This window comes from Triticum urartu, chromosome 4, assembly GCF_003073215.2.
Source record: "Triticum urartu cultivar G1812 chromosome 4, Tu2.1, whole genome shotgun sequence".
NCBI lineage: Eukaryota > Viridiplantae > Streptophyta > Magnoliopsida > Poales > Poaceae > Triticum > Triticum urartu.
In genome coordinates, this window is record NC_053025.1 from 261359040 (window position 1) to 261431128 (window position 72089).

The following is a 72089-nucleotide window of genomic DNA, read 5'->3' on the forward strand; positions in this document are numbered from 1 at the left end:
GCTTATTTGACCACATCATCTTGTATCGAAAGCAAGATTGCTCCCAAGCTTAATAACATACCGGTGGTTCGTGATTTTTGGAATATCTTCTCGGAAGTGTCACCAGGTTGTTCCCTAACTGTTATGTTCAGCTCGTGATCAAGTTCATTTCTTGTAAACCACCCTTTCTCCAAGAATCTGTGTTGGATACCCCTGAGCTAGTTGGTTAAGCTAAATAACAACATGGAGAGTTAGAACATAAAATCTTTCCTAATTTAGTTCATTCCAAAGGGATATCTTTGCATTTGTGTGTGTGTTGAAGTAAGATGCTATCTCCATTGATTGGTGCTCATGATCAATTGTTGGACCTATTATCTTATCCAATCTTTGATTTGACTATGGGCTATTGTCAAATCAAATCAGAAACAACGATGTTCGTAATGTTGTCTTACTCGTGGTTGTTTCCTCGAGCATACATCGTTATATCTTTTGTTCTGACCAATGCTATCACCTTGTTCACATAGTTGTGGAATTCCATTCTCATGGAAATCTTGATGACTTGTTGTTGAGCCCATCAGCAACATTTTATATTCTCCATGATTCATGTTGAACATTAAGCTAGTGTTTGAAACTTTTGAAAGCATTTCTTCATGCTAGCTCATGAAGTATATGTTATGGTGAAAGAAGTGACATCCTCAAATTCATGTGCTTTTGTTACAAGTTGTCGTCGTGGACTCGAGAAAGTTTGTTTTGCTTCTACCAGAATTATCCCAAGTCATTCACATACGTGCGAAGTATACTATGGTTTGGCAGATTTGCAACCTCCATTCCACATGTATTTCCTAGCACCTAAAGCCACAGTTTGATTTGTTCAAGGAAAAGAAGTTCTTAAGTGCTAACACTTAAGGACCCAAAGGTACATGCGCAGGACTTCGCTCTCCGCACTAATGGTTCCCAATCAGAACTCAGTAGTGTTTCGTTGTAAGACAACTATATGGTCATTCTTGTCTTGGACAGCGTGTTCACATGTATGTAGCAGAACCAGCTCATGTTTTGGAGCTTGCTATTGTAGTTCATTTCCCGAGAATCTCACAACATCATCTCATCGGTTTGTGTTGCAAACTTTCTTTTCAAGACATGCCGTCTGAAATATTCTGTTTCTAACCAGATCTGAATCTCAGGCAGATATGATGGTTGGAACATTCCCAACATTTGCATTTTGTCCCCAGCTTGCGCCGCCATTGTGCCAATTTCCCATGGGCTGCCTTTTCAACAGCTGTTGTCCAAGATCATCTTCAAAAGTGGACTTAACATGGGTTCTATCCATCTCCAATGATAAGCAAAAATCACTCATTGCGTTGTCTTCAAGAAGGCAGTCCACATCATCCATTCTAGCTCGATCATGCCATTTCTTCGAACTCCTTCAAGTGATCGATTATGAATTGCCTTAGGCTGGTATAGAGAATTTCAATGATCTAAATATCAAAATTAATTCTTTTTGCCACTTAAGGGAATAACTCTACGAGTCACCTCCTCCAAGGTACCACATCATGGAGTCATGGCAATTGACTCCCGCTACATTGAAACCGTTCACCATCTTACTTAAGTGTGGAATTGTTGCCCACCAACTTAAACCTTCGTCCTCTGTTTCCTCCTTCCCTCTCGATGTGTGTTTCATGTTTCAACTCAAGAGATGATCCAACTTCGCATTCCATGAGTTGATCGTGTATCGCTTGATCTTTGTGAAGATCGAATTCTGTCAAGTTTCCTCTCTTCGATCGTCATAGTCGGATGAAGATCTCGAAAGCAAGGATGTGAAGATCAATATGATGCAATGGATCAACATCTCCGAGAAGGGCAGTTGGATCATGAAGATTATGTTAGCTTTTTGTCCCTTCTGTCTTCTTACCTCATGTCTTGAATCACGGGACGAGATTCTTGTTTAGTGGGGGTGAGTTGTCACAACCCTAGCTTAGTCCTTGCCTGTCTTTGCTTAAGCATTCATGTCATCATGCTTAATCTCAAGAAATTTGAAATGGGGATTGATAAACTCTAGCACAAATGTAACTCAAATAGGTTCAACCTCAAAATATTTTCAATGAACCGAAAATGCCTTTGGAAAAGTTCATCATTTTTGAATTGGTCCAGAACCTCTGCCAAAAATGGTGCACATTTTTATAGGTCAATCTGGATTTTTGAATTAAATCATGTTGTATTTGACTTTGGGCATTTAAATAGTATAAATAATTTTAGTGCTCAAATAATGCTGGAATTATTTGTGGGCGACTGAAATAATCCAGAGAGTGTCCACAAATTATCTCAAGATTTTACAAAATGCTTTAGTATTCATGCTAAAGCCAAAACAGTTGCAGAAAATTAGAAAACTGAAACTAGAATGAAGGAAAGAGAGAGAAAGAGTTTACGTGGGCCTTACCTAGCAGAAGCAGCCCAGCCCACTAGGGGCAACATTGTCTTCTACCCCCTGCCAGTAGGAGCAGCTGTGTGCTCGCACGTGTGCGGCCGAGGAGGCCAGCTCCTCCCTGCCTGCCTGGCTCCTCCTCGACGCGCCCAGACGACGCCACGCGACCCCCAGAGACGTCCAGCTCTCCCTCTCTCTCCCTCGACCGCTCTCCCCTCCTCTACATCCTCCCTCGCATGTGCCCGAGCGCCCCTGTCGCTGCCGCCCGCCAAACACATAGCCACCATCGTCATCTCGCCCGTCCAGAGAGACCAACGGCCCAACCTCCTTGCGCTGGCCATCTCCACCAACGGACCCGAGCCGAGGATCTCAAGGTGACGCCGCGGTCTTCTTCCCCGTCCACGACCGCCTGATTGCCACTGTCGATTTTCCGTCATCCGAGCTTCACCGAGCATGCTGGCCATCCCTACGGCACCGCTATGAGCCCCCGAGCGTTTCCCCCCTCTCACTGCGATCAACCCCTTCCTCCAGCTAGCCTAGCCACCAGAGTCGAGAGCTCCGTGCCATAGGCCTTAGCACCATCATGGTCTGAGCCACCGCAACTCGCATCCAGGCACGTCATGATGCTCAGCAGCTCCCCAGGAGCCAATGTCGCCGCCAGTTGCTTTCCTTGCTCACCACAGCCTCGTGCCCGCTCGAGCCAGTGCCGCCGCCTCCGTCGTCGCTGTCGTCTCTGTAGGCCACCCCGACTCTTGGCGCTTGCCCGAGAAGATGCGCCGCACCTCTAGCTCACCGTAGCCGCAAACCACGCACGAAGCGGTGTTCTGTAGCACCGTCCCGACCAACTCTGGTGAGTCCCCGCCGTTGCTGTGGTCGCCGGCGTCAACTGCTGATGTGGCGCCGGTTTAGTTAGGACTAATGACACCTCTAAACACCCCCAGGGCCACTGCCATGTGGGCCCCCGTGCCTGTTTAGGATAGTTTAATTTCTGTTTAGATTAGTTCATAACCAATGGGACCCACCCGTTAGCATTGACTTTGTTGACGTGGACATTGACCAGGGCCACCTGTCTGTGACCCTAGCCTGCACTGTCACTGGCGTGTGGACCCCACACGTCAGGTTTGACCTAGACCCGCCCTGTTGACTGGCTGACGTTGCAGTGACGCAGTGGTGATGTCATAAATGCTTTTCTGTATTTAAGTAAATCTAGATGATTTATTTATTTCAGAAAATAATCTAAAACTTCAAAAATTCACAGAAATTCAACCATAGCTCAGATTAAAGTAATTAATATATGAAAAATCATCAGAAAAATCCAAAGAATCTGTTTATGGAACTTTCATGCATGTTAGAGCAACTTTTGGCTAATGTTTAGGACAAATCAAATGAATGGCATTTAAATAACCACATGTGGAGTTTGAATTTGAACCTTGGGCTCAAACCAACTACACTTAATTGTGTTGCTAGTTGCATTAGCTCAATCAACATCATATTGCCATGTCACATTCATGAATCACATTGTTGCACTGCATTGATTGTGTTCCCTCTTGTATGCCGGTGTTCGTTCCCTCTCATTGGACGTTGTTCCGATGTTGTGATCATTGACACCGATGAAGAGCTATTACTATCTTCAGAAGTGCTAGGCAAGCAAACCCCATTGAACATTCTGATACAATCCCACTCTCTCACTCCTGCTCTCTTTTACTGCATTAGGACAACAACGATTCAACTGTTACATGCTGCGGTAGTTGAACCCCTTTCCTCTGCATGACCTGTCTTTGCCACAATAAATAGTTGGAACCCACTAGCATGAGTAGGAGTTGTTTGAGCCATGATGTGCCTACTCATTCATTCTTGTTTGTTATGCCTGCTATGCTTATAGTTGTGTCGGGTATGATTCATTGGGGATGGATCGGAATGGAGATGAACATGTCCTATTGTTGAGAGCTAAGTATGTGAACATGATTTGGTAAAGGCAGCGATGAGAGGCCATGTAGGAGTACATGGTGGGTTGTCTCATTGAAACCGTCCTCAGGAACTGAGTTATGTGTTTGTGATCCAAGACAGTTACTACCACCCATTGGAATGCTTAAGTGCCCCTCTCGACTTATTAATCGCCTTGATCTTTGTCCAGGAGTTGCAACTAGTTTCTGGTGTTTGTAGGATATGTGTTGGGGGCCGTGCATAGTGCTGACCCTAGGGGTGGGCTATGATGCAGTAGAGACACGAGGCACAGTGTACAGAGATGCCCGTTTGGTGCCTCAGGAACCCTGCTCTCATCGTTTGAGGCCGTGAGCGAAACCTCGGTCGGATCTCCTTGCAGATGGAACCCGAATAGGCGATAAACCTGGACTAGATACTTGTGTGGTTAGTCAGGTCATGGCCGACACCCTCCCTGCGCTTCCACTTGAAGGTTGTCGAGTACATGTCGTGTAAATGGCGATAACTGGTGGGAGCGTCTGTGAAGAAGTACACCCCTGTAGGTTTAACATGATCTATTCAAATAGCCACGTCCGCGGTAAAGGACTACTAGGTTGCTTTTGCACTTCATAGACAAGTGGAAGTGGATACTCCAAAATGCGCAAGATAAGCGTGAGTGTTATGGATGACCTTCTCGTAGGGAGACTTGAGCAGATCCATAGTGGTGTATTGCTATGGTGAATATGTGGACTCATGTGCGCCACCTCAAAAGAGTTACCAGCAGTCATAGTACAGGATAGCCACTGAGTCAAAGCTGGCTTGCTACAGTTGAACTCCACCACCCCTTTTTTGATACTGATGCATATGTAGCTAGTTCTAATGTAAGTCTTGCTGGGTACATTTGTACTCACATTTGGTTAATTTATGTTTTTGTAGAGAGACTTCAGTCTCACTAGTAGTTCCATGTGGACTTCGACGTTTATCTTGTTACCTCAGCTATGATCTTGTACCCTTGGGAGGGTCTTGTAGATAGTCAGGCTTCTCAGCCTTTTTCATTTGTAGTAGTCTGTACTCAGACATGTTATGCTTCTGTTTCTTGTATGCTCTGTATGTCGGGTCATGTGACCCATGATTGTAATTCTTACTATGTATGACTCTTCGGAGCCTTCTGAATAATTACTTTGAGTCGTAGAGTTTTGTTGTGATGCCATGTTGTATTTGCACATATCGGGCATATTGTGTGTATGATTTGAAATGCTTGGTATGTGTGGGATTCGACAATCTAGTTGTTTATTCTTGGTAGCCTCTCTTATGGGGAAATGGCTCCTAGTGCTTCCACCGAGCCATGGTAACTTGCTACTGCTCCGGAACACTTAGGCTGGCAGGCATGTGTCCTTCTTTGTTCTTGTGTCTGTCCCTTCGGGGAAATGTCACGCGTTGTTCCTTTAAGTCCTTGTAGTTTGCTATGACTTGGGTTCATGCATTGATGACTGACATGTTCGTTGCTGGGTCATGTATGCCTCTCCCTGTCAGTTAGTGCACTACAAAAAAAGACACATCCGTGACATTTTGGGCCGCATGAATTTTTTTCTTGTCATACTTATGACACTTCTATGACAATAATTGTGACAAAACCCGGTATCATCATAGATGTGGTGGGGTCCTACTTTTATGACAAAAAATCATGACAAAAAATGGGCTTTTCATCCTGGGCATGCCGGAGATGCAGCTGCATGACATTCTTTGGGCCGTCCATGCGAGGGCGAGGAAAATATTGAGGAGTTCCCGGTTACGGTGGGTGGTCGGGGGCCGAGCGATGCGCGTTTCTCTCGTACATATGCGCGTGTGTGCGAGGCGTTGCGATCGAACTGAACCCGAGCGAGGCATTGGGCTCTAACTGGACCCGAGCGATTGCACTGCAGGCTACACGTTACTGAACCCGAGCGATCGATCGATCCCTTGCTGTTAACTGAACCCGAGTGATTCCTTCGCTACTTCTGCTAACTGAAGCCGATCGTGCTGCCTCTGGATGAACAGTGAGCGTTGTTGGGGCGGGTGGTTTGGATGAACAGTTCCCAGTGGGGGGTTGGATGAACAGGACCCCGTGGTAGTAGAGGCCGTTGCCACTGGATGAACAGTACCCCGATCGATCGAGCCGATGGATGAACAGGACCCTGTGGAGGGCTGGATGAAAAGGACCCCATGGAGGGCTGGTTGAATAGTAGCCGGTAGAAGGCTAGATGAATAGTAGCCTGTTGAGGGGTGGTTGAACAGGACCCCGTGGAGAGGGCTGGTTGAACAGTAGCCGGTGGAGGAGCGCGTGATGGAGGCTGGATGAACAGGAGCCCGTGGATGAACAGTCGCAAGTGGAGGCTGGAGGAGGTCGCCCGTGGAGGCAGTCGACGGTGGAGATGAGCAGTATCCCGTGGAGTCCAATTTTGTGGTATGCCACACCCCTCCCAATGAACAGGATCCCCGTTTCGACCGTAGCGCTCCAACACAAGTATGTTTCCTCCGTTTTCTGGTACGCCACACCCCTCCAGATCAACAGGACCCCATTTCCACCGTAGGAGGTCTGTTTCCTCCGTTTTGTGGTACGCCAGACCCCTGCCAATGAACAGGATCCTGTTTCGACCGTGGCCAGTCGAACACAAGGCTGTTTCCTGCATTCTGCGGTATGCCAGGCCTCGTTTCCATCGGTTGTTCCGTCCAAGCCGGTCGGCTCCCGATGAACACGACGAAGCATTCCGTTCCGACCAAGCCGGTTGCCTCCCCATGACCACGACGATGGCGCAGCTTCTCTGTTCGGACCCAGCCATGTACATGAGCCCTGGCTGTACGTATGCGCCAGTAGGCATCCGAGACCCCGCCTGTATGTACGTACGTGGCCGTATTTTCTTTCTTGCACCCTGGCCGCGGTACGTACATGTACATGCTATGTGCGCGCCTCTACTACGACACACGTGTGCGCCTCTACTATGACACGTGCCCTTCCTTACACAGCCACGGTTCATTGCTGCAGCCTGCAGATAGACCGATCGTATGTACGTACACGTTCATGACCAGAATGACAATGCTACGTACACTTCGACCAGGTGGGTCCCAACTGTCAGGCACTTCCTTGCGTGCGAAGATTTAGCTGGTGGGTCCCTGCAGTCAGGGGGTGAATCATTTTTTTGCCCGTAATATGGACGCACTTCCTTGCGTGCGAAGATGTAGCTGGTGGGTCCCAACAGTCAGGGGGAGAAAACATTATTTTTTAGGGTAAAAAGGATGCAGTTGCATGCATGCGTCCATGGGCGTGGTGCGTCCCCACTATCAGCCTCTCACGTACAGTCATCTTCTGATGACTCTCGTTTGTTGACCACGTTGACCACACCGTGTCGAGCGCACCAAGGCCGATGGACAACGGCGAGGCCCCAGACTGGAACGACCCGAAGATGGGGATACGCGGCAGTGGAGTCGCAGATGGAGAGGACTGGGAAACTTGATTGGTTCGGGTGTGCGGAAACACTCCTGCCCACGGGAGACAGGAGCAAGAACAGAGGTTGAAGTAGGAGCACGGCTGTTGGATTAACATCCAATAGTCCAGCTGCTAGAATCCTTTGTCGATTAAGTTGACAAAGCCCTGCGTACACGTCCCCTTAGTAGGCCCACAAGTCAGCCACCAAATCTGATGGGTCCCAGCTGTCAACGGGAGGAATAGTTTTTTTTGCATAACAAGGAGGCACTTCCTTCCGTGCGAAGATATAACCGGTGGGTCCCAGCTGTCAGGGGAGGAAACATTTTTTTCCAGCTTAATAAGGAGGAACTTTCCTTGCATGCGACCATGGACCTCGTGGGTCCCAGCCGTCAGGATCTCCACGTACAGTCCTCTTCCAATGACTCTTGTTTGTTGACCACGCCGTGCTGATCCCAGTGAGGCCCCGGACGGGAACGACCCGGATATGGGAAGACACTGCAGTGGAGTTGCAGATTGAGAGGAGTACAAGGGTTATAACTGGTTTTTGTGCGACGTGGGTTGTAGTTGGTGCAGAATAACATGAGGTGTGGAGGGGTGGAGGGATAGCCTGGCCGGCGGTGGGGTAGCTCTTCGCAGCGATGCGTGGTAAGCAGAGCCGCTAGCCGCCGAAGGCTGGACCAGACGGTCCCGACGACACTTGAGGAAAACAAGTTGACCAAGTTGACATAATCATTTGTTGACCATGGCTGCGGATGTCATAATCATTTGTTGACCAAGTTGACAACGCCCTGCGTAGGCTTCGACCTATTGGCCCACATGTCAGCCTACAAAAATGTGGCATATATTTAAACCATGTTTTGTAGAATGTACAGTCCATTTGCTGGGCTGGGTGAACAAATAATTTCGCGTCAATGAGGCCCATTTAATATTTTCTAAGAAATACCAGCCCATTTGCACTTTCTTGAAATACACGAATTAGCTGGGCTCGTTCTATATATAATGTTAGGTTAGAAGGAGCAATTAATTTCAAAAAAAAAATCGTTGCGACACATTTTTTATATATAAAATTAAAAAATTTGCGAGTTATTGCTCAAAATAAAAATGAGCGCGTTATTATTACATTGGTCCTTAAAAGCTTCGCAAGCTTTTGTACGCAATCACCATGATTTTCCTACCTGTGAGTCAAAAACAACCAGGATTTTCCTTGCCAACTTCTGTCAAACATTTACCTTTATAAGTTAATAACACGTCGGATGTTTTTATAATGTATATATAAGTCTCTATAAAATATATGATAATAGTAATAATATAAATATATATAATGTGGTTAGAAGGGAAAACATAAATTGGACACAACATTATTATTCTTATATATAGATAAATAGAACAGAGATCTGCGTTTTATTAAGAAAATACATTGGGCTGCCGATCTTTAAGAAAAAGTAAAACCTACGCTGGGAGGCCCTTAGGCTGGTATGGATCTCAAAAAATAAGTTGAAACCATTGTCTCTGTATGTCGTGGGCTACGCATAAGGCCTAGCTGATACTTGTTCGCTCTCTGGGAAAAAATGATACTCCCTCCTTTCCGGTTTATAGGGCTTATCTCAAAATTTTAGTTTTTCCATTTTATAAGGCTCAATTTGGTTGTTCCCCATCACATGTTCAGATTCCAAGGTGCATTAAATTATTGCATGCAAGTATTAAGAGAAAATTGACCAACGCATGTAATTTATGCGTGCATGCATGGCAATTAATGCATTGGTAAACATACTTTTTTGAGGAAAACAAGAGCATTAATTGGGTGCTTTTGCAAACTACAAAAAGTATTCCACCACTCACCATCTACCTTGGTTGGTGAGATTTTTGAATTGAGCCATATAAACCGGAAAGGAGTATCAGCTAGATCCCCGAGCGAACTGGATTAAAGAGGGGGCCGGCGGCACGACTGAAGAAGCACATCAGACATGATTTTTTGTTTAGTGGATGGCTCTCGATGGTGTTTTTTACTTGCCTCTACACCATACAACTTGTATTTTTAACCTCCCAGTCTGTGGCGGACCAGCAGCCCATTTGCTGGACGGGCCAACCTACAGAAACCAGCACTCAATTTTTCATCAAGCCCCCAAAACAACGCAGTACTATGCTTGTTTTGAGGCCGAAAACATTACGACAGGGGTTGAGCGGGGGAGGGGGAAGGCAGAGCAAAAATATTAAAAAGAGCTGATGCGCTGTTACTACTTTAACAAAGCGGGTGAAATTCTTCTCGGGAAGAAGGTGTGTCGTTGACACCCACACGTCACAATTCCCGCAGTAGACATACTAACAAGTTCACATACAAGTACAACGGAACAGGTAAATATTCGTATCAAACTCAGGTTTGCTGGACACGTTCATATTTATAGCCAACATTCACAATCAACAACTCAAAAGATTCCTATATATACACAAGTTCAGCATGTCTATGCATCCAAATGATTGATAGATCACACGACAATATTCATAGATAATTCACAAAAAGATTCAGATATACACGTGTTCAGTATGTTTATGCAACCAATATCATCCATGGACGAACTTTAATTACCTAGGGTACAGACTGGTAAATGGTGTTCACTCAGAGGTACTTCTTGCTAAAATTAATGCTTGTACGAGTAAACTTTCGAATACATAAGAGGCGGCACAGACAATCTGAACTTTGCTTGTAGGTTTATCCTCGAATACTAGCCTCATGCCGAGGGAGGTTTGAGCAACTTGGCCACTACTTTCATCCAACTAGTTTACCGGCTAATCTTAGTCCTGTAGCTTGCCAAAATTCTACATTGCAGACAAGAAAGGAGGCAGTTGAGAAAATGAACCACCCAAATTTTTTGTGCATTTCAACTGAAATGGAGCATCCCTGGCGTGCAGACTGATTAAGTGCGAGATGAATATACGCATCAACCAACTTGTCTGGAATCTTTAGACTCCATGCCATACGGTTCGGTACCATATGTGTCGATAACCAAACGACACAAGTTGGGACCAAAGACTGGACTGCGTTTTTCTAGGCTATGCGCGAAGCAATATTTTTGGTGTTCACTCTCCTAATACTTGGAGTTTGACAACTGGTTGATGCTGGTTGATACTCGAATGAATATAAGCACTTCTTCTTGTCAACATCGATGCTTGTTTGAGTGAACTTTGGAGTACATAGCAGCAACATAAGTACCTGTCCATCTGATCCTTTTGTGCAGTTCTACTGAAATCACCCAATGTAATGATTTGCCTACGAGTTCAGGCTCCAACTTACTCCTTTATGAAATCAGCAAATAGTAGCACAATACCAAATTACCAATACATATGACAAGCACAATAATCAGGATAAAGACCAGTACCAACCTGTGTGAGGTAGCATATCAATTACTATTTCCTTTAACTGGAAGCCGAGATAAGCCAAGCGACTGATAGCAAAGGAAGGAAGCAAGCCCATATTAGTGACTGAAAAGAAAGGAAGGAAGTTCTCGAGGCAATGAAGCACCCAAAGTTTTTGTGCAGTTCCACCAAAATCGAGCATCGCTGTTGACACATATATTGAGAGAGTGAGATTACTGTAATAGTGGGACTAGTTGATGAAACATACACTAACAAATAGAAGCACCCTCATTATCTTAATGGGTAAAGTTAGAAACATAGTAGTCTTGCTTAAAGAGAGGTATTAGTTTATTTAATTAGTGCCAATTAGCTCAACATTGAAAGCATTGCCATGTATCATAGGTTGCAAAACTTTAACATGCAAAGATAAAGGAGTTTCTCATGACAGTAGCACGATACAAGATGACAACAACCTAATATGGATGAAGGCCTTAGGCCAGTACCAACCTGAGCAAAAAAAGTTTATTCATGTTGTCCCAGAAGAGATGATAAAGCACTCAGTGGAATCACTCAATAGTATATATTTTTGTGCACTTCAAATGTATGGTTGAAATCACTCTTGTTTACCAGTGCTGAGATTATATCGAAAGATTATCAAGAACTTCCAGCAGAGTTAAAGCACTGGCTGGGATACAGTTCATTGTATTGTCTTGTGTAGTTCCACTAAAATGTACGATTGGCACAAGATGATCCCTGTTTTAACAAGTAGGAACAAGGTGAAACCTTCATTAGCTTAGTGAGAAAGGATAGAAAGACATTAGCATATTACTCTAACAGTAGCATCAAATTCATCATGGACAATACACAGAAGTGGAAGGGCTCCCTGGAGGATCGTCTCACATGTAAGGTAGACGTTGCGGAAGCCCTTGAATGGCCTCGAGTGAGGCCTCGACTTCAGCAAGATCACCTTGGCACTGTTTATTCTTCCTCTTCCTCTTCATGCTCTGTTTCTCTTTCTCCTCACTAGTTGGTGAAACCAAGTACATGATTGGCCTTCTATTTCAGAATTGGTTTTGTCAGTGAGGGAGTACAAGTGTACTAGTAAACAATAGCATTATTTTCTCATGGCAGTCACAAAATAGAGATGAACACATGCATTAAATATCATTCTTACCTAATGGAAGGATATGGTGCCAATATGGATGATGAGGATTGGAACACAGATCTCCCTTTGTGCAGTTCCACCGAAATGAACCAACTGTTCCATTCAGACATTCCAGTTAAACAGCACAAAAGTCACTTCTTTTAAGAAGTGTTTTGTGAAGGGCACCAAAAGGTCACAACAGAAACTAGGTGAAATGGATATCCCTGTTTGCACAAATAGCTACAGAGGTAACAGTCAGAGTCTCAAACAATTACAGGCAAAAACATTTGGATAAACTTGTCATGGCTTATAACAGTGGCATGGCTTCATTTTACCAGGGGCATTAGATTAAGAACAACTAAATATTTGGTATAAGGGCATGGGACAGTGGGTGCACCAGCAGTCCAGCACCATGTACCCAAACCGGGGCATAAAGTGGTGATTCAGAGTTTGTTTCCCGGAGAAACAAACATCCAAGAAACATATCCGGGTTGGTCCCATTTTTGTTCACTCTAGCAACCTATTCCTATGTTTTTTTGGAAATGGAGGCATGCCCCCGGCCTCTGCATCATAATGATGCATGCAACCATCTTATGTGTGGATAGCAAATCTAGTCCTGGTCATACCATTGTGTACAACGTTTCCCCTATATTCCCCTTTTCGACCAAGAGACTGGTTAGATGACCAGTCTGTACTACTTTCACCCCCTATCCTTCCTGTTTGTACCAAGTCCGATGTACATACTAAATTCCCCCACCCCACTTTATTTATTGTTTGAACCAAGTACAAGATTTGACTTCATGAAGTAGCTTTACATCTAACAATAGAAGAAGAAAAATATGTGTCATTGGACCATCCGATCGAGAGGGGTGAGAGATAGAAAATGATGCACATGCAGTGACATAGCAAGCTGTGGAAGTAGAGCTAGGGCGGTTTCGAAGGAAGAGATACCTGAAGGTCGTTGGGATGTGGATAGGTGGGCGGCGGGAGGACGGATCCGCCCACACTAGGGCAACGACGAAGGGTTCGGAGGACTTCCCGCGCCGGCGCTCGGCCAGAGATAATGGTGTGGCCGGCAGTGGGTCTCATCCCTCGCTGTCGACGACGGCCTAAATGCTGCCCCTCCTCCCTTCACCCGGTGGAGGGGTATACGTTCGGATCTGTAACCAGAGGTGAGGATAGAAAGACGGTGTTTTTTGAAGGGAGAAAGAAAATGTTACCACCGCTATGTTGTTTAGATCTGGAGAGGATGAGAGTGTGTGAATAGAGTAACCCTAGCAAGCAAGCACGGAGGATCTAGCCTATATATACGTAGTGGAGTAGTTTTCCTTTTTCACTCCATCAAAACAATCGTTTAAAATTGTGTACGTGCCAGGTTGCCGTTTTTTGAGTTGTAGATTGTTTTTTGAGATAGCTACCCGCTTATTCCAAGTGGTGTTACGGTGTGCCAGGTCGCACTTTGTATAGTTCAAGTCTGGTACAAGACCCTCCATTAAATGAACAACCACCCCCTCGTAAAATTTGTGGACAAGCCCACGGCTAAAATTATCTTTTTTTGCGAAAACACGGCTAAAATTATTGGTAATGTGGGCTGCCCCAACATGCATTATTATTTATATTTTCTATGTGGGGTATCCTCAAAACAAAATGTGAGAGTACAATATTTATTGGGCCCCTTTGTAATTGGTGCTAAATTTTGACCAAAGATTTAACTAACAAAATGTTAGTGCATGTTAACAAAAATTATATCATTTGATTCGTATTTGAACATAGTTTTCAATTATGTAGTTTTTTGTGACATGCATGAACATTTGGTTAGTTAAATTTATAGTCAAAATTTGGCAAGGTGCATTAAATCAACACATGCAAGTATCAAAAGGAGAGTCATGACATGGATGCATGTGTTGTAATTAATGCATCGGTAAACGCAAATTATTGAAATATATCGAGTGCAGTGCTTTGATCTGTTGTGTCAACTCGTACAAGACCGAGAAGTTTGATTACAACAATGCCCTCTACCTCGCGCACCTGCCTTTGGCTGCATGACAGGTGGGCCACCCACCTGTTGGGCCCACCTGTCATACATGCAAAGGCAGGAGCAGTAAGTCAATGAACCTGTGCCCCTCCCTCGCCCATGAACATGGTGGCTGGCAGGACTAGTAGGAGAAGCTTTCGTTTGCTACGCGCTCTCCCTCCCGCATGCGGTGGACATGCAACAGTTCAATCGGTGTCAGATGGCCAGAAGCATACTGCAATACTCCTCCACTACAATAGTACTCCATCATTGTTCGACTTCCCGAAGAGGCGAAGAGCCAAGCACAGCCCGGGATGCTCATGTGGCAGTTTCATGTGTAGAGTAGTCTAGGATAGCGTGTACTGTGCATGTAAGCTTAAAATCATTGGGGTCAGCTCCATGCTTTTTTTGATTAAAATAATCTTCTGGCCCTACCTATCATCCTGGTGATTGTAGTTTGCACGCTCATCTAGTCAAGACAGGAATGTATATTTTAATTTGTGGTGGGGTAAATGTTAGAGGTTGCAGCAAATGGAGTATTGTACACTGCGGGTCTTTCAGCCAAGTTTAGAGGCAACCATGTGGGGCCAGTGCTATGATGTGTCACATCAACTCGTACAACAAGGAGAAGCTTGATTTTACTACTACACGCCTTCTCCCTCGCCCATGCGCGCGTTGGCTCATAGACAAGGACATGCTTTTGCTTAGGATGGTCGTAATGGAATACTAGTATTATGCATATGATACTAGTGTATGATACTACACATCCGTAGTGCCTAGTATCATATGTTAGTATCATTGATGACTTCATTTATTAGAATGCATGACACATAGTAGCATAACATTTAATATGATACGGTATCATGATATGATACTCAACCCTCTCTTTCTTCATTTACTTCTATGCCACCTCATCAAATTTGCCTAGTTGGCATGCATGATACTCCCCCCGTTCCTAAATATTTGTCTTTTTAGATATTTCAAATGGACTACCACATACGGATGTATATATACATATTTTAGAGTGTAGATTCACTCATTTTTCTCCCTATGTAGTCACTTGTTGAAATCTCTAGAAAGACAAATATTTAGGAACGGAGGGAGTACTACCTATGATAGTACTCCCATTACAACTAGCCTTATAGAGTACTACAACAAGCAATCCCTCCCGCATGCAGTGGATGGACATGAAGCAGTGGATTTGATACTGTAGAAGTAGTACTAACATCATTGTTCGTCTTCTCGAAGAGGCGAAGAGCCAAGCGCAACCCGAACGTGGCAGTTGCGAACGCTCGCCATAGTGTGTTTGGTTGCATTCTCATCTCAGCATAGTTGTTCCCTCTTCGTGCATGCTCATCCCAGCACCCCTCTTCATGCATGCTCTTCTCATGCATGCTCCTAGTGTATTTGTGTTATGCTAGTGCGGACTCATGCACCCTTCATACACCCTACCAAACACCCAAAAGTGGGTCGAGAAGGGCTTGGAGCACGGATATAGCCAGACTCTTGCATGCGACAAAATTGCTATTTGAGCCCACTATTGTAGTACTACTTGCTAGTATAGCCCTGTAAACCGGAAAGGTGTATTTTCCTTTCTAGAGATTTCAACAAGTGACTAGACTACACCCTAAATGAGTAGTACTAGAGCAAAATGAGTGAATCTACACCGTAAATAAATGCGTAATTCTCTCGTTTTCCTCTCCTCCTTGGTCGTAGTGCACAATATTGAGTACTCCTATATGACTAGCCGCTATATCTACATGCGGGACATCAAAGCATCCGGGCCCGCGTGCCATCCACCAAATCACAACGAGGTGCTATAGTTGAGACTCACCGGTCACCCTGGTGTGGCCGCCATAACTCATCATATCACAAAACCCACACCTTTACCAGAAGTGGTAAAGTGTCCTGGAAGTTGGACTGGACGAAGCAACCATCACTTCACTGGAACGCTTGTTGAAGCCCTTTCTCCCCTTTCTTGAAGAAAACCTTACTCCAGGCTACTCACTTCTACCATTTTTCTTCTATATCGACGAAGGAAAGGTGGGCGAATCACTTATGCTACTATATTTGCATTCCAAGAATCTTATTTTTGCGAAGCACCGACCGATTCTCACAGCCTATTCTTTTCCCGTTTTCATTGCGATTGTGGTCTCCTTTCGATTGCTTTTTGTTTGTCAGTTGCTTGATGGATCCTGGAGCACTAGGCAAAGAGTTGGCGGCGGACAACCCACTAGAGACAGTGCTCTCCAGGAACCAAGCACCGACAAATGAGTTGACCATGTTGGTGGGCCAACCCATGGAGACGAAGAACTCCAAGAAACAAGCACTGGCCAAAGAGTTGACGACGTTTGTGGATGAAATCCTCAAAGAAAGTTGGAAGAACAGCAAGGGCCCCACCGTGCCTACCCAGAAACTCTAATGGCCACCTATGCGAGGCTCAAGGCCGAGTTTGAGGAGATAGTCGCCATTGAGAAGCAGTATTCCCCTAGCAAGGTGATGGCCCCCATCGAGGACGATCAGATGGCCCCCAGAGGGATGGGATCCCCCGGTGAGCTACACAAGGTAGAAATAATGGCTTACCATAGTTGTGGTTTTTAATTATTTGCAATGTGCTTGCTAATATGTTAGGGTTGTGCAGGTGCCGGTGGACGTCCTTGATGATTCCGATGTCGCGGCCCATCCCGTGGACAACGCCCCAGAGATCGTTTTCGATGTCGCAGTCCGTCATATTGACATCGCCCCGGAGATCGATTCTAATGTTGCTGTCCATCCTGTGGACATCGCCCCAGAGATCGATTCCGATGTCACGATGGACATCGCCCGAGAGATCGATTCCCATGCCGTTGTCCATGCTATGTTCATTGCCCGAGAGATCGATGACAAGAAATAGTTGATCGCGCCAATCCTTCAGGGTAGTTTGCATTGTGTTTAATTACCAAAACGATGCGTGTTATCTACCCATCTTAGGGCCAGTGCACTGTCTTGTGTGGGCGGTACTTGCTACTTTTCTTTGATAGTGAGTCATGTGAACCCTGTCTGAGTTGTGGAAACAGATGTATCCTCACCAGCTTTTGATGTAATATATGGCATTCTTAGATGTAAGTTTGAACTATTTATCATATCAGCAGGGCTAGTTTGATGATTCTTGGTGTTAGTAGGCTAGCTACTTTGCGAGCTATAGTACTTGCAAAACACTCACCAAAGAGAAACATTGGGGCTGATGAGCTCGTGGTACGCTTATACTGATCCGTCGTCAATCGGCCAATAGCCCAACCTCCTAAAATTGTAGGCTTAGCGATCGATCAGACAATAGTAGACATGGATACATTCAGGCCTCATTTGGTTCATAGGGTAGGAAAATCATAGCAAAAGTACAGAAACGTACAACACAAAATCATAGTAGTACAGAGACGTACTCCCTCCGTTCCAAAATAGATGACTCAATTTTGTACTACTAACTTTGAAACGGAGGGAGTACAAATCCTAGGCGGGCTAGTTTGGCCTAGTGGGTTTCAGTGATATGATGTGGTACAGTGCCGTCCAGTCTTCGTGTGTGGTAGCAGTACTGCGGGTATAGTAAGTTTTCTTGAAGAAGCGGAATTCAACGAAGTCATGATGGTTCCTTCGTCTGACCAACTTACAGTGGGAAAGGTTGGTTCTACGCTACAAGCGGTGTGGACCAGGATAATTTTGTGCATGGCAGGTGGACCAGGATGGTCGACGTCCCACATGTCGGCGAATGAAAGTATTCTTTCCGGTATAGTGGACGAGCAACGAATATTCATTGTTTATTTTTGATGAAAGCTATTGTCTCCACTGTTACGACGGAGGAGAGTGAAACACGACAGCCCAGTGAACTTGGCATGTGCACCACTCCCTCCTTCCTCATGTAATACTACCATAGTGTTGACTATAAGGTTGGCTATAAGGTTACAACTTTTTCTCACTTTCTCTCTATCTATTTCCTATCAAATGTTTTTGACCTTTCTTTTTTTAGACACAATTGTTTTTATGCCTCTCTTTTTTAGAATTAGTTTTTTATACCTAGGAGCACGTGTAGAGACGGGCTCCAGCAGATCCCACTCCTTGACTTTGTTAATGCCTCTCTCTCCTCCACATAAGCGGGCTTAGGGCATGTACAATGGTTCTATTGTAGGGATGCCACATAGGATAAATGATGAGGTGCAAGAGAGAAATCATAAGAAAAGACAAGAGATGATCTCTTAGCACAATATGTTTCACCATGTTTTTAGGAATAACTAGTTATTGAAGATAAGGCTAAGAGATGATCCTTTGTACACATGTTTTTTTGTCATCTCTAAATTACATGCAAGACTTATGATAAGACTATCTTATCGACCATTGTACATGCCCTTATAGCCTAGAATTTTACTGGTACTACTTGCTATGAATGCGGGCAGCTGGCGTCTGAGGGGGGAGCGCACGCGGGGAGGTGGTGGGGTGTGTGTGTGGGGGGGGGGGGGGGGGGGGGGGGGGGGGGGGGGGGGGGGGGGGGGGGGGGGGGGGGGGGGGGGGGGGGGGGGGGGTTCTAGTGGGCCAGAGCGGTTAGAAGTGGGCTTGGAAGCAGTCTGGACTCCCGCATGGCCCAGCTCACATTAGCACCATATATTTCCTGGAGTCCATGCGCGATGGGCGGGCGATGTCTTCTCCCTCCCCCGTCTCTCTCTTCTCAGCTGACGCCCGCTGAGCGATTAGATTTCAGATATCGACGGTTTATTCAATTGCAGTCCCACATGTCAGTGAAAATGCAAGACAATGCGTGTCCCCTCTGGTGAGCGGCGTGCGAGCCGGACTGTCGGGGTGCGACGCGAATGCAATGCGTACGAGTCGTAAGTGTGCCGCCTTTTCCTTTTGAACTCGCAAAGCGTAAAATTTTTGTGCGATCGATCGATAGAAATCCAGAACAAAATGACGAGGGTGGTGCTTTCCGCGCGTTAGGAGGGCTAGTTCGAGTGATATGATGTGCTACAGTGCCGTCCACTTGCTCCATTTTTATGTAAGAAAGAGTTTATACTCTTACGTGGGAGGAGTGCATAACACGACGGATCTGATTTTGTCGAGGGATAACTGTTCCCTGTGAAATAATGGAGCACTTTTAGCGATTATAGCATGATAGTTAGGGCATCTCCAGCGCTGGCCCTCAAATTTACACCGGCATCTGTCCGAGGACACTGATGGATGCCATCCAATGCTGCTCGCATACCTTTCGACAACTATATGAACTAACCGGACGAAATTCATGCAAACAAAGCAAATTTCAAATTAACCGGATGAAATTCATTACATTTCGAAAACTTTTCCTATAAACTGGATGAAATTCATTATATATTTCACACAAACCATACTAAAACCTACTGTAAACCTAATCTAAACAATCACCGGCGCCCGGCCACCATGTCCGGCCATGATCCCGAGAAGCCGGCCATTGCCTTTGCCTCTTTCTCATCAGCCTCGATGACCTCCTCCTCTGGAGCACAAGGTTCTGAAGATTTCTGCCTCCACGTCGGTGTCAAGCGGCTAATCGACTGCCGATGTTTATCCCACCAAGCTTGTCGTCGATAGAGTGGAGGAGCGGTGGCCTTCCTGGGACCAAAGCGGCGGCGACCTGCCATGTACTACTCTTCCTCACTGCCGGCTGTGCCCGTGCACGCGCACCGGCTTCATGGTCGTGGCAGCGGATGGCGGCCTGGGGGGAGCCGCCGATCTCCTTCATCTGCTCCTATGACAGTACGTCCAAGAGAGCTTTGGAGCGCGCCCGGAGCGGAGCCGCTGATGTCCTTCGTCTGCTCCTGCGACAATACGTCCAAGAGAGCTTTGGAGCGCGCCCGGAGTGGAGCCGCCGATGTCCTTCGTCTGCTCCTGTGACAGTACGTCCAAGAGAGTTTTCGAGCGCCAGGAGGCCATGGTTGGAGTGGTGCCGACAGAAGGAAGGGACCGGAGGAGAATGAGTGTGGGTCTTTGGCTATGGCTGGGAGCTGGGGCTCAAGTAAATATAGCAGGAAAATGGCAATGAGCCGAGGCAGACGGATGGACGGCTGGTGCTGGAGTAGGTTCGTCAGCAGCCGCGTGTCATTAATGTGGGCAGTGGACGGAAGGATGGCCGTGGTGTCGTTAACAAGGAACAGTCGCTTGCACCGGGATGCCGCGCGGGTGGCGCTCTCTCGGCCGTCACGCTGCTGCAATGCCGATGCCAGTGAGAGGTCACGTTGGGCGTGAATACGGACGCTGCTTCAGTGACTTAATCGTAGGTGCGTTAGTTCACTGACATGTGGGCCCAATGGGCATCTGGCCCGCATGTCAGCGACACACCAACCGCACCTGCAGTTAAGTCTTGTGAATGCGGCATTGCCGTTTTGGAGAGACGGTGAAAGTTTCAGGCGGGAAGCGCGCGCTAGCGATGGAAGGGGTTTCGGTAGGCCAGGGCGGTCAGACGCTGGCATGGTGGTAAATTGTGAACTCATGGATGACGAGCCTTTGAAGCGTATGCAGCACGTATTGACAACCAAGCGTCCATGCGACCGCTCTTGTCGCCAGCTAGCCTTCGACGACCACCATTAGACACCACACAACCATGCATAACTTACGAATAATTGATGAATCGATCAGACACACACTCGTGTGTAGTGGCACTATGATCGATTGCTCATGATAGTACATACTCGGTACCATAGTATCCTCTCTAGCTAGGCTGTTTTATAGATTGTCGTTGTGATGGACGATATACATGAGCAAGGCGCCGAGTCACGAGTATGACCGTTGATGTTGAGCCAGGTGAATACATGCTCGGTGTTCGCGGAGGCCTCCAGCAAACGTCTAAACAGTAATGTTAGGCACCGCCAGGGCGCGCAGGTAACGGGCTCGCCGTTTGTGATGTGCCATGAGAAGGACTTTGATTGAGAGGGCAACGTGCATGCATTAGCATGGTTTGACAGCATGAGCATGATTGTCTGGCTGTCTGCATGCGTACATGCTACTTGCCTCTATGGACGGTGTGCGCTAATGTGTGCATGACGTATAATATAAAAAAACCCTTTGTGCATTTAACGCAAAGTATTTCATTTTCATTTGGCTGACGAGTTGCGTTGCAGCGATGAGTCCGTGGTTCGATTCCTCACGCACGCATAATTTTGGTTTTTATTTCTTTCTGCACTGACAAGTAGGCCCGCATAGATAGATAGATAGATAAAGAACACGAGCTGATGAGGAGCATGAAAACTGTTTGACTGGTCAACCAGACAAATACGGAGCTATACGCTAAGCCGGTGACCGTATAATTACCATATCTCATATACAATGATCAAAGTGAGCTATCAAGACAAGTTCGATGACCGCCAATGCATTTTACTCAGTAATAAATGATTAGGATTGAAGGGGAATCCAAATTTCCATCATCTTATGTCCTCGACCTCTTGACAAACCAATGCACTATACGGTTGTCCGGCCACTCCACCCCAGAGCTGTCACCAAGCGTCGTTCATGCCACCGCGCCGCACACTAACCGGTAAGGAAGCGATGGCATCCTGCCGTGCCGAGTTTCTTGCCGCCCACAACCGCACACAGGATGGTTGGGAAGCGATGGCATCCCGCCGTGCCGAGTTCATCGCCACTCGCAACCTCACACCTACGTGGGCGGAATTTGAATTTGCCAAGGCCGAATGGGAGGTAGAGCAAGAGGCAGCCAAATCCGCACAGAGGGAGCGGAAAAGTCAGAAAACACTCAAGAAAAGAGTGGCCCACCGCCGCAAGAAATAAGAGGACGCATGCGCTGCTACGGAGAGGTCGGTGGAGATCCAAGCACGGTGGGGTGTCACTGACAAAGTCGGGAAGGAGAACGACGACGTATGACTAGCATGTGAGAAGTAGTAGTACTAGTAGTTAGTGTTTGTGTCTGTGTCGCCCGTATGTTTGTTTATTAATTACGAGCATGTACCAGTACTAGTTACTACTGTAGTTTTTAGAGCAAATTACCAGTACATTAGCCTAGACTCAATGAAAAAATTCATATCCTATGCATCAAATTGCATCTCGTTCTCTATAGGAATTGAGATGGATGTCATCTCACTTCCTATGATTTCGATATTCCTATAAAATTCCTATCCTATGAACCAAAGGAGGCCTCTGCTGGAGTAACTACTATAGCAAGAAATATCGCTGGTACAATAGTTTTCTTCAAGAAGCGGAATTCAACGAAGTCATGATGATTCCTTCGTCCGAGCAACTTAACAGTGGGAAAGGTTGAGCCTGTGATTTAACCGCTCAGTAGTAATTACTATGGCACGACGACCGGGGTGAGTCTCCCTTAGAGTTCTGTGGGCATGACAAGTGGACCAGGATGGTCGATGTCCCACATGTCGGCGAACGGAAGTATTCTTTCCGATATCGAGGAGCAAGGAAACCGCGTGGTATAGTATCACTGCTGATTTATATTTATTTTTTATTCCTAATGAATGCTGGCGTTCCAACTCTTGCAACGAAGGAGTGCCAAACACGGCACGTGCTGGATGTCCCATACATCAGCGAAAGGAGTGGGACATGAACAGCATGGTAGAGCGTCTCCACTTCTGGGTCGGAGACCGCACTTAGTAGTACTAGTGGTATGAACGATACAAAGTGCAACCCGGAGAGAAAGACACGACAAGTTGGAAGGTCTCGAGGCATACACGTAAACAAATATAAAACCTAATATGTGCCTCCAATTAATATAGTAGTACTCCATAACATCACCGGGGATTGCACATACAACATTTAGTGGTAGTAAGAGACAAATGCATATATACCATGCATGTTGATACTATTTGTGCCTTTCTACTTCACTTACTGCGCTACATTACTCAGGTTCGTACGTCCACTCCTGGGTACATGTCCGTCTCGTAGTTCCAGTCCCACGTGTTCTTCATAGATGGGACGATCCATAACTATGGGCAACAGGAGTCCATATCATCGCAGTTAGTGTGGCTCCCCACGATGGAGACTCATCCAAACTATGGCAGCCTCGACGCGGAGTAGTCGCGTGCACCGGGAAGCGGTGCTCTCTTGGTCGTCGCGCTGCTTCAAAGCCGGTGCCAGTGAGAGGTCGCCTCCGCTCTGGCTGGGCATTAATGCGGCACTCATGTTCTGGGGCGCCGCTGACCGTTTCATGCGGGAAGCCCACGCCGGCAAGGGAGGGGGTTTGGTCGGCCAGGGTGGTTAGACGCGGGCATGGTGGTGGTATTGGTTTTGAACCGTTTCAGGTGTAGCACTGGTAGTTTGCAAAACTACTCAATTATTGCACTCAGTTTCCTAAGAAAATGTGGTAAAAAATTTACTCCACAGCCCGCTTCCCTTCTCCTTCCTCTTCCACCACCCATGCACGTCTGCGGGAAGTGACTGATCAACCCTTATATACGAGTGCTAGCACAAAAAGATGCATGCATGACCACTAAAATTTCCAGATTAAAGCGCCACTCCGTCGGGAGTACGGCGTATGTCGTTACCTTTGGCCGAGCCATGGATAGCTATCGGGCTACGACGACCAGAGAAGAGGCGGCGGGAGGGGAATAAATGCAGCTACTGTTTGGGTTCGGTGCACGGCTTAAATAAATGCGCACCATCACGTGTACCCGCGGGTGCACAACTTGTAACATACGTGTCTGCTTAAGTGGGCATCACGTAACTAGTGTGTGTGTGAGAGATTCTGAGAGACAGTGCGTGTGTGCGACTCTACTCTTCGGACATGTACTCAGCCTTTTGCATCGAGATATAAATATAATGGTATTAGACTTTAGCTAGTGATTTACGTGGCCATGTTAACGTGGTTGTGTAAAAAATGTCACTTCCTGCTCGTGATTTGCATTACATAGTTACTAGCAAGATGCTCGTGCTTTGCACGCATTTTCTTACAAAACACCTGTTGTGGTTGACCCATGCAGGAGTAATCCCATGTGTAAAAACTAATGATATCTCGAGAATTTTATCGGAAAACTGGTATCTCAACAATCTCATCGAAAAAATGAAAGATGAGAGATAAGGTGAGGAGGAGTGGAGCGAGGTGGTGACTGGTGGTCGGACTGGGCGGAGGCATGGGGATGGACAAGGTCGACAGGCGGCAGTGGCCAGCATGCTAGATTGTTCCAGAGACTTCCTTTTTTAATTGCTCAGCAATGAGGCTGTGGGAGATAAGGACGATGAACGAGGAAAGGCCTTGTCTGTAAATGTGGAGAGAGGTGCGGGTATCTTTTGTAAAATTGTCGTAGTTTGCTTTTTATCTGTCAGATATAGATCGAACGGTCTATATTACAAGATGGCAGGCACACCATCATCACCAACTCGTTTTTTTATAAGAGTAAAGATGATAAGTTTGCTAACTACTAAAGTAAAGTGGAATTTGTCCATGTTATACAAGTAAATTAAGGTGATTGCTTATCATACGGGTAAGGTTGGATGAAGGGTGGTAGGAACAAATGCTCCGCCTAGAGCATGTGTGTGTGAGATGGAGTCTTACTATGTGTGTGTGTGGGGGGGTGTGTGTGAGGCGGGGTCCTCGATGGCGGATGTAATTTAAGTGTGCGTGGCTTCATCATAGTGTATGACAGAGGCCACCAACGAGGGGTTGCGAGAGAGAAAAGGCCCATAGAGAGGGAAGAGAAGGCGTGTGAGCGTGAGTGGAGTCGACATCGAGAGAACGTGTTTCTTCGAGTGACACCGAGGAAAACTACTATATATTGATGGTGCATGTAGGCAGGAATTAAACAAAAGGATGGTCTTATTGGTTTCGAGGATATAGGGGAAGAGTGAGAGGGGGGGGTAGCTAGAAGGAGATTGTTAAGTGTGAGTGTGTGTTGTACCCATCCAGGCGGAAGTTATGTGCACACAAGAAGGGAATGATTTGATGTGGCATTAGGGTTGAAGGTAATTAACTATATATGGAGACATAGGAGACCTTGAGCGTGCATGTGTGAGAGGTATACATGTATACATGGGAAGTGTGTGTGTGCGCACGAGCATGATCGAGATAAAAGAAAGAAGACATAAGTCATAAGATCAACGATATGGGAGATATCGGTATGACAATATGCATGCATGTGAGAGTGCGGGGAAGAAGGCTCGATAATTGAGCATGTGTTTTTGTCTTTAAGAGATAGTGGCATGGGCTGGAGCATGCATCTATGGCGAGCAGAGGGAGTGATACACAATGATTGTGCAAAAGAGATCAACCTATAAATGCATGTATGGAGAGACATATATAGTGTGGGTGATAGGAAGTAAGAGTGCGTGCGAGAAAGAAATGTTGACGGAGAAACTACAGATAGATACAGAGATAAAGATGCTAGCTAGAGGGACATTAGCTAGTTTGAGTCTTGGAGATGACCGCCAGGTGGTTCAGAGGGTGAAGTTATGTGTGTGTGAGAGAAAGATAAAAAAGAGGGCACTTGACTGCATGTAGAGAGAAACATATATATTGTGCGTGATAGGAAGCAAGAGTGAGGGCGAGAAAGAAGGTTGATGGAGAAACAGATAAATAGAACGATAAAGACGCTAGCTAGTGTGTGTTAGAAATAGTAGTCGAGTGGATCAAAAGGCTGAGTTATGTGTGTGGGTGTGAGAGAGGTAGAGAGAGTGTGCATGTGTGTCACATACAAACAAATATCAGAGAGAAATGAGATCCCGAGAGATGGAGTTTTGTGTCTGCGAGAGAGAAAGATATTTCACAACGAGAGTGATAGCTAGAGAGACATATGAGGGAACGCAAGATATCTCTAGGGAGAGAGAGTGTGTGTGTGAGCGACATACAAGAGAATGGTGGAGAGATATGAGACCCTGGGAGATAGAGTTTGTGTTTGTGTGTGAGAAAGAGATATTTAAGAGGAAGAGTCATAGCTTCTCATATCTAAGGAGCGACAGACATCTCGGTGTGAGAGGGGGTGTGCAAGTGGCACACAGGGGAATAGTAGAGAGAAATGAGACCCCGGGAGACAAAGTTTGTGTTTGTGTGAGAGAAAGAGATTTCACATGGAGAATCATAGTTAGAGACACATAGCAGGGAGCGAGATATACTTAGAGAGAGATAGAGTGATGAAGGTCGAGGGAGAGAGTACCATCAGTGTGTTGCGAAGATAAAAGATCGTTGTCAACATACAGGGAGCACGAGAGATACCTGAGAGACGATGAACGCATATAGGTCTAGAGAGATACTCCTATATAAGCATGAGTGATAGCTATATGAGACAAATATTTGGTTTAAAGGGGATTCAAATATTTAAACTGGAGATCACGACATCAATAATATCATAACGCAAATTGGTGTATCAAACATGCATATTCATTTGAATTTGGGGACACGTGTAATGTTATATAGTTTATCAATATTAGTGATCCATAGATTCTTTAATTAGAGACAATGCATGATTTATATGCAATTAATGTCTAAAGAGATTACACTATATGTTGCGTGTGTGAAACACATTATACATGTTTGAGAAGTAAAAAAACCCGCATGAAACACACATTAATTGGAGACAGTTAGCGAGGAATGCATACATTGGATTTCAACATAAAGTGGTTTCAAATATTTGGAAATCCAAATTAAGATGGATACAGCCTTATGAATCTAAGATCATGCCATTTGTAAACCATGTTTATGTATAAAGGGTGTTGTGCTTTTGAAAGTATATATGGAAAAATGATGTATATAGAATTTTATACCAATCGCAAATGGATCCTGTCCGAACAAAAATAGAATACAAACTAGATTCGAATTGAGTTAGCACAGTAAACATGCAATCTTGCTCTGCAAAAATAAAGTCACAGTAACCGCCCGAAACCAAAATCTGCGAGATGGAAATTACCGCCTATCCCTGACACGCAAAGCCTATCGGCTCGATTTCTATAGGTTTCGACACGGGTAGGTTTGTACATTCACTCAAACGTGACATAATTGCCTCTCACCTGGATTCATGCACGGTGGGCGCCAAAACACAATGTCTCCTCGGCTGAAATCGACTCCCTCCCCGATTCATACACGGTGGGTGCCAAAAACAAACTCTCGTCGGCAAATATTCGGTGTATGTGAGATTACTGTCCTATCCCCAACTGACTAATATTATTGTGATGTAGGAAATTTTAAATGGGGGCTAAGTTTGTAAATTTCCTAGCATTTGAGACAAGCGCGCCCTGAAGACATGGTCCCCCCATCCTCTCTCCCTCCATTTCCCCATTTGTACTCCGTGGGCACCAAAATACCCTCTCCACCCTAGCCTCCTCCGTCCTCCACCCCATCCACCACTGTCCTCCTCCACCATGCCGGAGCTGATACCCCAATGCCATCGTCCATTACAACAGATCGACCTCTCTCATCCACAGCTTCGGACCGGGATCCTTGCATCCTGTCCTCTCGCTTCATCCCCGCCATCGTCCACCTTGTCGACGCCGCTCCTACGACCATCTCGTCCACCGCACCCTACCACCACCATCTACCCTCCTAGATCTGCTTCCATGCTGCTGACAGCCAACGCTACCGCAACACCATCAAATTCTCAGTAGATGCATACACAGTGTCATACTAGAGGCGGTACTCTTTCGTATCTGCTCAACTTATTTATCGCAACAAGAAAATAGACCACCACAGCTTTACTCTGATTTCTTCTCCATCACTTACTAGCTAGTTGAAAGCAAACATTGGTTGAAATTTGCCTTTGTCCGATTTGCACCTTCAAATCCGCCATGGCACGCTCAACACTATACTCACAATGCTTATGGTTTCCCCTTTTATATTCCACACTAGTTAAATGACAGTAGACTAAATTTCAAAATTGGGTCAGTCGATTTTTCAGAGCTCGCCGGAGTTCGCCGGTGCGAAGGGGTTCAGGTGGGGACGGTGGCTGTGGGGGCAGTGGTGGGGCATCGCCGAATGAAGAAAACTCGACGTGGGTGGGGGGTGGGGGTGGCGGAGGAACACAAGAGATGGGGGCCGGTGGTTCGGCCGTCGGCCCGTGCGGTATTCTATATGGGAAGAATCAGAGACGAGGAAGAAGAAGGGTTAGGAGGCGTAGGATCTTCATCCAACTGCCTAAAATGGTCGACTGACCCAAATGACAAAAGTCACGCGACTTGCAGGCAGACATGCAAAATATGCTTCCTCTTCTGTTCTTTAACATGTTCCTCTTCTGTTCTTCTTTAGTAAGCATAGTATGTTCCTAGTGAGGAAGGGGAGCAGGGACATCTGCAGTCGATACCTCTATTGGGCCGGTTCTGCTAAATGATTTCGCACTTCGAGTTGGTCTGCCATAATACCCCGCAAATGTTGGGAGCGGTGCGGTCTTTGATAGGCTAAACTGATAGTAACAGATATGCACCTTCAGATGAATAGAGCTGGCCTGTAGGTGATCGATAGGCTACATATTAGAAGCGGCAAGGCCCTATGTTTTCCAGCCAGTCCCGCTTTCCCGATTTATTTATGGTGGTTATGGTGTACCCCTATTATCTACACTACGATCTGCCTACTGTCTCCGCGCTCTCGTTATCATGGTTTGGCAATAAACTTTCTATAAGGTATATTATGAACCTATCGTCTGCCAACTATCCTTACATCTGGGGCCCCCAATAGGGAGCTTATTTTTTGTGTAGTTGTGCCAGATTATATTAATCTACTCACCATATTACAGCACACATCGGCTCTCTCATCAGAATCTAGTGATAGCACACAAGGGTTTACAGGGAGCCTCTATTATATTACAATATCCTCTGCATTACAAAGATAATCTCACTACTATTTGTGTTTTCATGCTTTACAGATATTATACGCAATCACAATTAATATAAGAATGCGCACATTAGAAGAATATTGCAGAACAGTTCATTGGGTAAAAAACTGGGCATCAAGGGATTGAGGTCCATTGTGGATGCAATGAAACCCACATGATCCCGACCTATAGATTCGTATTCAGAATATGATGACTATTCTGAGCTCAAGGAGTCAAAGGCAGATGGCCTATCCTGTTCACCCAATAAGGTGCCTGTTCTAATTTGGCAAGGCTATATTGGTTGCACATATCTTCCATAAGGTGTCTTGTATTTCTTTTGCTTCGTTGCACCGCCATCTCCTTAGTTTACTCATGATAATATTTAAGATGCCATGCCCATCCATTATCAACACCTATTCCATTTGTCGTCATACCATGTTTTTCCATTCAAATGATGTTCTTGTGTTTCAGACATCCAAAAGGAAGAGGGTGATTGCAGAACCTGAAGGAGTACAAGCAAAGTCCTTGAAACAGGTGGTGCTACCAGAGAAATCACATAGCACCCGACGTATATTGGTGATAGAACCAACGCCGCAAAACCTAGGATATCGCAACTATGCTGGTCGCTGCTTTGCTCTTGTGAGTACCTATTGTCCTATCGCTGTCCTTACATTCATACCTGGTGGATTATGTGATATTGTTGTGCATTATAGCTTGCTTATCCACTGTTCGCTCCAAATTATCAGATCTATATTAATGCTTCAATTAATGTAGAATAAACCCAATGCCTATGAAGAAATTTAGTTCTGCATTTTTCTTGTAAGTATCTGTTGTCCTTCATCACTGTACTTATATTTGTCAGCTAGTTCTTCATGTACACTTAGCGGCTTATTTTCCCTTGTCCTCCATTTTTCTACACACAGCTCAACATTTACTCTTGCCAAAATATTGAATAAAACCAATGTTACTGACGAATTTTAGCTCCGCATTGCTCTTGTCAGTGCTTTCTACCTGTATGATGTATTTACATTTGTACTCTGCATCTTAAGTTAAATAATCGCCATTTGTTCCGATATTTTCACATCTATATTTACTCTTAACAAAATGTAGAATAAAGGCAATACTCTTGAAGAAGACTGTGCGGTAAATTTCTTGAATTGCCGCCCATCAATATGGACAAGGCCTTTATAGAGTATGTCTTCACTACTAATGTAAGTTTGTCCTCCTTGAGCCTTCACACTATGTTGTTTATATTTGGATAGCTATGAGTGCAAATGCAGTTTATTTTTGTCGTCTGCATCAAATTCCTTGTTCAAAGTTAATAAAGTAGAAGTACATAAACATAAGTTTGTCCTTCTCAATTTTAGTCTTTTGTTGTACAATCTAGTTCCTTATTCGTACCATGTATATTAAAATAAACATAGCAAGTTATCTTCTTTAGCACTATGTGTATGCTTATGGTCTTGATCTATAATCCAGTGGTGTGATGAGACTACCAACAGCAGCACAATGTCATATCCCGCTATGTCTCAACTATGGACAATGCCATATTATATTAATCATGTCTCTTTATTTACCAATCTGAAATGGTATAAATTGACGGTGCACTCACCATTCATGCTTATACGTTGTTTAGAACTACATCTATGCTTGTGTTCTTGATCTGTAATCTAGTGGTCTGGTGAAGCTGGCCGCTCATGCACAATGCCATTTCCTGCCGTCTTAACTATGAACAATGCCTATTATGTTAATGCTATTTTAAACTGTGATTCGGGGCACCCTATGGACATCACCATGTCAAGAGTCCATTTGGCAAGTGACACGTGCCACATCTACTTCATACATACAAAGGTGATTCATCTCCTTTACACGTGTCCACTTGTACCTTTCGAGGATGGTATACTACTTGACCCTCTCTCGTGTGCATACATAGGTGTGAGTGGAGCTACACATTCATAGAGGAGGAGTCCAAGAAGAAGAGAACATCTACACCATCCAAAAGGGAAGCCTGGAAGCGGAGAAGGAAATGCCAAGAAGAAGGCAGCAGCTCCCAGGCGACCCCGTGCGCACGGGCCCCTCCGACCCCGTGCCCACGGGCCTCCCAGGCTGGTGGTCTTGAAGACCCCGTGCCCACGGGCCTCTCGGACCCCGTGCGCACGGGCTCATGCGTCAGGTCTCTGGATACCCAGTGCGCATGGGCTCCACTTACCTCGTGCACACGGGGCCCCCTATGCGTGGTTGTTGGGCTTGACCCTTGTATCCCCATCTCGTCCCTACTTACCCCTTCATCCCTTGGACCTATATATACTCCCCTTCCTCCTCCATTTAGACTTAGCTAAGAATAGATCTAGATATTAGAGCTTAGCTCATGTACCTCCCCTTGTGGGATTCCTCTTGAGAGAGAAGGCTCCATTGGAGTAAAAGACCTCCATTGGAGAAGATCCCTAGTGGATAAAGCCCTCATCTAGGGAAGGATCTATCTAGATCATCAAGCCCTCATCTCCTTCATAGGATTTGGGTTGAACTCTACCATGTATCTTGTTTCCCTTTGATTGTTCATGTACCTTGTGGATCTTGTGTGTTTGTTGGTCTAGTGGATTTTTGATTGGACTTGTTCTTGAGTGTTCCTCTTGTTTTCTCTCTTGTGTTCATCTTGTCCTTGGGGATTCCCCCTCCAATTCGTGAAAGATCCCCACCTAGGGTCCCACCCTACAACATCTTGGTAGCAGAGCCATGGTTTCTCACGAAATTGGAGCCCCCCTTCTTAGTTTTCTAGCCTAATTTTGCTTGTTCTTGCCCAATTTCGAAAATCCCCACAAAAAGAGCCATACCAATTTTTTTTGTGATTTGAAGTTTTTGTGAGTTTTTGTTGATTTTGATCCGTGGATCTGATGTATAGCAAGTAGATCTACCCCCTCTTGCATCCCCATACCCCAATTTTTCTTTCCCCCTTCGAATTTGACAAGAAAATCATGAAATTTCCACCTACCCCGTGCCAACGGGCCCCCGCGTAGTCCCAGGTGACCCCATGCCCTCGGTAAGTGTACCGTGCACACGGGACCCCGTGTCCACGGGCCTTGGACCCTGCGCGCACGGCCCTCCTAGAATCAGCCGCGTCCACTTTACATTTTCGGTCATAACTTCCTCTCCCGAACTCCGATTTGGGTGTTCTTTGGCTCGTTGAAAAGGTAGTGACGTGCCCGAGCTGCTCATCTTTGTTTTACCACGATTTGACTCCTTAAAATTTCCTCCATTTTTGCATCTTTTGCATAAGCCATCCGCCATAACTTCTGCACCATCGCATAAAACTTCCGCAAACTAACCCATTTTGGTTCCCTTGGTATTTGTGGTTAGTTGAGTTGTGATTTGAGTCTCCTAAGGTGTTTCGGCTACTTAGGGATGGTTACATCTTCATCCACCACCGGTGACTTGTATCGGTCCATCGACTACATCCACCATGAGCTTCCACATCGACGACGACCATCCATCCTTTGAGACCATCTTCAACCGAAAGCAAGGCCGGTTACCCCCCCCCCCCCGACTTCGTGAAATGTTAAGGGTGACGAAGGTATCCATTCCGTAATAAACTTTTCCTTCCTTGCCATTACATCTTGATATCCCCACCATCTTTGCGCATACCTTCATACCTATTGAGACTAGCTATCCGAGTATTGCCGGGCTTCGTGAAAACTTGTGCACCATAGTGATACGATATCATATTGTTGCATCATTAGATATATCATATTATGCAATTTCTTGATCCCATGCATATCTTGTGATACCTATCCCATATGTGTGGTTGAGGCTCAACAAGAAAAGTGGAGAGGAAGAGGAAAGTCCAAAAAAAGAGAGAGAAAAAAGAAGCTTTTAAGCAAGAAAAGGATGATCATAAGCTTATAAGCAAAGAGTTGAGCTTGAAAAGAGATACTTGTGCATGAGGATACATGGAATAGGAAACATTTAGCTTGAATACGTATAGGTTGGTGCCATGTGGTGAATCGTGCCCAATTGTGCAATCAAGCTAGCTAGTGCTCTCCTAGTGTTTGTGCAACACGAGCTTAGTCTTCGTTAGGCAATCTTGTATTGCTCATCCCTATAGTTGCACAAGCCCCATTATCCTACCGTGTGTGTTTCTTTATTGCCCACCTCTATATTTGTGATCACTTGCTTTGCATTTTGAGTCCTTTGGATCTATTTCAACATTTACAATATCTTGAACTTCAATTTGGATGAAATTTGTGCCACTTGTCCTAACCAAGCCCCTCGATAAGCTTTACTTTGTAGGTGTGAGTGAACAAGTCCGGTACCAATTCCACTATTCTTTCATTTCACATTGAGTGATATGAGATACATCCTCAACGTTGGGAAAAGGTAGATTGGTATTGTTTATCTCATTTCCTACTCACATTTGCTCGAGTCCTGTGATGGATAGGCAAAGCACATCATCTCCGGTCTACAACCACGACGACAAGTTCGATGCTATGAAGAACTTCATCGACGCCAAGATGGACAAACAAATGGAGGAGCTCAAGGCCCTCATCAAGAACCATAAGCGGTCTTCCTCATATTCGAGAAGACGCTCAAGTGCAAAGACTCCCGAGCTACCATCTCCAGCAAGTACACACAAGCATCGACATCGACATGACCATGAAGAGCGAGCTTCAGGACATGCGTTGGCTGCTCTGCCAACCCGGTGCACACGGGCCTTCGAACCCCGTGCACACGGCCTCCGACAACCTCGTGCGCACGGGCTACACAGAGCTACGACTTCTACCTCAAGACTACGGCTTCTTCAACACCTTTCGCATCTTCGCCAAGTGACTTCAAGGCATCTTCGCCTTCAGACGTATGACATCTTTGCCTACTCCACGAGCTCAAGTACACTACTCCCTCGAGCTACTACGACGTCGACATCACCGAGGAGATTCCATTCTTTGGGACTATTGACCCCAATGAATACCTCAAGTGGGAGTGCAAGATGGACGACTACCTCAAGCTACATCAAGTACCCTTTGACGATCAAGTGAAGTGCGCCACAAGTACCTTCCATGACTATGAATCGACATGGTGGCTTCATAGACCTTCAACAAGCTTCACCATGACGTGGCCCACGATGAATAAAGCAATGAGGTGAGAATTTGTGCCTTCCACCTACACGGAACATCTTCAACGCCAATTGGAGAACACCATACGAGGATCCAAATCCCTCGACGAGTACTTCAAGAACATGAAAGAAGCCTTGCTACGTGCCGGCATGGACGACCCCATTTGGATGAAGTTCTACTTCATGATGGGATTGAACAATGACATCTCCAAGACTATCTTCCTCGAGAACTACAAGTCCCTTGACGACAACTACATTGGTGCTCTCAAGGAGGAGCAAGAACTCATGAAGGCCAACTCTACTCGACCCCGAGATCACTTAGCACCGACCACTCTACAAGACGGCGAGAGTGATGATGTGCCATCTTCGGCCTTCATCCACGATGAGAGTGATGATGTGCCATCTTCGGCCTTCATCCACGGCGACGACTATGAGACGGTTGAGCATGGGACTTTCCCTTCGACCATGGCGACATATGATGACTTGAGTGACTTGTGCCACCATATTGAGAGTGAGAGTGAATTCACCACTAGCCCCATATATGATGAGTTGCCACAACTCCCATGTGACGAGAGCCACAACCCCCACCACTTGAGTGAGATGCGTGACTCCACCATAAGTGAGTTTGAGTGCACCTATTTTGAGGGAGTGAGTGAGGCACCACATAGAGAGAGTGAGGTAGTTGATGAGGCATATGAGGCCATTTTGCTTTCTAACAACTTAACCTCTCCCTCTATTGTGTCTTCTCCTTTGGTGCTAGGTCCCATATATGATGACGCGCCGATTCTCGACGACTCCGTCCTTCCTTTGGACATGACGATGGACATGGTGGACTATGATGCACCCCCACATGGTTCCATCAAGATGAAGATGATGACCACCATTTGGTCTTCGCCACCTCACCTACACCACTTGAGTGGAACGAACAAGGTAACATAAGTGAAGGTGATGCTCTAGTCCCACTAGTGGACTATCATGACATTGATTGCTTGCATGATGTTGATCCCCCTATTGCCATGATTCATGCTAGTATGATTTCCCCATGCGATGATTTACCCATTTATGATGAGTTTGTTGATTGCCATGTGGAGTCTATTAGTTGTGACGCCATGTTGCATAGGATCACTTGTGATAATTCTCTTGGTGACATCATGTTTGCCAATCCACGTGACTTGTCATATGCTATGCATGAGATCAATCATATGTCATATTTCCAATCTCTTCATAGTGACTATGCATATGCTATTAAAATAAACCCAATTTGCACACATGGCATAGATGACAAGCCTATGGTTATTGGCATTTGTTTCTCCTGTGATGATATTGACATGCTTCCTTTGCATCATTTATCTCATATGCCATGCCATAGCCACCTAGCTTGAGATATGCATTGTTTTGGATGTCGTCCATTTTCTCCATATGATGTTTCCAATATTGCTCATGAGGAGACCCCCATAGTTTCCTCATACATTTTAGGAGATTTTGATTCATCCCATTCATTACATGATCCCAATACTTGTGTGCACCATATGCTCCCCATGAATAAAAATGCTATTGATGTGCCATATACTTGTTTGCTCAATTTGTGTCCCCATCGTGTTATACATAACAACTATTCTTTCATGATGAATGACATGTTCATATACCATGCATCCAATTTCTTTGAGCAATGCTTATCTTGTGCTAAATCTCACGTGCACATACACATCATGATGGATGATGTGTACATTTACCACGCACACACTTTGTTCCATTTGTGTCTCTTTTTTTGTAGGTACCCATGAACACTCGTCAACCTCACAATCCCATGAGTTGAGGAAACGAGCTCTAGAGAGCAATGATGACTTGGGATCTCGTGGATTGTCCTTACCACCACTCCCTTCGTGTAAAGACTTCGCGCATCTCTTCTACACGGCCCTCACATGGTTATGGGTTATTTACCACTTCTCACTTTATGCCCATATTGCCATGCTCACTTTGCATGATATGCTCATTCCTATGCCTTTGCCATGCATTTGTTACCCATGCTTTTCATTACACATGGTGATTGATTCTAGTATGTGTATGTGTATTTGCATGCTTGGTGTAGATATCACTTGTTATTACCATGTTTTCTTTGTGCCCCATGCCTATGATGATACTATGATTTTGCTTTGTGTTCGTTCTTGCGATATGTCATGTGCATTGCCTATGCCTATTATTTGCTCACATGACATGATTGCCATGATTTCCTCTAGTGTGTTGCATCTTCGCTCCACTAGTTTGCATGACATGATTGATATGCTTACTTATGTTGCATCACCGATGATTCATACTTGCTCGTTTCTTGCGGTTGATGGCATCCATTTCCATGCTTTGAACATGATTGACTTGATTGCCTCACACATATCAAAAAATTGCTCTTCCCTTTGTGTTGAGTGCCATGATATCTTCACTACACCATATGCACATTATGCTTGGATTGTCTTGCACTCGCCCCATGTGTTTAGACATCTAATTATATTTGGTGTTGTGAATGATTCTTATGCATACCATAGACTATTTGTTGAGTGCTTTATGGATGCTTGCTATGACCTCGAGGTAGATGCTTGTTCACTTGTCACACATATTAGCATCTTCACCTCACATTTGCATGCTTGTTTCCATGATGTCCTTGAGTGTGCTCAGCTTATATGCATAAATGCCATGCCACACTTCTTTGTCAAACCACACGCTATGCTTGATGACAACACTTCTCGGGTGAATCACCTCTTGAATGCTTGGTTTTTCTCTTACGCCAACCACATTTGTTTTTCCAAGTGCTTGTTATCTTTGCTCCTTTTGAAGGAATTACAAGACGGTCCAACATTGGAGGGTGCCCATTTGACACAACAAGATGATGAATGCTTGCTGATCGTCCACTTCTACACGGCAACATCATCTCTTTCCAATGGTGATTTGGATTTTGATCCGAGGTTGGATCTTTCCCAAGGGGGAGGGGATGATGCGGGCATCCTATGGACATCACCATGTCAAGAGTCCATTTGGCAAGTGACACGTGCCACATCTACTTCATACATACAAAGGTGAATCATCTCCTTTACACGTGTCCACTTGTACCTTTCGAGGATGGTATACTACTTGACCCCTCTCTCGTGTGCATATATAGGTGTGAGAGGAGCTACACATTCATCAAGGAGGAGTCCAAGAAGAAGAGAACATCTACACCATCCAAAAGGGAAGCCTGGAAGCAGAGAAGGAAGCGCCAAGAAGAAGGCAGCAGCTCCCAGGCGACCCCATGCGCACGGGCCTCCCAGGCTGGCGGTCATGAATATCTTGTGCGCACGGGCGTGTACCGTGCCCACGGGCCTCCCGGACCCCGTGCGCACATGCTCATGCGTCAGGTCTCTGGATACCCCGTGTGCACGGGCTCCACTTACCCCGTGCACACGGGGCCCCCTATGCGTGGCTGTTGGGCTTGGCCCTTGTATCCCCATCTCGTCCCAACTTACCCCTTCATCCCTTGGACCTATATATTCTCCCCTTCCTCCTCCATTTAGACTTAGCTAAGAATAGATCTAGATATTAGAGCTTAGCTCATGTACCTCCCCTTGTGGGATTCCTCTTGAGAGAGAAGACACCATTGGAGTACAAGACCTCCATTGGAGAAGATCCCTAGTGGATAAAGCCCCCATCTAGGGAAGGATCTATCTAGATCATCAAGCCCTCATCTCCTTCATAGGATTTGGGATGAACTCTACCATGTATATTGTTTCCCTTTGATTGTTCATGTACCTTGTGGATCTTGTGTGTTTGTTGGTCTAGTGGATGTGTGATTGGACTTGTTCTTGAGTGTTCCTCTTGTTTTCTCTCTTGTGTTCATCTTGTTCTTGGGGATTCCCCCTCCACTTCGTGAAAGATCCCCTCTTAGGGTCCCACCCTACAACAAACTGTGTCTCTTTATTTCTGAGAAAGAAATGAGATGAATTGATAGTGCTGATGCTTATACGTGCAAAACCAGTTTCTACCTACTTGCTTCTCTTTCAGGGTGACAACACTGCTGCTAGGAAGAACTGCCACAATGATAGTGAGACAAACCCATTGTTTATCCCTCCAACACATATTCTAGAGGAGAAGGCAACACATATTGAGGGTAGGGATACAACCACGAAGTCACATCTTGATGTAGTGTCAAACTTACTCAGTGACACAAGCTTGATGAAGTCGCCGCCTGAATCTGTTCGACTTCTTCAGTTTGAAATTCAAGCAGAAGTACATGCTTCCGCTCAAATACGACTGGAAATCCAATCTCTATGCAAGGTTAACCGTAAGTACATGATGTTTATTGATGCTATGCAGCTTAAGTTGGTGGATATGAGTACCAAAGAAGCAAAGTCTCATTAGGTTGCTAAGCTGCCTGTGCTGCAGCTCCTGGGTCGGGCTAACCTTTCTTGAACTGTGTTGAAGTGCTGTCGGATCTGTCTATTATTTTGTCCACCTGTTAACTTCCACTGGTGGTGACCTGCCCAGTTTATGTAATCTGCTGTATGGTTGCCCTTTATTATCACTGGCGGCGAACTTTGATGCCGAAGGGATGTAATATGCTGTAATTTCTTTGTTGTATAGTCTAGGTTTATTCTTGGTCGGTATGCTGTAATTTAGGCCGGAAGGTTCAGTGGATCTTAGTGGAAGTTATGGTGTACCCCTATTATCTACACTACGATCTGCCTACTGTCTCTGCGCTCTCGTTATCATGGTTTGGCAATATACTTTCTATACAGTATATTATGAACCTATCGTCTGCCAGTTATCCTTACATCCGGGGCCCCCAATAGGGAGCTTATTTTTTGTGTATTGTGCCAGAATATATTAATCTACTCACCATATTACAGCACACATGGGCTCTCTCATCAGAATCCAGTGATAGCACACAAGGGTTTACAGAGAGATTCTATTATATTACAATATCCTCTGCATTACAAAGATGATCTCACTACTATTTGTGTTTTCATGCTTTATAGATATTGTACGCAATCACAATGAATATAAGAATGCGCACATTAGATGAATATTGCAGAACAGTTCAATGGGTAACAAACTTGGCATCAAGGGATTGAGGTCCATTGTGGATGCAATGAAACCCACATGCTCTCGACCTATACATTCGTATTTAGAATACGACCCAAATGACTATTATGAGCTCAAGGAGTCAAAGGCAGATGGCATATCCTGTTCACCCAATAAGGTGTCTGTTCTAATTTGGCAAGGTTTTATTGGTTGCACATATCTTGCATAAGGTGTCTTGCATTTCTTTTGCTTCGTTGCGCCTCCATCTCCTTAGTTTACTCATGATATATGTGAAGATTCCATGCCCATCTATTATCAACACCTATTCCATTTGTCGTCATACCATGTTTTTCCATTCAAATGATGTTCTTGTGTTTCAGACATCCAAAAGGAAGAGGGTGACTGTAGAACCTGAAGGAGTACAAACAAAGTCCTTGAAAAAGATGGTGCTACCGAAGAAATCACATAGCACCCGACGTATATTGGTGATAGAACCAGCGCCGCAAAACCTAGGATATCACAACTATGCTGGTCGCTGCTTTGCTCTTGTGAGTACCTATTGTCCTATCGCTATCCTTACATTCATACCTGGTGGATTATGTGACATCATTCTGCATTATAGCTTGCTTATCCACTGTTCGCTCCAAATTATCATAACTATATTAATGCCTAAATTAATGTAGAATAAACCCAATGCCTATAAAGAAATTTAGTTCTGCATTGTTCTTGTAAGTATCTGTTGTCGTTCATCACTGTACTTATATTTGTCAGCTAGTTCTTCATGTACAATTAGCAGCTTATTTTCCCTTGTCCTGTATTTTTCTACACATCAGATCATCATTTACTCTTTCCAAAATATTGAATAAAACCAATGTTACTGACGAATTTTAGCTCCGAATTGCTCTTGTCAGTGCTTTCTACCTGTATGCTGTATTTACATTTGTACTCTGCATCTTAAGTTAAATAATCGCCATTTTCTCCTATATTTTCACATCTATATTTACTCTTACAAAATGTAGAATAAAGGAAATACTCTTGAAGAAGAGTGTGCGATAAACTTCTTGAATTGCCCCCCCCAGCAATATGGGCAAGGCCTTTATAGAGCGTGTCTTCACTACTAATGTAGGTTTGTTCTCCTCGAGCCTTCACACTTTGTTGTTTATATTTGGATATCTATGAGTGCAAATGCTGAAGGAAATAAGCCCTAGAGGCAACAATAAAGTTATTATTTATTTCCTTATATCATGATAAATGTTTATTATTGATGCTAGAATTGTATTAACAAGAAACTTAGTACATGTGTGAATACATAGACAAATAGAGTGTCACTAGTATGCCTCTACTTTACTAGCTCGTTAATCAAAGATGGTTAAGTTTCCTAGCCATAGACAAGAGTTGTCATTTGATGAATATGATCACATCATTAGAGAATGATGTGGTTGACTTGACCCATCCGTTAGCTCAGCACGATGATCGTTTAGTTTGTTGCTATTGTTTTCTTCATAACTTATACATGTTCCTATGACTATGAGATTATGCAACTCCCGATTACCGGAGGAACACTTTGTGTGCTACCAAAAATCACAACATAACTGGGTGATTATAAAGGTGCTCTACAGGTGTCTCCGATGGTACTTGTTGAGTTGGCATAGATCGAGATTAGGATTTGTCACTGCAATTGTCGGAGAGGTATCTCTGGGCCCTCTCGGTAATGCACATCACTATAAGCCTTGCAAGAAATGCAACTAATGAGTTAGTTGCGGGATGATGTATTACGGAACGAGTAAAGAGACTTGCCCGTAACGAGATTGAGTTAGGTATTGAGATACCGATGACCGAATCTCGGGAAAGTAACATACCGATGACAAAGGGAACAACGTATGTTGTTATGTGGTTTGACCGATAAAGATCTTCGTAGAATATGTAGGAGTCAACATAAGCATCCAGTTTCCGCTATTGGTTATTGACCGGAGACGTGTCTTGGTCATGTCTACATAGTTCTCAAACCCGTAGGGTCCGCACACTTAACGTTCGGTGACGATCGGTAATATGAGTTTATGCGTTTTGATGTACTGAAGGTAGTTCGGAGTCCCGGATGAGATCGGGCACATGACGAGGAGTCTCGAAATGGTCAAGATGTAAAGATCGATATATTGGATGACTATATTCGGACATCGGAAAGGTTCTGAGTGATTCGGGTATTTTTTGGAGTACCGGAGATTTACGGGAATTCACCGGGGAGTATATGGGCCTTATTGGGCTTTAGGGGAAAGAGAGAGGGGAGGCTGCACGCCCGCCAAGGCTTAGTCCGAATGGGACTAGGGGGAGGGGCTGCGCCCCCTCCTTCCTTCTCTTCTCTTTTCCTTTTCCTTCTCTCCTACTCCTACTACATGGAAGGGGGGAATCCTACTCCTGGTGGGAGTAGGACTCCCCAGGGCGTGCCCTAGTAGAGGGCCAGCCTGCCCCTCCTCCACTCCTTTATATACAGGGAGGGAGGCACCCTAGGACACAGAAGTTTATTGTTCCAAGCCGTGTGCGGTGCCCCCCTCCACCATAATCCACCTCGATCATATCGCAGCGGTGCTTAGGCGAAGCCCTACGTCGGTAGCAACATCATCACCGTCATCATGCTGTCGTGCTGACGGAACTCTCCCGTGAAGCTCTGCTGGATCGGAGTTCGTGGGACGTCATCGAGCTGAACATGTGCTGAACTCGGAGGTGCCGTGCATTCGGTACTTGGATCGGTCGGATCATGAAGACGTACGACTACATCAACCGCGTTTTCATAACGCTTCCGCTTACGGTCTACGAGGGTAGTATACAATACTCTCCCCTGTCGTTGCTGTGCATCACCATGATCATGTGTGTGCGTAGGTAATTTTTGAAATTACTACGTTCCCCAACAGTGGTATCAGAGCCAGGTTTATGCGTAGATGTTATATGCATGAGTGGAACACAAAGGAGTTGTGGGCGTGGGTATATACATATTGCTTTCTGTCACTAGTTGATTCTTGATTCAACGGCATTGTTGGATGAGGTGGCCCAGACCGACATTACGCGTACGCTTACACGAGACTGGTTCTACTGACGTGCTTCGCACACAGGTGGCTAGTGGGTGTCTGTTTCTCCAGCTTTAGTTGAATCGGATTCAATGAACAGGGTTCTTTCTGAAGATCAAAAAGCAATCAATATACTGCATTGTGGTTTTTGATGTGTACGTAAGAACAGTTCTTGCTCAGTCCGTAGCAGCCACGTAAAACTTGCAACAACAAAGTAGAGGGCGTCTAACTTGTTTTTGTAGGGCATGTTGTGATGTGATATGGTCAAGACGTGATGAGATATCAATTGTTGTATGAGATGATCATGTTTTTTTAAAGTTACCGGGAACTGGCAGGAGCCTTATGGTTGTCTCTTTATTGCATAAGATGCAAGTGCCATGTGATTGCTTTACTTTATCGCTATGCGATAGCAATAGTTGCAAAAGCAATAGCTGGTGATATGACCATGTGACGACACGTTGATAAAATATCAAGATGATGGAGATCATGGTGTCATGCCGGTAACAATGGAGATCATGACAGTACTTTGGTGAGATCAAAGGCACAAGATGATGATGGCCATATCATGTAACATATTTTTGATTGGATGTGATGTTTATCCTTTATACATCTTATTTTGCTTAGTTCGGCGGTAGCTTTATAAGATGATCCCTTACTATAAATTTCAAGGTACAAGTGTTCTCCCTGAGTATGCACCGTTGCCAAAGTTCGTTGTGCCGAGACACCAAGTGATGATCGGGTGTGATAAGCTCTACGTTCACATACAACGGGTGCAAGCCAGTTTTGCACACGCAGAAATACTCAGGTTAAACTTGACGAGCCTAGCATATGCAGATATGGCCTCGGAACACTGGAGACTGAAAGGTCGAGCGTGAATCATATAGTAGATATGATCAACATAATGATGTTCACCATTGAAAACTACTCCTTCTCACGTGATGATCAGACATGGTTTAGTTGATTTGGATCACGTGATCATTTAGATGACTAGAGGGATGTCTATCTAGGTGGGAGTTCTTAAGTAATATGATTAATTGAACCTAAATTTATCATGAACTTAGTCCTGATAGTATTTGCATATCTATGTTGTAGATCAATAGCTCGCACATAGCTTTCCCGTTTATTTTTGATATGTTCCCAGAGAAAAATAAATTGAAAGATGTTAGTAGCAATGATGTAGATTGGATCCGTGATCTGAGGATTATCCTCATTGCTGCACAGAAGAATTATGTCCTTGATGCACCGCTAGGTGACGGACCTATTGCGGGAGCATATGCAGACGTTATGAACGTTTGGCAAAGCTCGGCATGATGACTACTTGATAGTTTAGTGCACCATGCTTTACGACTTAGAACCGGGACTTCAAAAATGTTTTGAATGCCACAGAGCATATAAGATGTTCCAAGAGTTGAAATTAGTATTTCAGACTCATGCCCATGTCGAAAGGTATGAGACCTTTGACAAGTACTTTGCCTACAAAATGGAGGAGAATAGCTCAACTAGTGAGCATGTGCTCAGAATGTATGAGTGCTACAATCACTTGAATCAAGTGGGAGTTAATCTTCCAGATAAGATAGTGATTGACAGAATTCTCTAGTCATTATCTGTAAGTGCATCTAGTGCCACCCCTAGTTGGTTTTGGAGTATTAACGACAAACCTAGTTGAGGGACTAATGTGTTTGTGATAATTGGAGGATAACACAGGTAGAAGTCCCTCATTGATTCGGTTTTACTACCAGAGATGACCCCTAAAAATGTATGAAGACATTGAAGTCAAAGGTGGTATATGAAGATATTCACATTGAAGTCTATGACAAGAGAAGACACGATATGAAGCCTATGGAGCTCGAAGACTTAGATCTTTCGTAGTTCTTTTTCTTTTGTGTTGAGTCATAGGAACCACCGCACTATTAAGTGGGGTCCAAGAGAACCAGTCAGAATGACTGAAGTGATGCCTAAACCAAAAACCTATGTCTTCGAGTGAAGACTATGAGAGCGAATCTTGTCCAGAGTCGGACAAGTCAGCTTTGCTTGTAGCCCAAGTAAAGTTGCCGTGTGAGTTTGAAATCTGACCGTTGGAACACGTGTCAGTTCCTTAGTGACCCAGGGTCATTTCGGAAAAATCAGGTCGGGTTGCCAAGTGGCTATAAATAGCCCGCCCCCTACAACCATAAACGGTTGGCTGCTCAGATTGAAAGTACGGCTTTTGTCGTTTGAGAGCAACCCACCTCGAAGCCTTTGAGAGAGAATTCCTTGCAAGGATAAAGCCCTAACCACCAGAGCCAGAGAGAATTGGGCATCACTTAAGTCTTCTTGTCTGTGTGATCTGAAGACTTATTACACTTGAGGACTGTGCATCCTCCAGCCGGTTAGGCGTCGCGTTCTGAGCATCCAAGAGACATTGTGGATTGCCGGTGAACGAAGTCTGTGAAGGTCCGGGAGTCTACCTTGAAGACTTACCAGAGTGATTGGGCGAGGTCTATGTGACCTTAGCTCAAGGAGAATATGGTGAGGACTGGGTGTCCTGAGCTGCGTGTTTAGGACTGGGTGTCCGGGACTGTGTGTCCTTGGGTTTAAATACCTAGCCGCTCCAACCAGACGTATAGTTGTCACAACAACTGGAACTGGTCCAACAAATCATTGTCTTCAACGAGTCACTGGTTTCATCTTCACTTCCCTTTACTTACTGTTACTCCTTGTGAAGTCATTGTATGTTTGCACTATCATTTGTCTTCACTGAGTGACTGCGTGTTCTGTTTGGCTTCAAAATATCTTCTTACCTGATCCTTACTACCTAGCTGCTATTAGTCTTTGTGCTTTCACTTCATTGAATACTTGACTATGGTTTGCCTAGTGTAGTCTACCTTCCGCTGCATGGTAATAGGTTTAATTTTATCGTTTGTCTTCAATACTTCTATGTTCTGAAGACTTTCATAAAAATCGCCTATTCACCCCCCCCCCCTCTAGTCGATATAACGCACTTTCAATTGGTATCAGAGCAAGGTGCTCCCTTGTTCTGTGTGATTCGGTTTAACCACCTGGAGTTTTAGCTATGTCGACTGCAGGGATAATTAAAGTCTCCGCTGCGTGCCCCGTCTTCAATGGAACTGAATATCCCTACTGGAAGAATAAGATGCGCATGCATCTTGAAGCCATTGACGTTGACCTATGGTATGTCGTCAAGAACGGTGTTCCCAAGGCTGGAGAAGGTGTCACTGCTGCTGATGTCAAGAAATTCATTCAACTGGACTCTACTGCCAAGAATATCATCTGTGGTCATCAGACCAAAGGACAGTATGGCCGTGTGAGTGCTTTGAAGACATCCAAGCTGGTCTGGGACTGGCTCTCCAAGGTCAATGAAGGCATCTCAACCCAGAGAAATCAGAGAATCAGTGTCCTTCGCAACCTATTCAACCGCTTCAAGCGAAATAACAATGAGAATGTCTAGCACACATTTGACCGACTCACTGACATCACAAATGAGCTTCAAGCCCTCGGCGCCACTGAGATTACCAAACACGAAGTCGTCAAGACGCTGCTGAGATCACTTGATAGTTCGTTTGACATCCTGGCCCTGATGATTCAAGAACGTCCTGATTTCAAGACACTCGATCCGTCTGACATACTTGAGAGGCTCAACACACATGAGTTTCAGCTTTCGGAGAAAAGAGATATCTACAGCCCAAACTATGGGCGAACTCGTGCCTTGAAGGCAAAAGCTATCTCCTCATCTGAAGAAGAATCTGACAGCAGTTTTGATGATCCTGAAGACATTGGAAGGGAACTTGCTATGCTTGTCAAGAAGTTCCAAAAATTCACCAAGAAGAAAGGCTTTAGAAAGTCTTCCCGATCAAGTTCAAGGAATGATGAAGCTCCTGCTCATGACTACAAGAAGAAAACATGTCACAAGTGCAAGAAACTTGGCCACTTCATCTCTGAGTGTCCACAGTGGGACAATGAGAACAAAAAGAAGAAGAAGAGCAAGGAATATGACTCTGACGACAAGAAGAAGAAGAAATACTCAAAGTCTTCTTCCAAGTCTTCCTCAAAGTCTTCATCACATAAGAAGAGCTTATCTGGCAAGGCACGTGCGTTTGTTGGCAAGGAAATGGATTTAGAGGAGGAGTCTGCTTCTGAGGAGGCGGAGGTGGAGTCTGACGAGGAATCCGACTCAGGCGTCGCAAGTCTGGCTACAGCATATGTTGCCAAGTCCATCTTCGACACTGAAGACAATGACTTCATCACCGACACCGATGCAAATGACAAGGACTACTCCGCTTCTACCTACTGCTTCATGGCACGCGGTGCCAAGGTAAACACATGCACTACTCACTATCAAACATCTAGTGACGATGACTCTGATTGTGGTTCAAAACCTAGCTACAAAACACTTGCTAAAATTGCAACTGAATAACAGAAAGCTATGGAACATATTCAAAAACTGTTAGACAGAAGCGATGATCTGTTAGGTGCTGAAATGACTCGATCTGATCCTTAATTGAAGACATAAAAAATCTTCACGTTAAGTATCAGGAACTTGAAAGTCATCATGAAACTCTCTCAACAACTCATGAAAAGCTTTCCTATGATTATCTTCAAAGGAAGCAAGATCTTGAGAAATTGAGAGAGGTTCATGAAGATCTTCAAACGGAAAACGAGTCACTTCGCGCCAAACAGATCAGTCCCGCTCAGGAAGGATTTGAACCACCATGCCTTAAATGCATTGAGCGTGATAATGCTATTTCTGTTGCTGAATGTTCTACTGCTACTGCTGTTGCAATATCTTCAACTGTTGATGTGGTAACTAACCCCTCTGCTGAGGATACCACCGCTATTGCTGATGAGAATGCTAGGTTGAAGACATTGCTTGAAACAGGGATGTACAAAAGTCTTAAAGGGCATCAGACGCTGTGTGATGTCCTGAAAAAGCAGATTCTGAACCGAAACCCTAGGAAAGAGGGTGTAGGGTTCGTAAGGAAAATGAATGCAGATGGCTCTTACTAGAAACCTGAGCAGTACCCCAAAACTATGTGGGTTGCTGCAAAGGAACCTTCAGTAGATCCATCCAATCTATCTGGTTTACTTGTGCTAATCCCATTATCATTGATGAATCCTTTGATGCAAACTATATACTGTTTAAGAATCAGAATGGTGAAGTGTTTGCCAGGTACATTGGTACTAACTGCAGGAATGGACCGCCTATGAAGAAGATCTGGGTTCCTAAAAGGTGTCTGGAGAGTCTTCCTATGAATGTCATCATGACACCTCACGTGAAGAAGACAAACCTCAGACCAAAGGCTTCATACAGTCCAAAGGCTTCATACAGACAAAGGACTCACCTGAGTCGCACTAACGCAAATGTTTTGCAGGGAAATCATACTCAGGCATATGAATATGAGAGCGGTTCATCAAACCGCCATGTTCATAAGACCAAGAACTATTCTGCTTATTCTTATGAGTACTATTGTCCGCCTGCAAGACTGTTTGCTAAGGCTTCAAAGCCAAAATTCTCAGATGCTGCACTTAGACTTATTGCTTCTAAGCCACCCTTGAAGATGTGGGTGATTAAGAAGGCTTAACTCTCTTTTGTAGGGAAAGGTCTCCAGCAGAAAACCAAAATCGTCTAACGCTATTGCTGGGGACCTTAAACATCTTGTAGGGCGCAAGATCAAATGCCCAAATGGTCTTACTATGTACTTCGTACCTGAATCGCTTGCTACTCTCCCTATTAGTCCTAACCTGGATCTAAGCTTTCATAACCCACTAGTTCGTCAAATGTTTTTGCTTCACAATGCTCTTGGTGAAGCCTATCCCCCTAACTGCACTATAGGGTACGGCACCAGCGTCTTCAGAATGGATTATTGACAGTGGGTGTACAAATCACATGACTGGCAAAAGAAGTCTTCTTATGGACTCAACCTTACGTCCATCCGACAAGAGCCACATCACATTTGCTGACACTGGTAAAAGTAAGGTATTGGGTCTAGGTAGAGTTGCAATCTCAAGGGATCAACACATGGATAAAGTCATGCTTGTTGAATCCCTTGGCTTCAACTTAATGTCTGTCTCGATGCTTTGCGATTTGAACATGATCGTAATGTTTGGAAAATATCGTTGCCTTGTACTAATGGAATCTGACAAGTCTCTAGTGTTTGAAGGGTATCGAAAAGATGATTTGTACGTGGTAGATTTCTCAGCAGGGCCACAGCTAGCAGTATGTCTTCTAGCAAAAGCTTCAGAATGCTGGCTATGGCATCGGAGGCTTGGACATGCTGGCATGAGGAACCTCCACACCCTTGCGAAGAATAAGCATGTCATAGGCATCGAGGGCATCAAGTTCAAGAAAGACCACTTATGCAGTGCCTGTGAAGCAGGGAAGATGACGAGGGCCAAACATCCCTCGAACACAATCATGACCACTACTCGACCCTTCGAACTGCTTCACATGGATCTTTTTGGTCCCACTCATTACTCAACTCTAACTACTACTGCTTGCCTCTATGGCTTCGTTATTGTTGATGATTATTCTAGATATACTTGGGTGCACATAATCGTTTACAAGACTGAAGTGCAGGATGTATTCAGACGCTTCGCCAATCGAGCTATGAACAGTTTTGGCGCCAAGATAAAGCACATCAGAAGTGACAATGGCACTGAATTCAAGAACACTAGCCTTGATACATATCTTGATACCTTGGGCATCACACATGAATTCTCAGCCTCGTACACGCCACAGCAGAATGGAGTCGTCGAACGCAAGAACAGAACACTAATTGAGATGGCCAGAACGATGCTAGATGAATACAAGACCCCAAGAAATTCTGGCCCGAAGCCATTGATACTGCATGCCATAAAATCAATCGTGTTTATCTTCACAAGCTACTGAACAAGACATCTTATGAGCTCCTTACTGGCAAGAAGCCAAATGTCAGTTACTTCAGAGTATTTGGCGCAAGGTGCTGGATCAAGGACCCACATCACACCTCAAAATTTGCACCAAAAGCACATGAGGGTTTTATGCTTGGATATGGAAAGGATTCGCACTCCTACAGAGTCTTCAATATCTTTCATTACAAAGTGGTTGAAACAGTGGATGTGCGGTTCGATGAGACCAACGGTTCACAAAGAGAGCAGCTGCCAAATGTGCTAGATGAAGTTCCATCCAGTGAATCAATCAAGCTAATGGGAACTGGAGAAATTATACCTTCTGAAGCTCATCCTGAAGAAGAACTTATCATTTTAGCACCTGATCAACATGAAGACAATGCTCATCCTGAAGACATTCCTTCCAACAACGATAATGAACAACAAGAGCAAAGTCTTCGCCCTGTACATCCTCGCATTGCCAATGAAGTGCAGATTGAAAGAATAATTGATAGCATCAATGCACCTGGTCCACTCACTCGTTCAAGGGCAACTCAGCTAGCAAATCTCTATGGGCACTTCGCATTCGTCTCAATAGCAGAACCCAAGAAAGTTGAAGAAGCCTTCATGGAACCAGAATGGATTCAAGCTATGCAAGAAGAGCTTCAACAGTTTGAGCTGAATAATGTATGGGAACTGGTTAAGCGTCCCGATCCACGGAAGCACAATATAATAGGCACCAAATGGATATACCGCAACAAGCAAGATGAGCATGGTCAAGTTGTCAGAAACAAAGCTCATCTCGTTGCTCAAGGATATACTCAAGTGGAAGGCATTGACTTCGATGAAACGTTTGCTCCTGTGGCTAGACTTGAAGCCATACGCATACTGCTGGCCTATGAAAATCATCATAATGTACTTCTATATCAAATGGATGTGAAGAGTGCCTTTCTCAATGGCAAGATTGAAGAAGAAGTGTGTGTTGCACAACCGCCTAGCTTTGAAAATCCAAAACATCCTGACATGGTATACAAGCTCAACAAGGCACTGTATGGCCTCAAACAAGCCCCTCGGGCCTGGTATGACACACTCAAATACTTCCTGAAGAGCAAAGGCTTCATACCTGGTTCCCTAGATCCCACTCTTTTTCACGAAGACATATGATGGTGAACTGTTTGTGTGCCAAATATATGTGGATGACATTATCTTCGGCTGCACCAATCAGAAGTACAGTGAAGAGTTTGGATATACGATGCAAGAGCAATATCAGATGTCCATGATGGGGGAGCTGAAGTTCTTCCTCGGTCTTCAAATATGACAACAACGCAATGGCATCTTCATATCTCAAGAGAAGTATCTCAAAGATTGCCTGAAGAAGTTCGGTATGCAAGACTGCAAAGGCTTCACAACACCAATGCCAGCCAAACATCATCTGGGTCCTGACGACAATGGTAAAGAGTTCGATCAAAAGGTATACCGCTCCATGATTGGTTCTTTACTTTATCTATGTGCATCTAGGCCAGATATTATGCTTAGTGTTTGCATGTGTGCTCGATTTCAAGCGGCACCAAAGGAGTCGCATCACTTAGCTGTGAAGCGAATTCTTCGATATTTGGCTCACACCCCAACTCTAGGATTATGGCATCCAAAGGGCTTAGAGTTTGATCTGGTTGGATTCTCGGATGCTGATTATGCTGGTGACAAAGTTGATCGCAAGTCTACATCAGGCACATGTCACTTTCTGGGACGATCACTTGTATGTTGGTCTTCAAAGAAGCAGAACTGTGTATCTCTCTCCAGTGCTGAATCTGAATACATTGCTGCTGGATCTTGCTGCGCTCAGCTTCTGTGGATGAAGCAAACACTCAAGGACTATGGCATTCATCTGAAGCAAGTGCCACTTTACTACGACAACGAAAGCAACATCAAGATTGCCAACAACCCAGTTCAGCACTCGAAGACAAAGCACATTGAAATTCGTCATCACTTTCTCAGAGATCATGTTGTGAAGGAAGACATTGATATCATACACGTCAACACTGAAGAGAAATTGGCAGATATCTTCACTAAGCCCTTGGATGAGAAGAGGTTTTGCAAGTTACGGTGTGAGCTAAATATCCTGGAATCCTCAAATGTCCTGTGATCAGGCACACATCCTAACCCTTATGCATATTGATGACTTAGATGTGCAATACACAAAGTAAAGTATATCTTCAATCAATGAAGACATACATTCTAAGTGTGAATACATTAATGTGGAATTTGACTTCGGAGCGCCACGATAATTGTGCGCCGTGTCTGGGTCTAATACTTCCTATACGGTGGGTAACGCCACCACCAAACGTTCTATTTTGAAGTGTTTCACTCATGGCGTTACCTTGCAATGTCTTCACATTTGGTTTGGCTTCGATCTCAACATATTTTCATGATCATCTTCACTATGTTGATTATAGATATATATATATATACTAGTGTTCTGTCCTCTACAGCATTCACTTATAGCTATGTCTTCATGTTGAATCTTTTGAACTAAGTGAATGTGATCGGACCCTAACCTCTCTATGCTTTCTATCTCAAACTCTATCTCTCCAAGTCACATGCATTCTATTGAAACTATCGAATGTCTTCTCTGCGTCCTTGTCAGCAGAAGATACAGAGACAACCATTAAGTCCGTTTTCAATGCTCATTCCTCCACATGAAATCCGGAGAAGTAGGAACGACCACCCGACAATCTAGGCATGCGTGGGACGTGGAACAAACCCCAAAATTCCGCATAATGGCCACGTGTTCCTCAGATGCGAATCGCCAGGGGCACCTGTGTAATAGCACAGTGCCGCCCCTGTGCCTATAAATACACACTCACAGCGGTCATTATCTCTTCTTCCACCCTCGCACGAACCCTAGCGCCACCGCTAGCTCTCAACGACGCTGGCGACGAAGCGCTTCGGTGCCGCAACCTCTCCGACGCCATCTTCAAGCCGACCGCGGACATCGTCCTCTCCGCCGTCGCCGTAGGTGTCCGCCGTCGCCAAGTTAGGGCACGGAAGAGTGAACTGCTCGGCCTCATCTCCCACTTCGTCTAGCAGTTCTCAGCGTGGTAAATAAAACTCCCTTTTTACAGCATCGTTGATCCTATTGATCTGTCACTTTCTACCACAAGCAGTTTCTGATTCACACAAGCTAGATCTCTCTCATACTGCATCTCATAATATGCCTAGTATATTCACTTGTGCTTCACAAAGTAGTTAGATTCCTCACTTGTACTGATCTGTGGATTCATACAAATCTGGAACCAACTTCTTATCTATGAGTGAATGTCTTCACACGATGAGGTCAATGTCTTCTAAACAGATTTATCTTCAAAATCTTCTGAGAATGCATATGACCTCTTCCCCTTCCCTCGCACCTTAATGCTGTCATAGGTACATGTCCGTGGGAGAATCCTTTGGTTCTCATAGTCTGCATTCATTTGCAGAATTCTTACAGCATCACACAAATTCTCCCGAAGCCAGTTCCTGTTGGTCCAGCAAACGAAAACCTTCGAAGCCTTTGAACGTCTTGAAGCCTTTCAAGTTAAAGTTTATGGTTTCAGAGAAAGCAGCAAGGAAGGGTGGCAGAAAGCATCGTGGTGAGACCTCCAGAGATCTGCCAGATGAACTCTCAGAAATGTAGAAGACAGATCCTGAAGAGGATTACAGTCAGCGCAAGACCCGAATCCAATGGATTCGAAGATATTGGGCAGAACAATGGTTCAAATACAGATTTGTGACCCAGGAGTATGCTGAGAAAAACGCCATCAAGAGACCGTGGGGAGACATCCTATTCAAGAATCTTCTACCCAAGTCCAGAGATGAAGCCATTGCTCAAGGCTTCTATCCATGCATGGTCCGTGGACCACAGCCTGCTGATGCACACTCGTCGTCACTGCTATGGTGTCCTGACGACAATCTGTTCAAGCGCAACTTCCAGTTTGCTCAGAACTCAGCGAAACAGAACAAGAAGACTTTTGGGTTAGACTTCAACCCTGGTCCCTCGTCTCCAAGGGCAGATGGCACACGACATGCAGAACCCAATGTCATCGGTCCTTTCGCCAACCTTGAAGGCCTCATCACCTACATCTTGGTTCAAGGGACTGTAGTGAATGAGCCTGCAGCTGACACTGAGTCTGATGACGCGCCTGCAGTGCCGAAGCCAAAGCAGTTGAAGAAGCCAAAAGCTTCAAAGCCGGTCCCTTCACCAAAAATCTCAATGGCGAAGCCATTGGCAACTGCACCTCCTGAAGACAGTGTGCAGTCTAAAGACTTATCACGCGTCTCCAAGCCCCAGAAGGCCAAGATGCCTCTGTCTCACACTGGCAAAGAGCTAACAGCTGCTGCCATTCTGCGCAACGATGACATTGATCTGTCAAGTGATGAAGATCTTGCAGATGACGCTCTTGAGCAACTCATCAAGAGCAAAGAAGAAGCAGAAATCTTCAACGATCTGCCTCTCTTTGATGTCACCATCATCCACAACTTCATTGACGAGTGGTTTGACACGCCCAACATCAGCTTTGAAGATCTGCAGCTACCCATTGGCCTTAGTGTCGCCTTCCAAGGCGCCATTGCTTCAGAACTTGCTATTGCCCAGCGCATTGTTGAACTGAAGCAGAAGATTGACTATGAAAAGGCTCAGTTCAAGAAGCATATGGCCAAGCTCAGCATGCAAGAAGTGAAGAACTTCAAGACAATGATGCACGAGCTCAAGGAAGCCTTTGTGAAGAAGCATGCAGAAGCTCAGGGTTCGCGTGAGCACATGAAGACTCTGGCTGACAGATGTGTGCAAGCCTATAATGAGGCTGAGAAGCGCAAGGCACTTGGGCGTCCTGGCATCGACCCCAGGATGGCCGCAAAGAAGAAGAAGAAACTTGCTACGGCTGAACCTGATGCACCAAGGCAAGAAGCAGTTCCGATTGTCTTCCCAACTAGACTGACTGGCTCGAAGCCAAAAAGCCAGTCAACAGCTTCAGAGCTCAAGAAGACAAGAACTGCTGAGGCTGAAGCCAGGAAGAGGAAACACTCTGAAGCCTCTCCTACTGCCCCCACCAAGAAAAAGAGAAAGACCAAGAAAGCTCGGGCTGCTCCCACAGAGCCCTTGATAGTTGAACCCATTTCTATGGTTCATCCTGACGCAGAACGTCAACTGACAGTTCATGAGCCTGCTTCCACAGAGGCTCCTGAAGCTGAAGACATTCCAGCAGTTGATCCCATCGCTACTGAAGACATTGGTCATCATGATAATGTAGAAGATGATGCAGTCCTTCCTCAGTTTGAAAACAGCGAACTCATCAGCATTGGTCGTCCACTGACGCCAATTGCACAGGATGCTTCATGGGGGGATCGCCCACAAGAGGAAGAAGACTATGAGGCCTAGCCCACTCCAACTCCACAGGCGTCGTCTGCGTTACGCAGGCTTCGCAAAGGTCCAAGGCCTCAAGTCTCTGCTGAAGACATTCCGGCTGCATCAGCCGCAGAAGAAGAAGTGCCACAAGATCCCACTCCCCTGTTCCACCAAGAAGCAGTTCTCCAGGAGAACGTGCCTGTGACCGACCCTCCAGCTAGTCAAGTGGAGGATGAAAATCTTGAGGCTGCCACAACCAACAATGAAGCTAATGTGGAGCCCACCCCAGCAAAAGCTTCAGAAGACAGCGAAGCCACTGATCCCGCCACTTCCTTTCCTAAGTCTGCTGCCGGTCCCCAATTCAACTATCATGTTGAGCACAGGCCTCAGGTCCAGAAGCCCTACTCAAGGGAAAGGATATCATCTGATCGGTTCTGGAGCTATCCTCAGCGAAGCTATTACTCTTGCATTCTTTACAACCAAGGTCGCATCTTCCCACACAAGCGCCTTGACGTTGAAGCTATAGCTGGTCTGCCTTGTCTAGAAGAAGTGTTGGATTGCTTCAAGCAAGTGGGTCTGCTGCAGTTTGTTACTGATGAAGAGCACTGGAATGAAGAGCTGCTGCTACAATTCTATGCCACACTTCACATCAAAGGGTACAGCAGAGATCCGAAGACTTGGGTCCTGGAGTGGATGACTGGCAACGTTCATCACGAAGCCAATGCATTTGACATCATTGAGCTCACTGGCTTACCCACTCCTGGCAATCTCTTCGAGCAAGGATGTCAACTGCATACTGAAGCTATTGAGAGCATCTTTCAGCGGCCAGAACCTGATATGAGTCAAATGCTTAGCATGATGAAGCCATTGCCCCAAGATGCTGCGTATCCCACAGAGTTCTTCGTTGAAGACCTTGAGTACCTGCCCAGAACCATCTATCACATCATCCGGCGAACTCTCTGGCCTATCAAAGGGCACTCTCCAAATGCCAAGCTTCATGGTGCAATGAAGACTTTGGTCTTCTATATACTTCATGGCAAATGCTTCAATGCACAGGACTTCTTCATACGCCAACTTCCTGCATCAGGCATTGATCTGTTTGGTTTGAAGTTCTACGCCCCTTGGGTCATGCGGCTGATCAAGCTACACTCCGCCATCTCGTATCAGCCCTCAGCCCACAACCATCGGATCTTCTTGCCTGACGTGGACATGTCTACTGAAGCCATATATTCTGAGCCTGCCAAGCAACCTCTAAGTCTTCAGAATGCAGACCATCAAAGTTTTACTCAGAACGTTGAAGGCATTGAAGCAGTTTCTTGGGTGTATCCTTTGGCTGGCACTACACGTGCACCACACCCTGCTTCCACTAAAGCCACTGACAGTGCCACTACTCCAAGACCCAAGAAGTGCACTCGTGTTCTCAACGACCGAGAGCTTCTTGTGGCTCTACATCAGAAACAGGATAGGCATCATGACTGGCTGAAGCGTCAGATGAAAAGCCTCTTGGTGGATGTTAATTGCACTCGAAATCTTGCCACCAAGAATGCTTTCGTTGCCCATGAAACCTGTCGCCGCACATGGAAAGGGCTCACGATGATGTGTTCTGAAGCTGATCTTCAAGAGGATGGCTTCTTTGAGAGATTCAAGTTTGACTCCACACCTCCTCGAAGGGCTGTGCTGCTAGGAACTCCATCCCTTGAAGACTCTGAGTTCTCTTCCTCTGCTGCCACAGTGACTGCCAGAATTATTGGGGAAGAAGACGATGCTACTTCACCGCCACCTCCTTCAACACCTCCAAGCTCTTCTGCACCGCCAAACAACACCAACAACCCTGCTACTTCACCTACTCCTCATGGGAACGAGTAGAGGCTCTATGTCTTCAAACCTTTTTGGTCATTACTGACAAAACGGGGAGAAGCATATGAGATTGATAGTCTTCAAGCGGGTCCATATGGGCGGGTGCTTTATATTTTGCTTCGTGCTTACAACTCTCGTTTTTGCTACATTTAGTTCTTATGAGTTGTAACACTTAAACCAGATGGTCGTCTGCTACTTATTTGCCACCTTGTTTTGCGAAGATAAATTCTGCATGTGCGACGATAAATTCTGCACTTAGCTCATTCTGCAGACGTCCATTTTCCATTATGCATGTCATTATCTTCATATACTTTCACATGCATAGTGGATTGTCATCATAAGTTGAAGTGGATCTCCACAAGTACAACCTGCCATGTGCATTTGCATTCCAAAAGCAAATTAACTTATATGCACATCTTCAGGGGGAGCCCTTGCAACTTATGAAGACAATTCCTTATCCTTTACAATTTCACAGATTATATTCCCCGTTGAAAACTTCAACTAGTTTGTCATCAATCACCAAAAAGGGGGATATTGTAAGTGCATCTAGTGCCACCCCTAGTTGGTTTTGGAGTATTGACGACAAACCTAGTTGAGGTACTAATGTGTTTGTGAGAATTGCAGGATAACACAGGTAGAAGTCCCTCATTGATTCGGTTTTACTACCAGAGATGACCCCTAAAAATGTATGAAGACATTGAAGTCAAAGGTGGTATATGAAGATATTCACATTGAAGTCTATGACAAGAGAAGACATGATATGAAGCCTATGGAGCTCGAAGACTTAGATCTTTCGTAGTTCTTTTTCTTTTGTGTTGAGTCCTAGGAACCACCGTACTGTTAAGTGGGGTCCAAGAGAACCAGTCAGAATGACTGAAGTGATGCCTAAACCAAAAACTTATGTCTTCGAGTGAAGACTATGAGAGCGAATCTTGTCCAGAGTCGGACAAGTCAGCTTTGCTTGTAGCCCAAGTAAAGTTGCCGTGTGAGTTTGAATCTGACCGTTGGAACACGTGTCAGTTCCTTAGTGACCCAGGGTCATTTCGGAAAAATTAGGTCGGGTTGCCAAGTGACTATAAATAGCCCACCCCCTACAACCATAAACGGTTGGCTGCTCAGATTGAAAGTACGGCTTTTGTCGTTTGAGAGCAACCCACCTCGAAGCCTTTGAGAGAGAATTCCTTGCGAGGATAAAGCCCTAACCACCAGAGCCAGAGAGAATTGGGCATCACTTAAGTCTTCTTGTCTGTGTGATCTGAAGACTTATTACACTTGAGGACTGTGCATCCTCCAGCCGGTTAGGCATCGTGTTCTGAGCATCCAAGAGACATTGTGGATTGCCGGTGAACGAAGTCTATGAAGGTTCGGGAGTCTACCTTGAAGACTTACCAGAGTGATTGGGCGAGGTCTATGTGACCTTAGCTCAAGGAGAATACGGTGAGGACTGGGTGTCCTGAGCTGCGTGTTCAGGACTGGGTGTCCGGGACTGTGTGTCCTTGGGTTTAAATACCTAGCCGCTCCAACCAGACGTATAGTTGTCACAACAACTGGAACTGGTCCAACAAATCATTGTCTTCAACGAGTCACTGGTTTCATCTTCACTTCCCTTTACTTACTGTTACTCCTTGTGAAGTCATTGTATGTTTGCACTATCATTTGTCTTCACTGAGTGACTGCGTGTTCTGTTTGGCTTCAAAATATCTTCTTACCTGATCCTTACTACCTAGCTGCTATTAGTCTTTGTGCTTTCACTTCATTGAATACTTGACTATGGTTTGCCTAGTGTAGTCTACCTTCCGCTGCATGGTAATAGGTTTAATTTTATCGTTTGTCTTCAAAACTTCTATGTTCTGAAGACTTTCATAAAAATCGCCTATTCACCCCCCCTCTAGTCGATATAACGCACTTTCACTATCACGAAGTTACTAGAACTTCGTGATGAACTATAATATGCAAGGGATAACGGAAACGATTCCCAAGCTCTTCATGATACGGAAATCAACGAATGTAGAAATCAAGAAAAGCATCAAGTGTTGACGGTTGACAAGACCACTAGTTTCAAGAAAAGGGTAAAGGGAAGAAGGGAAACTTCAAGAAGAACAGCAAGCAAGTTGCTGCTCAAGTGAAGAATCCCAAGTCTAGACCTAAGCCTAAGACTAAGTGCTTCTACTGCAAAGGGACTGGTCACTGGAAGTAGAACTACCGCAAGTATTCGACGGATAAGAAGGATGGCAAAGTGAACAAAGGTATATTTGATATACATGTTATTGATGTGTACTTTACTAGTGTTTATAGCAACCCCTCAGTATTTGATACTAGCTTAGTTGCTAAGATTAGTAACTCAAAACGGGAGTTGCAGAATGAACAGAGACTCGTAAAGGGTGAAGTGACGATGTGTGTTGGAAGTGGTTCCAAAATTTATATGATCATCATCGCACAATCCCTATACTTTTGGGATTAGTGTTGAACCTAAAATAAATGTTATTTGCTGTTTGCATTAAGCATGAATATGATTGGATCATGTTTATTGCAATACGGTTATTCATTTAAGTCAAAGAATAATTGTTGTTGTATTTACATGAATAAAACCTTCTATGGTCATACACTCAATATGAATGGTTTATTGAATCTCGATCGTTGTGCTACACATATTCATAATATTGAAGCCAAAAGATGCAAAGTTAATAATGATAGTGCAACTTATTTGTGGCACTGCTATTTAGGTCATATTGGTGTAAAGCGCATGAAGAAACTCCATGCTGATGGGTTTTTGGAATCACTTGATTATGAATCACTTCATGCTTGTGAACCATGCCTCATGGGAAAGATGACTAAGACTCCGTTCTCTGGAACAATGGAGCGAGCAACTAACTTATTGGAAATAATACATACTGATGTATGCGGCAGGTATCGTTATTTTCTGACCTTCCGAGATGATTTGAGCAGATATGGGTATATCTACTTGATGAAACATAAGTCTGAAACATTTGAAAAGTTCAAAGAATTTCAGAGTGAAGTGGAAAATCATCGTAACAAGAATATAAAGTTTCTGTGATCTGATTGTGGAGGAGAATATTTGAGTTACGAGTTTGGTCTTCATTTGAAACAATGCAGAATAGTTTCGCAACTCATGCCACCTGGAACACCATAGCGTAATGGTGTGTCTGAACGTCATAACCATACTTTATTAGATATGGTGCGATCTATGATGTCTCTTACCAATTTATCACTATCATGTCGGGTTTATGCATTAGAGATAGCTGCATTCACGTTAAATAGGGCACCATCTAAATCTACTGAGACGACACCATATGAACTATGGTTTGGCTAGAAACCTAAGCTGTTGTTTCTTAAAGTTTGGGGCTGCGATGCTTATGTGAAAAAGTTTCAACCTGATAAGATCGAACCCAAATCTAAGAAATGTGTCTTCATAAAATACCCAAAGGAAACTATTGGGTACACATTCTATCACAGATCCAAAGGCAAGATCTTTGTTGCTAAAAGTGGATCCTTTCTAGAGAAGGAGTTTCTCTCGAAAGAAGTGAGTGGGAGGAATGTAGAACTTGATGAGGTAATTGTACCTTGTCCCGAATTGGAAAGTAGTTCATCACAGAAATCAGTTCTAGTGATCTCTACACCAATTAGTGAGGAAGCTAATGATGATGATCATGAAACTCCAGATCAAGTTACTACCGAACCTCGTAGGACAACTAGAGTATGGTCCATACCAGAGTGGTACGGTAATCCTTTCTGGAAGTCATGTTACTAGACCATGACGAACCTACGAACTATGAGGAAGCAATGATGAGCCCAGATTTCGCGAAATGGCTTGAGGCCATGAAATCTGAGATGGGATCCGTGTATGAGGACAAACTATGGACTTTGATTGACTTGCCCGATGATCGGTGAGTCATTAAGAATAAATGGATCTTCAAGAGCAAGACGGACGCTGATAGTAGTGTTACTATCTACAAAGCTCGAGTTGTCGCAAAATGTTTTCGACAAGTTCAAGGTGTTGACCATGATGAGATTTTCTCACTCGTATCGATGCTTAAAAGTCTGTCCGAATCATGTTAGCAGTTGCCGCATTTTATGAAATCTGGCAAATGGATGTCAAAACTATATTCCTCCATGGATTTATTAAAAGAAGAGTTGTATATGATGCAACCAGAAGGTTTTGTCGATCCTAAAGGTGCTAACAAAGTGAGAAAGCTCCAGCGATCCATCTATGGACTGGTGCAAGCATCTCGGAGTTGGCATATATGCTTTGATAAAGTGATCAAAGCATATGGTTTTATACAGACTTGCGGTGAAGCCTGTATTTACAAGAAAGTGAGTGGGAGAACTACAACATTTCTGATAAGTATATGTGAATGAAATATTGTTGATCGGAAATAATGTAGAATTTTCTGGAAAGCATAAAGGAGTGTTTGAAAAGAGTTTTTCAAAGAAAGACATTGATGAAGTTGCTTACACATTGAGCATCAAGATCTATAGAGATAGATCAAGATGCTTGATAAGTTTTTTCAATGAGTACATACCTTGATAAGATTTTGAAGTAGTTCAAAATGGAACAGTCAAAGAAGGAGTTGTTGCCTGTGTTGCAAGGTGTGAAGTTGAGTAGAGACTCAAAACCCGACCACGACAGAAAATAGAAAGAGAATGAAAAGTCAATCCCTATGCCTCAGCCATAGGTTCTATAAAGTATGCTATGCTGTTTACCAGTCCTATTGTATACCTTAGCATTTTTCTGGCACGGGAGTATAATAGTGATCTAGGAGTAGATCGCTGGACAACGGTCAAAATTATCCTTAGAGGACCAAGGAAATATTTCTCGGTTATGGATGTGATAAAAGAGATCGTCGTAAAGAGTTACATCGATGCAAGCTTTTTACACCGATCTAGATGACTCTAAGTCTCGATCTGGATACATATTGAAAGTGGGAGCAATTAGCTAGAGTAGCTCCGTGTAGAGCATTGTAGACATAGAAATTTGCGAACTACATACGGATCTGAATGTTGCAGACCCATAGACTAAACTTCTATCACAAGCAAAACATGATCACTCTTTGAGTATTAATCACATAGCGATGTGAACTAGATTATTGACTCTGGCAAACGCTTTGGGTATTAGTCACATGGAGATGTGAACTAATCATATAAAGATGTGAACTAGATTATTGACTCTAGTGCAAGTGGGAGACTGAAGCAAATATTCCCTAGAGGCAATAATAAAGTTATTATTTATTTCCTTATATCATGATAAATGTTTATTATTCATGCTAGAATTGTATTAACCGGAAACTTAGTACATGTGTGACTACATAGACAAATAGAGTGTCACTAGTATGCCTCTACTTGACTAGCTCGTTAATCAAAGATGGTTAAGTTTCCTAGCCATGGACAAGAGTTGTCATTTGATGAACGGGATCACATCATTAGAGAATGATGTGATTGACTTGACCCATCTGTTAGCTTAGCACGATGATCATTTAGTTTGTTGCTATTGCTTTCTTCATAACTTATACATGTTCCTATCACTATGCGATTGTGCAACTCCCGATTACCGGAGGACCACTTTGTGTGCTACCAAACGTCACAACGTAACTGGGTGATTATAAAGGTGCTCTACAGGTGTCTCCGATGGTACTTGTTGAGTTAGCATAGATCGAGATTAGGATTTGTCACTCCGATTGTCGGAGAGGTATCTCTGGGCCCTCTCGGTAATGCACATCACTATAAGCCTTGCAAGAAATGCAACTAATGAGTTAGTTGCAGGATGATGTATTACAGAATGAGTAAAGAGACTTGCCAGTAACGAGATTGAGCTAGGTATTGAGATGCCGATGATCGAATCTCGGGCAAGTAACATACCGATGACAAAGGTAACAACATATGTTGTTATGTGGTTTGACCGATAAAGATCTTTGTAGAATATGTAGGAGCCAATATGAGCATCCAGGTTCCACTATTGGTTATTTACCAGAGACGTGTCTCGGTCATGTCTACATAGTTCTCGAACCCGTAGGGTCCGCACGCTTAACGTTCGGTGACGATCGGTAATATGAGTTTATGTGTTTTGATGTACCGAAGGTAGTTCGGAGTCCTGGATGAGATCGGGACATGACGAGGAGTCTCGAAATGGTTGAGAGGTAAAGATCGATATATTGGACGACTATATTCGGACATCGGAAAGGTTCCAAGTGATTCGGGAATTTTTCGGAGTACCGGAGAGTTACGGGAATTCGCCGGGGAGTATATGGGCCTTATTGGGCTTTAGGGGAAACAGAGAGGGGAGGCTGTGCACCCCCCAAGGCTTAGTCCGAATTGGACTAGCGGGAGGGGCTGCGCCCCCTCCTTCCTTCTCTTCTCTTTTCCCTTTCCTTCTCTCCTACTCCAACTACATGAAAGGGGGGAATCCTACTCCCGGTGGGAGTAGGACTCCCCAGGGCGCGCCATAGTAGAGGGCCGGCCCTCCCCCTCCTCCACTCCTTTATATATGGGGGAGGGGGGCACCCTAGGACAAACACGTTTATTGTTCCAAGCCGTGTGCGTTGCCCCCCTCCACCGTAATCCACCTTGATCATATTGTAGCGGTGCTTAGGCGAAGCCCTACGTCGGTAGCAACATCATCACCGTCATCACGCTGTCGTGCTGACGGAACTCTCCCATGAAGCTCTGCTGGATCGGAGTTCATGGGACGTCATAAAGCTGAACGTGTGTTGAACTCGGAGGTGCCGTGCATTCGGTACTTGGATCGGTCGGATCGTGAAGACGTACGACTACATCAACCACGTTCTCATAATGCTTCCGCTTACGATCTACGAGGGTACATAGACGATACTCTCCCCTCTTGTTGCTGTGCATCACCATGATCTTGCGTGTGCGTAGGATTTTTTTAAATTACTACATTCCCCAACAAATGTTATTTTTTTTTTGTCGTCTGCATCAAATTGCTTGTTAAAAGTTAATAAAGTAGAAGTACATAAACATAAGTTTGTCCTTCTCAATTTCAGTCTTTTGTTGTACAATCTAGTTCCTTATTCATACCATGTAAATTAAACTAAACATAGCAAGTTATCTTCTTTAGCACTATGTGTATGCTTGTGTTCTTGATCTGTAATCTAGTGGTGTGGTGAGACTACCAACAACAGCACAATGTCATATCCTGCTATGTCTCAACTATGAACAATGCCATATTATATTAACTGTGTCTCTTTATTTACCAATCTTAAATGGTATAAGTTGACAATGCACGCACCATTCATGCTTATACGTTGTTTAGAACTACATCTATGCTTGTGTTCTTGATCTGTAATCCAGTGGTCTGGTGAAGCTGGCCGCTCCTGCACAATGCCATTTCCTCCCGTCTTAACTATGAACAATGCCTAGTATGTTAATGCTATTTTAAACTGTGTCTCTTTATTTCCGACAAAGAAATGAGATGAATTGATAGCGCTGATGCTTATACGTGCAAAACCTGTTATCTACCTACTTGTTTCTCTTTCAGGGTGACAACACTGTTGCTAGGAAGAACTGCCACAATGATAGTGAGACGAACCCATTGTTTGTCCCTCTAACACATATTCCAAAGAAGAAGGCAACACATATTGAGGGTAGGGATACAACCACGAAGTCACATCTTGATGTAGTGTCAAACTTACTGAGTGACACAAGCTTGATGAAGTCGCCGCCTGAATCTATTTGACTTCTTCAGTCTGAAATTCAAGCAGAAATACATGCTTCCGCTCAAATACGACTAGAACTCCAAACTCTATGCAAGCTTAACCATAAGTACATGATGTTTATTGATGCTATGCAGCTTAAGTTGGTGGATATGAGCGCCAAAGAAGCGCAGTCTCATCAGGTTGCTAAGCTACCTGTGCTGCAGCTCCTGGCCCGGCTAACCTTTCTTGAACTGTGTTGAAGTGCTGTCGGTTCTGTCTATTATTTTGTCCGCCTGTTAACTTCCACTAGTGGCGACTGTAATCTGCTGTATGGTTGCCCTTTATTATCACTAGCAGCGAACTTTGATGCCGAGGGGATGTAATATGCTGTAATTTCTTTGTTGTATAGTCTAGGTTTATTCTTGGTCGGTATGCTGTAATTTAGGCCGGAAGGTTCAGTGGATCTCAGTGTTGTCAGTCTTCAGGCCGGCCCATTACTCATATGGGCCAAAGTCTGGGCCTATAATCATCTTGGGCCATTAGCAGGTCTAAACCTACAGTTGTTTCCCGCCTTTAAGAGGCCGAGTAAAGTTCTGTCCAGCTGGGCCAAAGAATACCATGGGCTTTTAACATGCTAAAACCTAGATTGGGCTAGCATTGAGCTAAAAAATTCATGGCCCAATAGAGGCCGAAACTACCTAAGGCCCATGTTTGGCCCAAATAGGATGAGCAGTTAACAGGCCAAAATATATCTCGGGCCTATTTGGCCCAATAAAATTATGGGCTTTAAGCAGGCCGGTATCTATGCGGGCCATAGGCCTAAAAGTGTCACAGTCCATTATCAGATAGGCTTTAAGCAGGCCGGATTCTATGCGGGTTGTAATTAGGCCCAACTTTTACATGGGCCATTAACAGGCCGATAGGCCAGTTGGGCTGAAATTTATCCACGAAGACTACGGGCCGTTAAGAGGCCTAAAGTTACTTCGAACAAGAAATAGCCCAGTTTTTGCATGGGCCACTAAATGGCCTAATGTTAATCGATTCGACAACGTCCTAGATGCACCATCGGCCGCTAAAGGGCCGAAACTATTATCGGGCTGAACTGGTAAACGAGCATTTAACACGCCGAAATACAAACCTGTCTTAGTATGGGCCCAAAAGAACAATGGCCTGTTAACAGGCCTGATCCAATATGGGCCGTAATTTGGCCCAAAACACGGCAAGCTATGAACGGGCCTGATCTAGTATGGGCCTCTATTTGACCCAAAACATGGCAGGCTGTTAACGGGCTAGCCCACTAGTGTGTGAAAAAACATGGCGGGCCTTTAGTTGGGCTGACCTTTTCACCGGAATGGGCCTCTGTTGGGCTGTGCCACGTGTCGACGTATCATAGGCGCCTCCTATCCAATGAGTGGACGACATCTGTCCGAACGTTGAGCCAACACGTGTTTCCTCCAGCCAATGAGAATTTTACACGTGGAAAATCCCCATTGGTCCGAGCTGTTAATGGGTTATTGGATCGAAAACTAGACCCGATAGCTTAACGGCGACCCGATACGATCGATGTCACGTGTCGGTCACCCTTGACGAAAGAACTTCTATGAGATGCGATTTTTCATCATGGAAGTGGATACTTCCATGATGATAATTTTGGTAATGTAATGGAACACTTCTACGACAGCACAGATATGACTATCTTGATTCTGTCATAAAATCGTCATGGATGTACATGCATGATAGAAAACGTGACCTACTGTGACAAACACGTATCATCATAGAAGTGTCGTTTTTTTGTGCTGGTGCCACCTTGGGTTTATGACTAGTCATGTCGGCTCGGGTTCTCTGTCATATGGATGCTAGCGACACTATCATATACATGAGCCAAAAGGTGCAAACAGTCCCGGGCCAGGTAAGGTGGCACCCGTGGGGATACCGTGCGTGAGGCCACAAAGTGATATGATGTGTTACATGCTTGATCGTGTGACTTAGGATCGGGGTCCCAACAAAAAGAGAGGGGATTTCGTCCACCCTTGGCAAGGTGGGACTAAGATACCTCCCGGTTCGTTTCCGCTACATTTTGGAATCGAACGAATTTTTTTTCTATCATGCTTATGACACTTCTACGGCGATAATTGTGACAAAACCTGGTATCATCGTAGATGTGGTGGGGTCCTACTTCTATGACAAAAAATCATGACAGAAAATGGGCTTTTTGTCCTGGGCGGGCCGGAGACGTAGCTGCATGACATTCTCTGGGCCGTCCATGACGGAAAAAATGGTGGTAGAAGCGAGGGCGAGGAAAATATCGGGGGACTTCCCAGTTATGGTGGGTGGTCGGGGGCCGAGTGATGCGCGTTTCTCTTGTATGTACACGTGTGTGTGCGAGGCCTTGGGCTCTAACTGAACCCAAGCGAGGCGTTGGGCTCTAACTCAACCTGAGCGATTGCACTAGCTACGTTACTGAACCCGAGCAATCGATCCCTTGCTGTTAACTAAACCCGACTGACTCCTTCGCTACTGCTGCTAACTGAAGCCGATCGATGCTGCCTCTGGATGAACAGTGAGCGTTGTTGGGGGGGTTGGATGAACAGTTCCCGGTGGGGGGGGGGTGGATGAACAGGACGCCGTGGTGTTGCCTCTGGATGAACAGGACCCCGATCGATCAAGCCGGTTGGGGGGTGTGGATGAACAGGACCCCGTGGAGGGCTGGTTGAACAGTAGCCGGTGGAGGGCTGGTTGAACAGTAGCCGGTGGAGGGCTGGTTGAACAGTAGGCGGTGGAGGGCTAGATGAACTGTAGCCCATGGAGGAGTGGTTGAACAGGACCCTGTAGAGAGGGTTGGTTGAACAGTAGCCGGTGGAGGAGCACGCGGTGGAGGCTGGAAGAACAGGAGCTCGTGGATGAACAGTCGCAGGTGGAGGCTGGAGGAGGTCGACGGTGGAGATGAACAATATCCCGTGGAGTCCCGTTTTGTGGTATGCCACACCCCTCCCAATGAACAGGACCCCCGTTTCGACCGTAGCGCTCCAACACAAGTCCGTTTCCTCTGTTTTGCGGTACGCCACACCCCTCCCGATCAACAGGACTCCGTTTCGACCGTAGGAGGTCCAAGAGAACTCCGTTTCCTTCGTTTTGCGGTACGCCTGACCCCTCTCGATGAACATGACCTGTTTCAACCGTGGCCGGTCGAACACAAGGCTGTTTCATCCGATCTACGGTACGCCAGGCCTCGTTTCCATCAGCTATTCCGTCCAAGCCGGTTGGCTCTCGATGAACATGACAACGCATTATGTTTCAACCCAGCCGGTTGCCTCCCCATGAACACGACGATAGCGCAGCTTCTCTGTTTCGACCCAGCCATGAACACGAGCCCTGACCATACGTATGCGCGAGTAGGCATTTGAGACCCCGCCCGTATGTACACACGTGGCCGTCTTTTCTTTCTTCAACCAGGGCCGCTGTACATACGTAGACATGCTACGTGCGCGCCTCTACTACGACACGTGTGCGCCTATACTACAACACGTGCCCTTCCTTACACGGCCACGGTTCATCGCTGCAGCCTGCAGACAGACCGATCATATGTACATACACGTTCGCGACCAGAATGACAACGCTACGTACGCTTCGACCAGGTGGGTCCTGACTGTCAGGCACTTCCTTCCATGTGAAGATGTAGCTGGTGGGTCCCAGCAGTCAGGGGGAAACATTTTTTTCATGAAATACAGTGGCCCGTCCGGTGGGTCCCTACTGTCAGGTGGAGGAATAATTATTTTGCGCATAATAATGAGGCACTTCCTTGCTGTTGTCGTGGACCCAGCTGTCAGCCTCTCCACGTACAATACTGGTCCGATGGAAGTCATTCCTTGACCACGTTGACCACGCCGCGCCGAGAGCACCAGGGCGGTGGACGACGGCGAGGCCTAGGAAGGGGACGACGCGAAGCTGGGGAAGATGCGGCAGTGGAGGCCCATGCGGAGGGGAGTACGTGGGTTGACTTCTTCGGCTGCGGTGTGAGGCTACCGTCGCGGCAGGGCCTGGCCAGCGGTGGGAGTAGTAGGGGGCGGTGAGGCCCCTGCGGCAGCATAGCCGGCCACGGGAGGCAAGTGCACGTGGTGGTTTGGACGGCTGGAGCAAGAATATTAGAGATTGAAGAAGCAGGACGACCGTTGGATGTTAATGATCCAACGGTCACTGGTGATAGAATCGTTTGTTGACTAAGTTGACAAAGTCCTCCGTCCGCGTCAACTTAGTAGGCCCACAAGTCAGGCTCCCACTATGGTGGGTCCCAGCTAGCAGGGGGAGTATTCATTTTTTTTGCTAAATAAGAAGGCACTTCCTTGCGTGCGAAGATATAGCTGTTGGGTCCGAGCTGTCAGCGGGAGTATTCATTCTTTTTGGCGTAATAAGGAGGTACTTGCTTGCGTGCGGCCATGGACCATGTGGGTCCCAGCTGTCAGCCTCTCCATGTACATCCCTCTTCTGATGTTGTCATTTGTTGACAACGTTGACCATGCCGTGCCGAGAACACCAGCGCGATGGACGACAACGAGACCCAGGAAGGGAATGACCCGGAGGCGGCGAAGCCACAACAGTGGAGGGATGTGGGTGAGTAGAGGGATGGCCTGGCCAGTGGTGGGAGTAGTAGGGGGATGTGAGGCCTGCGCGGCAGCACAACCGTCTATGTGAGGCGGGATCAGGCGGTCCCGTCGGCGCTGGATTTGCAGGCTGGAGCAATAAGATCAAAGATTGAAGAAACACGACGGCCGTTGTATTGACATCCAACGGTTACGTCTGCTAGAACCGTTTGTTGACGTATATAAAGTAAACAAAACTTGCATACGTGTCAACTTAATAGGCCCACAAGTCAGACCATTCTCTATTTTTTAATAATTTATATATAGCTCATTGCAACTTCTTATGCAATTTATTGCAATCCGTATTTTTGTTGGCTAGGGCTAGGGTTAAAAATTTGAACAAAATTCCACATATTTCTATGGGTTCCAAACTATTTTTAATACCGAAATGTTGAGCCAGATTTAAAGTACTTTGAAGATATATTTAAATTAGGTTAAAGCCGAGTGAAATAGGAATGTGAAAATGTGAAAAAATTCAGAAATTATAAAGTAATTGCCAATTTTTCATATGTTTTATATTTACAACCTGTCAGCGTTCTGGGAACGGGGGTCCCCACACTTTCCTGCCTGCGGCCCGCGGCGAGGGGCCAAGGCTCGCGAGGCGGAGGACGCAAGACCTCCTCAGGGGCGGCCTCACCAGGCTGGCTCACGAGGGGCAGAGATCAAGGCAAGGGACACCTCGCGAGGTTTGTGTGACACCCAAGCCATGACGACTGGAGCCAGGCGGGCGCCAGCGCGTGCAGTGTCCTCGCATCCTCTTTGGTGCTAAAGAGGCAAGCGCAGGCGAGGAGTCCCGAGGCATCAGGCAAAGGTTTCCATATCGGTGCAACAAGACCAAGACCAGCAGGACGGTAGGACGGAGGTCACCATGGAGCCCAAGATGGTGTCACCACCAGAGCCTTTGGCAGGCGAAGACTACTTTTGTCAGATAGCTTGTACTAGCTGCCCCCCTTCAAATTGGCCGTTGTGGGATCCCTTCCCGCCTTGTATGTGGGAACAGGACCCGAGCCTCTATATATAGGACTAGCCACCACCGTAGGGAGGCATCTGATTCGGATCTGACCAACTCATCCGAGATAGCATCAACTCACCAAGCACAAGAACACCTCTCCTTAGGAGGCTGTTCTTCCCTTGTAAATGTTCATCCTCAGCCCAAGAGGCAATCCACCACACCACACTGGAGTAGGGTATTACACCACAACGGTGGCCCGAACCAGTATAAATCTTGTGTCTCGTGTTCTTTGGGTTCGTCGAGCTAGGCCGTGAGATCATGCGGGGTGTGCGAGCTAGAGAGCGGGAGAGATCTTTGTGCGCACCCAAGTGTTTGAACCTCAAGGGTTTTGCCTGAACCTGAAATCCGGCATTTGGCGCGCCAGGTAGGGGTGCGCTTAAGCTTTCCTCCTCGTCAATCCGTTCTCTGCCACTCCACCAAGTTCATGGACGACGCTCGTCGGGCCCGCGCTGAGCGCTGGGCCGCTCTCGCCACCCGCGTTGCTCAGACAGCCCCTGTCGGCGGACCTCCCCGTCGTTCTCCGTCACCCGCCGCCAACGCCGCTACCGGCCCGGCGGGAAACTAGCAGCAAACCCCGTCACTGACTTCGGCCAACTCATCATCTCACGCTCGCCGCGCACCCACGGACGCGCAGGCCGCGCTGCTCATGGCACGCGAGCTCCTGCGCTACCGCCTAGTCGACGACCTCTACGAGGACTCGTTGGACCACATCGCCGGGGCTCTCCTGCACCATCCCTCTTGCTGCCTCACCCGCCCCCGGCTGTAGGCGATGTGGCTCACGGAGCGCCTCCGCCTCCTCAGCACCAAGATGGCGCCCTCGCGTCGAGGCGTGCGGCTCAGGAAGCACCTCCACCTCCTCCGTGTCAATACGGCATCCTCGCTCCAAGATGTGTAGTCCCACGGCATGACCCGCCACATCGTGTGCCCGGGCACGAAGAAAGAAGTTGCCAAGAAATCCCCATCCGCAAGAAAACGCTCCACCGCTTCCAGCACCGCCACGTCAGGATCGCTTGCCACGGCAGGGCCATGCGCCACTCACCATGGCAGCGTAGGGACGCCAAGATCAAGCTCTGCCTCCACGACGGGCCCTGGTGGCCACGGTAGGCTGCCGCGCCTTCACTCCCAAGTTGCATAGCGTCGTCTGGCCGGGCAAGTTCAAGCCAGATCTGCCTCCTTGCTATGACGACACCCCCGACCCTCCAGAGTTCTTGTAGCTCTACGAGCTGAGCATCGTGGCGGCCAACGGCGACGAAAAGGTCATGGCGAACTGGTTTCCCATGGCTCTCAAGGACGGCGCTCGCTCATGGCTCCTGAACCTGCCCCCAGGCTCGATCTCCTCATGGGATGAGATGTGCGACCACTTCATCGCCAACTTCCAAGGCACTCGTGACCGCCCCCCGGTCGCGGGTGACCTACGCCGCATCAAGCAACAACCGAGAGAAACCCTACAGAAGTACATCCAGCACTTCAATAGCGCACGTATCAAGATCCCCAAGGTGACGGACGAGGCCATCATCTCGGCGTTTTCCGACAGCGTCCGTGACATCAAGATGAAGGAGGAGCTCACCATCCATGAGGAGTTGTGCATGACTTTGGAGCTGTTCAACATAGCAACCAAGTGTGCAAGAGCTGGGGAGGAGCGTCTCTCCCTCCTCGAGCTCCCCGCTGCGGACCCAGAGGAGAAGAAGACCAAGGTCAAGGACGTGAAGCGCAAAGGGGTGGCCGTACTCGTAGCAGAACTAGACACCAAGCGCGGCCAAGATCTTCCCGAGTCATCCAAGGGCAGCCGTACTTTCTGCGCCTTCCACAACGTGCGCACCTACAACACCAACGATTGTCAAGAGCTCAGGGCCATTCAAGATGGATGCTTCGGTCGACGCCCCGAGTGCAACGACTAGGCCTACGGCCGAGGAGGTGGATGAGGTGGAGGACGCTGGGACGACTGCGACCCTCACCAGGAGAGGCACGACCAGCCTCGCGAGGATCGTTGGCAGGAACAACCTCGTGAGGGCGCCTGGAGGGACCAGCCTCGCGAGGACCGTCCTCAAGGCAACCCTGGTCTCCCTCCGCTGCCGCCGCCAAGGAGGAACGTCAACCATCAGCAGGACGAAGGGGCTGGGGGCTTCCAGGAGCCACGTGTTATCTCCTGCATCTTGGGTGGTGCTCAGGCCCTAGCTTCCCTGCATATCTTCAAGCAGTTCTCTCGCGAGGTGAATGCAGCCCTCCCCAAGCTCGAGGCTACGCGCCCGCTCAGGTGGTCCAAGTACGCCATCACCTTTAGCTCGGCGGACCAGCTCAAGTGTGCGGCAACCGCTGGTGTCCTCCCGATGCTATGTTCACCCGTCATCAGCAATGTCCATGTCACCAAGACCCTCATCGACGGTGGCGCAGGGCTTAGTGTCCTATCCGCCAAGACGTTCGACAGCCTTCAA